Source organism: Notolepis coatsorum (genome assembly GCF_963971535.1).
Source record: "Notolepis coatsorum genome assembly, chromosome: 4".
NCBI classification, from domain to species: domain Eukaryota; kingdom Metazoa; phylum Chordata; class Actinopteri; order Aulopiformes; family Paralepididae; genus Notolepis; species Notolepis coatsorum.
The window spans coordinates 142,025,045-142,097,133 of NC_140168.1; the positions used below are offsets into that span (position 1 = coordinate 142,025,045).

The 72,089-nt window shown below is 45.1% G+C and overlaps 1 protein-coding gene across 1 annotated transcript; it reads right to left on the bottom strand.

Moving 5' to 3' along the window:
* Window positions 1-20,272: 20,272 nt before the first annotated feature.
* Window positions 20,273-39,396, bottom strand: bcl6b (BCL6B transcription repressor). The gene is made up of 12 exons (XM_084312128.1): window positions 39,257-39,396; window positions 38,525-38,603; window positions 37,790-38,013; window positions 36,293-36,541; window positions 34,684-34,878; window positions 33,918-34,140; window positions 33,076-33,284; window positions 32,249-32,352; window positions 31,729-31,872; window positions 30,957-31,087; window positions 23,355-23,492; window positions 20,273-21,869 (listed from the first exon to the last, which is right to left on the bottom strand). Exons 3-12 carry the CDS (start codon window positions 37,999-38,001, stop codon window positions 21,729-21,731), a joined length of 1,746 nt encoding a protein of 581 aa, XP_084168254.1. The 5' UTR covers window positions 38,002-38,013; window positions 38,525-38,603; window positions 39,257-39,396; the 3' UTR covers window positions 20,273-21,728.
* Between the last annotated feature and the right edge of the window lie 32,693 nt (window positions 39,397-72,089).

A 72,089-nucleotide genomic window follows, 5' to 3' on the forward strand; every position in this document is an offset into this window, starting at 1 on the left:
ACTCCTCTGCGTTGTGTACTTTTAATCATCCCGACGTCTCATATACTGGCTGATACAATCCTTATCTCTCCCCGTTAGTGCGATCCACAAACCATAATAATCCTCCACCTTCGTAAGAATTCGACACTTTGACACAGCGTAATACCTTACAAGGAGAAGCAGTGTTTATTTACATAAACAGAGATCTCATAATCAGATGGGAACCAATTCGTATTGTCCTTGTAAAATCTATTCTAATGATCTTTCGGTGTGTTCAGTCTATTGTCCTTCTGCTATTCAGTCCAATGGTGGTCAGGCCTGGTCGTAGCCAAGACCATCCTCGTGGTAGCCGAAGCTAATAATGATGTGGCATCCTTCCTCCCCCCCCCTCTCCGTGATGAGAGGAGAGAGTCTCTAGTCAGATTGTAGTCTGCCCTTAGCCGCTCTTGGTCTCAGTCTGCCTTACACCCGGAAACACTGTTAGACTTATAGGACCTTCGTCATAGCAACGACGGCCCGCCCCTCTTCTGGTTGTCATGCGACGCGCTGTCATGACAACGCTAATAACCTTTCACACATTTCAAAACGTTTCATTACTGTTTCATTAAGATGAACCTCTCTCCGCCCTGCTCTCTGGGCCCACACTCGCTGTTATCAATGTGTTCTAGATCGGAATTCAAAACATTCGGCTGGCTGCTAAACATTCTGCTGGCTATGCCTCTGAACCGCTTCTTCTATCACCGTCTGCATGCACTTCGACCTCTCTGACACCTGTCGTATATTATCAATCAATATCTAAGGTTATGTTGCAGTACAATAAGGTTGCTATCTGGAAAAGGAGAAGGTCATAATGATAGAATGGTCTTTCTCCACTGAGTGGAGAAATAAACTGTGCAGGCCAGGCAAAGAAGGAACTATGGTTCAAAACTCATTATTTATTTTGCCTCGGGGCTCAGAGTGAATTCAGAAGATTGATTTACATACAAGGATTATTTCAGAGTACATTAACACATGTTGTACAAAGGATTAATAAGGTTTGCACATCAAACCCAGTCTGTACCTAAACAGTAGTCACGTTAACATCAATGAAATAGAGAATCTTTACTGAGCATTTACACATGAGTAAACCTGGTTTCAGCACTAAACTTTAAACAACAATTGGTGTTTCCCATGATTTACTCACGTATAAATGCAATCAGCTCACAGTCGTCTCTGGATGGGTGAGAGACTCAGAAACCCCTGGGGGGTCTCTGACCTGTCTCTCAAACACAGCGCTCTCTCTTAAATACTCTAATTTCCACCAATAATAACAGTCTAATAATACGTTTGGTCCAATTAGATTTGTCTTCTGGGAGGCGGTCCCGCCCCCCTGATTTCCTCGTCGGTGTCTTCTTCCAGTATGTCAACAGCGGGGGTCTTCAGATGGCCCCCCTCCTTTTAGACTGTCGCGTTCTTCTACAGAGGCATCTCCTATTTAAACATTTTACCCAAATATCTCTAGTGTATTATGAATTACACTCTTCCAGTATTATCACAGTTTTACTCTTTTGCTTACATTTTGATACTAAACAGTTGATTAATAGATCTTGTTTGTGAATTAGTTTCCATGAACTTTTAGCAAAAGCAAGTTAGGTCTGTGTTTCTCTGCCTGTAATCTGTTAGGCGCTGGGTGTGACTTTTCAGTTATTTTGTTCTCGTTTTGAGTACATCTGTTTAGAGTGGGGGTTTGGAATGTCTGTCTCTGTAACACCAATAATATCACCTTTTGCTGAGCACTGAAAATCCATTCTGCTGTTAAAAAGGTACACCTCCTTTTGCATTATGGCTTTCTAATATTCACACATATTAATTATGAAATACACAGTCAATGTTACCACACACCGTTACATGCTACCATCTCCCCCCAATCTATACATCACATACATTGAAAAACCACCGATTTCCCTCAACATGTTTACACCTCTGTCGGCACACAGGGTTTCTAGCGAGTGCAATGGTTCCCTGGTTGTCTTCATAAACAACAGTTTTCTTATATACATAGGTATCCATTCCTTCGAGCAGTTGTTCTAAATACATTCCTGTATTGTAATAGCTAGAGCCATGTATTCGGCTTCACAAGTTGATAGTGCCACTGTGGGCTGTTTCTTTGTTTTCCATGAAACCAGTGAGCTGTCTGTACCCAAACTCACACAATACCCTGTGGTACTTCTTCTGTCTGTGGCGTCTGCCGCCCAATCTGCATCACTGTAGGCTTGAAGCCCTAAGCCCTCGCTGCTCTTTCTGAAACAAAGCTGTTTATCTGCTGTGCCTTTGAGATAGCGAAAAACATGTTTTGCTGTAATCCAGTGCTCTTCTGTGGGATCAGCAAAATGCTGTGATAATTTACTCACTACAAAACATAGGTCAGGGCGAGTACATGTTGTCAAATAAATGAGGCTACCTACAGCTTCTCTGTACATTTTTACATCTGTCAATTTCTGAGCATCCTCTTGGTAGTCTAGCTTTTGATGACATGGTGTTTCCCTTGTTCTACATTCTTGCATGTCAAAACATTTCAGGATCTTTTCCACATATCTCTTCTGGGATATTTTTACACAACTGGCAGACTGGTCGAAGTCCATGCCTAGAAAATGCTTTAACCTACCTAGGTCTTTCATTTTGAATCTGGTGGAGAGCATACTTTTCACCTGCTCTAGGTTTCTAGTGTTGTCTGCTGCGATGATTAAATCATCCACTTCTGTATTTAAACATGGAATCCACTTCTGTATTTAAACATGGAATCCACTTCTGTATTTAAACATGGATTCCACTTCTGTATTTAAACATAGGATCCACTTCTTGATTGAGTACCCCCATTTGCCTCCCACTGTCTGTCTACCCTCTGGTAACTTGGTAAGAGTGAGAGTATGATTGTCCTCTAGGGACCTCATCTCCTCATCCATTGCTCTCTCGAATTTTCTTGACTCAGGGGACACCATGGCCTCTTTAAAGGTCTGAGGTACACCACTCACTACTCTGTAGCAGTAATCTATGCTGGTAAGTGTACTGTCATCCTCGTCACTTTCTCTCTGGGCATAGTCTTTCAGATACTTTGGGGGTTTATGTTCCCAAGAGGGATATCTCCCACTGCATGAGGCACGTGACGTCACCCTTGGGTGCTTCCCATCATCATCCTCTGGGGGTTGTTGACTGTCTGTCTGCACGTCTGTGCTCAGTACACTAGGCTGTGGTGTCTCTCTTTCTTCACACCCTACTCTGGAGTCCAGCTCTGGCTCCTGTGTCTGTGTCTCATTCTCACATGTTGTCTTTGTGACAAATTTGCACTTTCCCTTTACCGGGATAGTAGACTAGAAAAGCGGGGCTTCCCTTGTCGTGCCCTACAAAGAGTCCTTTTTCACACCTGGACTCAAGCTTTCCTCTGTCCTGCTGGTAAGCATAACACACTGACCCAAACTTGTACATTCTGGCTAGATCACACTTTTTTCCTGTCAGTGCTGTATACGGGGTGGTGCCCGTGTGCTTATTAAAACACCGGTTTCTGGTGTAAGCGGCTTCTTGTACCGCATAATGTCATAGACTCTTGGATAAGTTACCATCTATTAGCTTACACCTAGCCATTTCAAAAAGAGTGCGTCCTTCCCTCTCTGCTATCCCGTTCTGGTGCGGGGAGTAAGGACAGGACGTCTCGTGTCTGATCTTATTCCTTCTCAACAGTGATTGGAACTCTCTATTTGTGAACTCGGTTCCGTTATCGGACCTCAAGCATCTTATGTTGCCATAAGGGGCTACATCTGCAAGGAATTTCTCTGTGGCCTGGAATGTGTCACTCTTTGCTTTGAGAAAGTAAACAAACACTGCCCCTGTACACACATCTGTAAAAGACTGTACATATTTAAAGCCACCTATGGACTCATTGCTTACTGGACCGGCTAGATCTGTGTTAACTAGCTCAAGTGGTATCTTTACTTTTTCCGTGGGACCTCTGTTCCTCGTTTGAGTGAACTTCCCCTTTATACACACATCACATTCCTTGTTAGGTCTATGCTTTTCACCGTTAATGTGCATGCCTACTGTCACCGCTTGCAGCTTCAGTATATCCTCGTAATTACAATGACCCATGATCTCATGCCATGTCTGAATATCATGACTGACATTACACATATCATTATCGTTACATTCTGTTTGTAGATAATACATTCTCTTGTACACCTCTATGTTAAATCTCGTACCGGTAGGTTCTACAAGGACATCTTTACCTTCATTGAAGATCACTTTGGCACCGTTTGCAGTAGCAGATTTTACAGAGAATAGTTCTTGTGGGAACGAGGGTATGTAGAGAGCGTTCTTTAACGTCACTTTACACCGGCGCCCCTCACTGTTTATGAGGCATACCTGTGCGTCTCCTCTCCCCTGCGCCAACCCGAATGTGCGCTTCCCGTCTGCCAGCTCCATGCTGTGTCTCTCCGGCTCGAAGGTGTTGTCAAAGTTCTTGAATCGGTTCCTGTCGTTGATGATGTGGGACAACGCACCTGTGTCCACGATCAGTCCCTTCCTTTGGACCTGCTGCTGCTGCGTTGACTGGGTGAGGTAGGTTGTCTGCGCCCCGAAGATGAAGTCCTCTCGTCCCGCTGCTCTCCGGGCGTCGTCTCGACTCGCCTCACGTCCACCGTTGCCGCCATCTTGTCCACAGCCGCCATCTTGCACGTGCGCGTACCGAGCGCTTTGGTCGCGTTTCTTTCTGCACGCTTTGTCTGTGTGCCCCGTGCTTTTACAGAAACTACACCAGTCTTTGTGCAGTTATCTTTCCGGTGACCCTTTTCTCCGCATTGCCAACACGCCAGCTCCGTCGGGGGTCTGGTCTTCTCTCTTGGTGCCGCCCGGGCCTTCAGTACCCTCTCTCCCGCCTCCTCGGCGACCGGGTGTGTGTCTTCTGAGGCCTCGAAGTTCCGCAGCTTGGCCTTGAACTCCCCCAGCGACATGTCCGCTGAACCGTGTGTCACCAACAGTGTGAATGGTTTATACATCTCCGGTAGTCCTCTCATAACCATCGCCATCATTAATCCGTCGCTCGGTGCTTCTCCTGCACTCTTAAGTGCCGTGATGATTTGTTCATCCCTGATGATGTATTCAGTCACAGTCTCTGTGTTCGCTTTCTTCAGCGCGGTCAGTGTTATATAGAGGGATACGATCCGGGGTCTACCCCTGCCGATGTAGTGTTCTCTCAACACTTTTAGGCTCTCTCGGCCTTTGTCCTTTGTGTCACGGAATATCAGCCCCAAGCTTGTGTCGTCTAGGAGTGGTGCTAACTCGCAGTATGCGTCGGCATTTTGCTTGATATCCTGGGCTTGCGCTTCCGCCGCTACTTCTCCCGTGGGGGCCATCAAGATGGTTGTTTTCAGTCCCACTCCGTGCATGCAGCACAACATTCGCTCTTCCCAGAGCTCGTAGTCTTCTGCCCTTCCGTTAAACGAGGGCCACTTGCTCCTTCCTCTTGTCGCCATCCTCTTTTTGATGGTAGGCGTAGCTTTAGCTCCCGTTAGCCTAGCCTTAGCCACGCGGTGCTCCCGCTGCTAACCTAGCCTATACTTTCAGCTAAACTTGCTTATTATTTCGCTCTTCCGTGATCTGGGCCCATAACCTGTTGACAGAGTCACCTGGGGAGCAACAATAATGGGTTCATGACGACAAGGTCCTTCTTTAGCCTTTAATCTGTGTGGTTTATTTCACATTGTATATGCACCATGTGAGAGGTAGATGAGGAAGAGAGCGAGGGGGAGGGAACAATCCCTTATATACCCTCTTACCTGACGTCAGCTACAATAGCTACGTCTCCTTGCGCCTATAGCACCCTCTTGTGGAAACAGTTAAGCAGTTACATATTAAGTACACATAAACTCAACAATTCCATTTGGGCTGTGGGGGGTGCTTAATGTCTGAAAGATGCGACGGAAGGCTTCTTGTCCTCTGCAAATCATGCAATTGGTCCACTGATGAATACATCTTGATATTTGTCTAGTCTAGTAGTGTGTTCATTAGATGGGTTAAATCCTCTTTCAGTGCCTCTGTGCCTGTTTTCTTAGGCAGTTAGCCTCTGGTATGCGTGCCATTAGCGTTAGCCACGCTTCTAGGCCTCTTTTGTTTTGGAAAGAATGATACAAAAATAAATATAAATAATATATATATATATCGTTTTTTTGTATTCGACTAAGAGGTTGGCAGTCGACTACGGCTCCTTTCGATCGATTAGTCGACTAATAGGGGTCAGCCCAATTTGCTATCTATTTAGCATGTTTTTCCATTGGGTTTATCTCTTTTTCTGGAGGGGAAACCCTTGCGAGCACGAGGAGAGAACATGCAAATTCCACACAGAAAGGCCCTGGGGAGGCTGGGGATACCCCACCTGGCAACCTGGTCCCCAAGCGGGAATCGAACTAGTGGTCTGCAAGGGCCTTGAAATGAAGCCTGTGCCCTGCCCGAGCCCGTGAACTTCAGGCCCTGCCCGAAAATAAGCCTGACTGTAAATAATTTTTTAAGCCCTAGTCCGTGTGAAAACCAGAGAAAAATTTATTATTATTATTTAAAATATATATATTTTTTGTATTTGTTTTAAATATTCGAAACACGGTTTTATATGAACTTAATAAATAAACAAAAACGAAAATGTCCAATAGGTCTAACTAAATAACACATATCATGCTGAAAAATAACAACCAGTCTATAGCCTGATTAGCTAATTCTATTATCCAAATATTAAATTATTTTTTTGTTTTAAATATTCTAAACACTTTATATATTAACTTAATAAATAAACAAAAACGAAAATGTCCAATAGATCTGCCTAAATAACGCATATCACGCTGAAAACTAAGAAGCATTTACATAGCCTGTTTCGCTCTTATTAGAATGCCGCCCCAGTGCTCGCTTATTAGACTGACTCACACGGCAGCCTCGTAAAACGTATTGAAGGCTATAGAATCTTCTTTGACACACACACACACACACACACACACACACACACACACACACACACACACACACACACACACACACACACACACACACACACACACACACACACACACACACACACACACGACACTCAGTCACTATACAAACAAACAGAAAACAGAAATCAGATTTCGAGCAGAGCAACATAATGAAAAGCACAACAAAACAGGGCAGCAGCGACCCAGCAAATAATAAACATCACTCACCACTTCGCTGTTGACGTCAGCAACGCGTTGAACAACGTTAACAAAACTTCGCCAACCGGCTACATACATCCAAGAACAAATTAAAACGTTCGCCAACTGGCTATATTCCAACACAACCAATCGAGTTGTCCCCTGAGTTCTCCCTGCGCACTGCGGTAATTACATCCAAATGTTTCTCTGATGACAGCTTGCGCGAAAGAGAAAACGAAACTTAAGGAAAACGAAGGTTATCCTTTTTTTTGTATTTTATTTTTTTATAATCTTTTTAAACAAACACATAAACAAACATGACAACACACGATAAGATATACAAGCATTAGTTGACAGTGCACATCCAATGAAATCACATTTTAGTTAATTGTCTTATATAGGATATACCCTTAATACCTGTTATCTAAAAACCTACACACATATGCTCCAGCTCGTACCCCCCCCTCCCGGACCCCCCATTGGATAATCCATCCATTTTCCCTCGCTCCTAACCAGACATTACCATTATATGCTAGCTTTTATTTTCTCCACCACTTCTAACCACAATGTCATTTTGGATTCATTGAGACCCAAAATTCTTGCTGTAGATATTTCTTGATAGATCACATCGAGATATGTAATAATCCAGACCTTTCGGCAAATGTTTTCCGGTTGGAACCATCGTGATGCTATCAGCTTTTTAGCCACTGTGATACCCGATAAAACCAATCTCTTTAGCTGTGGATGTACTGCACACTCAAAAACATCATTCAGCAGTAATACAGAGGGGTGTACAGGTATATTCCAAGTTAAGAGATTTGATAATTGCTGGGTCACCTCTTTCCAGAATATCTTAACTGGTGGGCAGTCCCAGTACATGTGCATAAATGTCCCCTCGTCCCCATTTGTACATAAGGAGCATTTGGAGTCTTGTATAAGACCCATTTTTTTCAGTCTTATAGGAGTCAAGTATGTCCTGTGAATATAGTTAAGATTGATTTGTTGATGGTCCGGGTTCCTTGATGTGAGTCGAACATTTGCCCAGGCTTCTTGCCAATCAAAATCACTTTCCAGGTCTGGTATATCCCTCCTCCAGACGGAGTCTAGGTGGAGGGTTTCATACAAGGACGTTAGTAATTGATGATAAAAATCTGAAACAAAACCTCTCGATGTCTCTCTTTCATAGAAGAATTTGTGGTATCTGTGGTGTTCAATTGGTTTCTTTTATTCAATTATGTTTCAAACATAACAATAACTGTATGTAAAAAAGATGTGTGGACTTGGTGAGATAAAAAAATGTGCGTATTTCTTCATAGCTACAAAAACCCTGTTTGTTAAAAACATCCCCTAATGAGTGTATGCCTTGCTTTTCCCATATAGGGAATCTTATAGGTCGTTTTCCAATCAAGAGTGTATTGTTATTGAATAAGGGAGTATGATTGTGCCATTTATGTGGGTTAGGATGTTTTTTTTGTGTTTCACGCCATATCCGGATCGCATGAGTAATTATGGGGCCAAATTTCCGTTCGCAATGCTTAATTGATAGTTTAGTGTATGCTATGTCCTTCAGTCTATGTGGGGCTACTATGTTTTCTTCTAATTTTCTCCAGGATACTAAATGCTTGGGGATCAAACCATGTTGTCAATGGTCTTAAAGTGTACGCCTTAAAATAGTGGAAAAAATCTGGAAATGCCATGCCACCGTCTGCTTTATTTCTCTGTGCGGTGGATCTTTTTATACATGGTGGTTTGTTATTCCAAATAAATTTGTATGTGGAGGAGTGTAATTTTTTCCAGTAACCCTCTGGAGGGGGTAACGGTAGCATTGAGCTGAAGAAGTTGATTCTAGGTAGTACGTCCATCTTAACTATTGATATCCGTGCCTGTACTGAGTTTTAAAGTTTTGCCCACCTATCAAGGTCGTCTTTGATTTTGTTTTGGATTTTTGTGTAATTGTGCTTCACCGTTTGTCTTATGGTGGGGAATATTTCCACTCCCAAACATCTAAAGTGTTTTACCATAGGTATCTCTCCTGGGAGGGTTATATCTTTTTTTGCAGGGGCGTTAAGTGGAAGGAAAGCCGACTTCGGCCAATTTATCTTAAATCCCGATAAATCTCCAAAGTTCTCAATCAACTTGAGCAGATGAGGCAGTGTGGTGTTGGGGTTTTGCATGAACAGTATTACGTCGTCCGCATATAAACTAATTTTATGTTGTGTGCCCTTGATTACGATTGGTTCTATGGATTGGGATTGTCTTATATATTGTGCTAAAGGCTCTAATGATAGATCGAATAGTCCGGGACTAAGAGGGCAACCCTGTCTAGCTGAGCGTGATACCGGAAAGAAGGTTATCCTATAACCCTAGTTATATGAAAAAACGCAATAAAAAAAATGTAAATAAAAAACGGCGGTGCCCGGGCCCGGCCGAGCCAGAATTATTTATTTAAAAAAAAGCCCTACCCAGCCCGAACCCGCCGGGCCGGGTCGGGCCCCGTCGGGCCTGGGCAAGGTTGCAGTGCACTAAATCGAACCCAGGACCATCTTGCTGTGAGGCAACAACAGTGTTAACTATGTTCTTCCTGTGCCCCAGGACAGTTCAGTCATTATTTGTAAACACGCAACACTCTCCCCTAAAGCTAGAAATCTGAGAGAGAACGGTCTCTGAACCCTCCAGTTGGTGATGTGACTGGGATGTGAAAAGCTGCATGGGCTGCTCCGTATAGATGATGAAGGGGGCTCTGAGCTTTTTGAGGTCATTAATTAAAATCAGGTTTTAATTATTCTGGCTTCAGACCATCTAGCAATGCTAGGGGATGCAGAATGGCCTGGCCCTAGAGGGAAAGAGGCTGGCCAGTGAGTATGTGTAACTAGGAGGGATATGAGGACTGTGTGTAACTAGGAGGGATATGAGGACTGTGTGTAACTAGGGGGGATATGAGGACTATGTGTATGTGTAACTAGGAGGGATATGAGGACTGTGTGTAACTAGGAGGAATATGAGGACTGTGTGTAACTAGGAGGGATATGAGGACTGTGTGTAACTAGGAGGAATATGAGGACTGTGAGTAACTAGGAAGGATATGAGGACTGTGTGTATGTGTAATTTAGTAGTTTTCCATAAAGCAAACTGTTTAAATAAACTGTACACGGAATCAGAATGGCAATTTGGCAGAGGTGGTAAACGCACGCATCATACATTTTGACTCAAAGCAACCGTCACCTGACTCCTGGAGAGGGGGAAGGTGGAGGTAGAGGCTGAGTTAATCACCCTCATCCCTACATTCTTACAATAGACTTCTGGCTCAAACCCCCCAAATTGCACCTTTGAGATAGTGAGATCACTAGTTTACTTCCTCAGGCCACACTCAGATACCATAGTGGTGTGTTGACCATACAACAAAGAACACACTATACTTCTGGCTCAAACCCCCCAAGATCAATAGACTTCTTGAAGCCGAGATTTAGAGATAATAGTGGCGTGTTGATCATAAACAAAGACACGCCAGACATTTTGTCTCAAACTCCCCTAGTTACAATAGATCAAAAGAATCCTTGTGGTTGTAGGACTGGTCGAGACAATGAAGTGTTGACACCGAGCCCTAAAACACAGGAGACAGTACTCAGCAACAGGAACCGGTCAAGATGTTTCTGATTATATTGCTCCCCTTTAAGAAACAGTTATGCAGCTGTTACCACCCCCAAATAGAAACTGCTAGGAACACCCTTAAAAGGCATTTCCGGCCCAGGGCTATTCAAATAGACAGGAACTATTTTCAGCGAATTAGACGTGGAGGTATACTATAAACGGGCACGACCACTGGCCATCCAATAGGAAGCTCTCTAAACGCTCAGAACGACCCGCCCCATGACGTAAAGTTGGGAGGAGGAGACATAGTCTTTAAGATACGTGGTTCTGGGAGAGAGCTGAAGAACCCACACGGACAACGAAGAGCAAGCAACACCCACTCTACATATCTCCCCCCACCTACTGGACCGGAAGTCAGCGGCGACGCCCCGGAGCAGACGAGAGATAACAACGGAGAAGCGAGACAGGCGTCGAGCTCATTGAATATTGAATATTTAGTCTGAATTCTACGAACCTCCAGCATAGCGGCTGCATCTCGTAGTTTCATTGCATTTATTCTTCAAATCGTTGATTTGTAACATTGTTGAAATCCTTTTCATTAAACTCGGATTCTTCAGAAATCAATCTGCCCGGAACTGTTTTTTTCAAAACCGTCGTCTCTCTGAGCATCCGCCGCATACAAACCCCTCCTGGTTTGCTGTTTTGAAGTACTTCAGGGCTTTTAAGGTTTTGAACACAACACAGAGCAGATTAGATATTAGGTTCTGATTATATCAGAACAATTAGCCCAGAAAAGTACTACAGTAACTAGGAGGGATATGAGGACTGTGTGTAACTAGGAGGAATATGAGGACTGTGTGTAACTAAGAGGGATATGAGGACTGTGTGTATGTGTAACTAGGAGGGATATGAGGACTGTGTGTGTAACTAGGAGGGATATGAGGACTGTGTGTGTGTGTAACTAGGAGGGATATGAGGACTGTGTGTATGTGTAACTAGGAGGTGAAATGAGGACTGTGTGTGTAACTAGGAGGGATATGAGGACTGTGTGTATGTGTAACTAGGAGGGATATGTGGACTGTGTGTATGTGTAACTAGGAGGTGAAATGAGGACTGTGTGTGTAACTAGGAGGGGTATGAGGACTGTGAGTATGTGTAACTAGGAGGGATATGAGGACTGTGTGTATGTGTAACTAGGAGGGATATGAGGACTGTGTGTGTGTAACTAGGAGGGATATGAGGACTGTGTGTATGTGTAACTAGGAGGGATATGAGGACTGTGTGTGTAACTAGGAGGGATATGAGGACTGTGTGTATGTGTAACTAGGAGGGATATGAGGACTGTGTGTATGTGTAACTAGGAGGGATATGAGGACTGTGTGTAACTAGGAGGGATATGAGGACTGTGTGTATGTGTAACTAGGAGGGATATGAGGACTGTGTGTGTGTGTATCTAGGAGGGATATGAGGACTGTGTGTATGTGTAACTAGGAGGGATAGGATGACTGTGTATGTGTAACTAGGAGGGATATGAGGACTGTGAGTATGTGTAACTATATAGGAGGGATATGAGGACTATGTGTAATGTTGTAGAAATATGATAATAAACACTATTATATTAATATTAATTGATTGTACCATATCCCTCCACTAGGACACGATCAGGTCATATTAAAAGTAACTTGAGGCCATGCCTGTCAATTGTCAAGTGTCAATAACAAGTATCATGTGATTGTGAATAGTGTCATGTCATGTTGTTGACAATTATGTGTCGAACTGATAAGAGATTTGACCATAGATAGGCCTCTGGATAAGGGGCAGAGCATAAGATGGGTTATATCATACTGGTCATCGCGTCTCGCTCCTGCCATTATGAGATAACTCTTATCTCCTAGCACCTACTGTGCTCATGAACAAACAATTTGCACCCATGCACCTGACCAGGCCACACCCCAGCATCCTCCTATAAGATGCCGGACATGGTCACACTCTACCTTCCTCTTTTTTTGTTTCCAACATGGACGCTGCAGTGCACTCCATGAACTAGTTGTTATGAAATGCAGAGAGAAATTGCACAATGTTGGGTTTTTCGCCGGAGATTCACCAGCCGATGGAATCTTCTCGGCACATCCTAACAGCGCATCGGGCCTGTCCTGGGGTTTCCTCGTCTCGTGACAGCAGATCGAGGGACGTCGCGCTGCGGCTAGCTGTTGGGCTAGGTCGCGCACAGGTAGGGCCTGCGCTTCCAGGCATTAATGCTAGCATTTGTGATACTGCTCGTTGTCCCGTGAGACAGCCGAGTTGTGTATTGGCGCGAGGGGCAGGATATTTGGGAAAACATGGTCGTTATGACTCTGTTTTGGGTGTTTTCCCAACTATCCTAGTGTGCACGGCTAATGCTAATGCTACAATGCTGGGTCTCCGTTCTTGTTCCCCGCCGAGGGCTGTCTTTACTAAAAGGTCTTCCCTCCTCTTAACCATTCATGCTGACAGTCAATCGGTGTCTAATGTTGGGAGTTTTGACGGGTTTTGTTTACCATTTTCATGGGTGGATGGGCTGAGGCCTAGGGCTGGTGTGCTTTTTGTGAATCTATGAATTGTGTTAGGGACTGGTGTTTTTCTCTGGTCTGCATCCCCTTAACATTGTGTGTATGGACTAGCCCATTCTGCAGTGTGTTAGTGGAGTTTTCGTTCATTTATTCATTTACCCCTTCATGGGTGCACACCACAGTGGAGGTTGCTGCATTCCTACTAGTGAGGCAGTGCTTCACTAGTAGTAGTCTTTTGTCTGCAGCCACCACTGGTGCTCCGTGCTTGTGAAGCAGGTGGCATCAGTCCTTTGCCTCTGACATGGTGGAACGGTGTTCGGACCGGCCGACATCATGAGGCGAGTCGGCCCGGCAGGTGGCTGGTGGGCTGTTACAGCCTATACCGCCGCGGTATAGAATTAGCAGCGACTAGCAACATTGTTCGAATTGCTCTTTTTTCTGTCAAAAATGATGTCGGGTGGTGGGGCCTTAGGGCCAGCCGATGTCAAAACATCGTGCAAGGTTTTGAGGTTATTAGCTTTTGACCTAGCCGCAAGCTATAACCGCAGGGAGGGCTAGGATGCTGTCAACACTTGTTTATAGACATCTTGGTTGGATCAGTCTCCCCTTGAGGAGGAGAGAACTTTTTTCCCTCCTCAGGCCGCCCCTCTCCGCAGAGGGACTTTGGTCTTTCCGCAGGAGCACGGGTGGTATTTGACCTAGGCCCCACACCGCCTCACACCGCGCAGCCAGAGGTGATAGCACGGCCTCGCCAGCGGCTGTGGCGAGGCCCTCAACCAGCGGCCATGTTTCCCCCGCCTGAGGTACCCTGGACACAAAGAAAACAGGTGATCGCAAGGCCGACAGCCTTGGCGGCCGAGGGATCGGCTACATTAGATGAGCACGCCCTAAAAAAACGTCGCCGTCTAGCTGTGTCTAGCTCGCTCTCCGGTCACTCCCCCCCCCAACACCAGCGGGATAAGGGCTCTGATTTGTTTCCTTTGGCTGCGGGCCGCGTGCCTTCAATGAAGCGCAAGCGGCCCCACGTTTCGCTTCTCATGGGGACAGGGGCTGACACCCAGTTGCTGGCTAGGCCTGGGTCTGTCCATGAGAATGTTGTGCTGTCAAGCGGTTCCCACGCCACACGTTCTGCGTCTGTGTTTGGTGAGCCTGGTGTTGTGTCTGTCAACAACAAAGGTTGTCAGCCGGGGAGCTTGAGGCCCTTGGGGTCGCAGCGCGAGTTCCCCCAGCCCTGCCCTCGCCAGGCCGGGTATCACATTAGTGCCTCCCACGGCCGGAAGACCGGCGCTGGTCAGGCAGGCGTGCATGATTTGGGTGGTAGTAATATCACTGCAGGGCTACGGTGTGTAGGAACTAGTGGTCTGCAAGGGCCTTGAAATAAAGCCCGAGCCCTGCCCGAGCCCGTGAACTTCAGGCCCTGCCCGAAAATAAGCCCGACTGTAAATAATATTTTAAGCCCTAGCCCGCGTGAAAACCCGAAAAAAATTATTATTATTATTATTAAAATATTTTTTTTTTAATTTTTTTTAAATATTCGAAACACGGTTTTATATGAACGTAATAAATAAACTAAACTAAGAAGCATTTACATAGCCTGTTTCGCTCTTATTAGAATGCCATCTCTCCCAGTGCTCGCTTATATAGACTGACTCACACATCAGCCTCGTAAAACGTATTGAAGGCTATAGAATCTTCTTTGACACACACACACACACACACACACGACACACAATAGCCTACTCAGTACAGAAATCATATTTCGAGCAGAGCAACGTAATGAAAAGCACAACAAAACAGGTAGCGACTAGCGACCCAGCAAATAATAAACATCACTCACCACAACGTCAGCAACGCCTTGAACACCGTTAACAAAACTACGCCAACCGGCTACATACATCCCAAGAACAAATTAAAACGTTCGCCAACTGGCTATATTCCAACACAACCAATCGAGTTGAACTTGTCCCCTGAGTTCTCCCTGCTCGCTGCAGTAATTACATCCAAATGTTTCTCTGGCGCAAAAGAGAAAACGAATGTTAAGGAAAACGAAGGTTATCCTATAACCCTAGTTATATGAAGAAAAAAAAGAATTATTTATTAAAAAAAAAGCCCTACCCAGCCCGAGCCTGGGCAAGGTTGCAGTGCACTAGTAGGAACCCACCCTATCCGGCAGTGTGGGGACCTCACGCCTTGCATGTCCAGCTGTAAAACAGTTCCTCAGCAATCCATGCCGGGGAGGTGTTCAGTGGGGGAGCTTTTGTCACCCAGTGTGATGTCAGCTTCCCCCGTATCAAACCGGCCCTTTCTGTCGGGGTCCCCCCTTGGGTTCTCGGCGCGCTCGGGAGGTTCCGTCCTAGGACGGTTACGGCGCTGTCCGTGATGCGCCTGCTGCTGGGGTCCCTCTTGGCCTCCTCTTCATGAGGAGGATGCAGAGATGGGTTTTTCCAGTATGGAAATGGACCCGGTGTGAGACATGTGGAAGCGGCTGAAGGTTCCCATGTCAGTACTGGGGGACCTCGTCTTCTGGGGAGGGTCTGGTGCCCTCACCTGCGGGGTCCCCGTGGGCAGCAGGCTGTCACACGTCACGGTCTTCACCGATGCCTCCCTCATGGGATGGGGGGGGGACGTGTCGGGCCAACGCAGTAGGGGGCAGCTGCCATGCTGCCCGGTCTGCGCTACATTCAATGTGTTGGAATTGAAGGCAGTCCTTCTGGTCCTCAAACGGCTCGACCACCTTGTGGTGGGCAAGCATGTTTTGGTCAGGATGGACAACACGACGTCAGCGTCGTATATTGTCAGACAGGGTGGAGTGCGCTCCCCCCATCTGCACCGGGCGGCGGTCGGTGAGGCCTGAGTGCCTGTCTATTCGGCCGATAGCAGTGCGACTCTGAGGCCTAATCCAGTCTTCGTGCCAAAGAATATCCGGAGCTCTTTCGCTCCAGGGATATTGTGGTTCAGGCGTTCGTCCGCCTCCTCACGCCAGTGAGTTGGAGGCGGGCCTTTACCTGTCGTGTCCTGTCCGTGCACTGGGGGTTTACCTCAGGACCCGGGCTCTCAGGGCTTCCGTTCAACTGTTTGTTTGTTACGGTGGCCCTTGCGCGGGTGAGGCGCTGCCCAAGCAGCACCTGTCACATTGGTTGTGCGCGGGCGTTGCCTTTTGCTGCACGTTGGCTGGACAGGTCCCCCCTCGGGATGCTGCCCTGTTAGGGGGGGCCTCGGTAGAGGACATCTGTGCTGCGGCCTCCTGGTCCTCCCCGGGTCCCTTTGTTAAGTTTTCCCTCGTGGACATGACTGGGGGTTCTGTCTCCCAGGCGGTTCTGAGGTCTGGGACCTCTCCTGCGTCCCGCCTTTGGTGGGCTAGCAGGGGTGTGTAGGTGTGTGCCATGGGGTGATGTGTCTCTCTGATGTGATGTATCTCATAATGGCAGGAGCGAGACGCGATGACCAGTATGATATATAACGAAAGGTTATCCTATAACCTAGTTATATGAATACTGGCAGAGCGTCTCGCTCTCAGCGCCCTGAGGTCCCTTGGTTGGGTTTTCAATGTTGGAAAAAAAAAATCCGAGGAAGGTAGAGTGTGACCATGTCCGGCGTCTTATAGGAGGACGCTGGGGCGTGGCCTGGTCAGGTGCATGGGTGCAAATTGTTTGTTCATGAGCACAGTAGGTGCTAGGAGATAAGAGTTATCTCATAATGGCTGGAGCGAGACGCTCTGCCAGTATTCATATAACTAGGTTATAGGATAACCTTTCGATTTTGGTATTCATCAAAGTCTGATTGGATAAAGGTAATTTACATCATAAATCAGATGTCCAATGACCCATAAGATAAATGACACAAGGCTCATTAATTGGTCAAAATCACCTTGCATGATAAAGACCCTCCTTCTTTATTTCTTATATAAACTGATGATGTTGGTAAACTATTTAGTCTCTCCTCCAGAAGTTGATGGAACACTGGGGGTAGTTGAGCTAGAAACAGATAAACTCAGCTGCGACTGAATTATCTCTGTTGGACGTAGCTGCATTTGGCAGAGGTAATGATGCTTTGTCCCTGATTAGCAGGGGCCCAGAGAGACTTCAATAAACGTCTTCAAATTGACTTTAAGGTAAGACTCTGTTTTTATATTTATTGCTGTGACTCGTAATTATTCTCACTGTATGGGTTAACTGTGATTTACATAATTGTGTAAAGTGGATTTGCATAATTGTCACGACAGTAACTAGGGATACGAGGACTGTGAGTATGTGTAACTAGGAGGGATATGAGGACTGTGAGTATGTGTAACTAGGAGGGATATGAGGACTGTGAGTATGTGTAACTAGGAGGGATATGAGGACTGTGAGTATGTGTAACTAGCAGGGATATGAGGAATGTGTGTATGTGTAACTAGGAGGTGAAATGATGACTGTGAGTATGTGTATATAGGAGGGATATGAGGACTGTGAGTATGTGTAACTAGGAGGGATATGAGGACCATGTGTAACTAGGAGGGATATGAGGACTGTGAGTATGTGTAACTAGGGGGATATGAGGACTGTGTGTATGTGTGTAACTAGGAGGGATATGAGGACTATGTGTGTGTAACTAGGAGGGATATGAGGACTGTGTATATGTGTAACTAGGAGGTGAAATGATGACTGTGAGTATGTGTATATAGGAGGGATATGAGGACTGTGAGTATGTGTAACTAGGAGGGATATGAGGACCATGTGTAACTAGGAGGGATATGAGGACTGTGAGTATGTGTAACTAGGGGGATATGAGGACTGTGTGTATGTGTGTAACTAGGAGGGATATGAGGACTATGTGTGTGTAACTAGGAGGGATATGAGGACTGTGTATGTGTAACTAGGGGGGATATGAGGACTGTGTGTATGTGTAACTAGGAGGTGAAATGATGACTGTGAGTATGTGTAACTAGGAGGGATATGAGGACTGTGAGTATGTGTAACTAGCAGGGATATGAGGACTGTGTGTATGTGTAACTAGGAGGTGAAATGATGACTGTGAGTATGTGTATATAGGAGGGATATGAGGACTGTGAGTATGTGTAACTAGGAGGGATATGAGGACCATGTGTAACTAGGAGAGATATGATGACTGTGAGTATGTGTAACTAGGAGGGATATGAGGACTGTGAGTATGTGTAACTAGGAGGGATATGAGGACTGTGAGTATGTGTAACTAGGAGGGATATGAGGACCATGTGTAACTAGGAGAGATATGAGGACTGTGAGTATGTGTAACTAGGGGGATATGAGGACTGTGTGTATGTGTGTAACTAGGAGGGATATGAGGACTATGTGTGTGTAACTAGGAGGGATATGAGGACTGTGTGTATGTGTAACTAGGAGGGATATGAGGACTGTGTGTATGTGTGTATGTGTAACTAGGAGGGATATGCAAAAAGACGCATTTCAATTGCCTTGTGTACATTGACAATAACATAATCTTCTATAATATAGAATTAATTTGGGTTTATAAACTCCCATTGGTGGCAGCCACTCGAGGGAGGCGGGGCACAGCGTTTGAGTGGCATGTAGGACCAGTTGGCTCCTCTGAAGTGAAACCATGTACTAAATTGTCATAATTGGCTTTTTTTTGTTGCTCAAGGGTGGTGGAATGGTGGAGCGGGGGTGGGTGGGTGGGGGGGGGGGGGGGGGGTTGGAAAGTCCCTCTCACTTCCAACGTTTGTCTGCTGAGCACAGACAATGAGCTCAGCACGCCGCTACTCATCAGCGAACAGGAAGACAGGATGACAGAGGGTGGGAGAGTTCAGCGGGGGTCTGTGCCCCCCCCCCCCCCCCCCTCCTCCCATCATCACCTTCAGGAAGCACCACCACGCTGACACACATGTTACTGGGTGACAGTGTGTGCACCCCACATTAGGATCCTGCCGGAAACAGGTGCCCGAGGCCTCATTGTTTCCACGCCAACCAAGCCAGAAAAATAAAACAAAACAAGAAATATACATGGTGGGGGGCACGTTTGACTCAAGACATGAATCATGGGTCTAAAGAGCAAGTTAATGAAAGGAAGGAAGTCTGGGATGGAGTCCAACGAGGGAGGGCCGCTAGAGAGAGAGTTGTACTTGCACTGCTGAATTTTTTTAATAAAATATACGTATATATGTATACGTGATGAGTTAAAGGCATCCTATATTACTGCCTGATGCTCGTCAGAAGCACCAGCTCAGATTCAGATAATGTATTCAAGTTGAAGAATGCACACCGTGTAATTGTGGTGTCATTGTCTTTCTATTTTATTTTGGGAGACGGCGGTTCGTAATTGAGTTATTTAGTCAATTTGAAGCCCAGAGTTTGTAAACAGTGCTGTAAGTCAGCGCACACAGACAAACATAGAGTACATTGGACAGAAAATATGCGCTGTTATGCTGATGATGTGATTGTAATCAGACGGATCACACTTTTACCACACTGGTTCTGTCTTTTAAGCCTAGTCTAGTTTATGTATGCTGGCGCTGCATTCTTCCTTTTGCACATTTCACACATCCTCAGGGTTCCCACAGACGTTGCAAAATTTAATTCAAGGATTTTCAAGTACTTTCCTCAGCACTATTTTTCATTTTAAAAGGGCATTTAAAAGGATACAATTCACTTTTTAATGCTGTTTTTTATAGAAAAATAATCGGATCCAATATTTATGGCTTAAAACCAATTTCTGACAATTAGTTACACTTTAAATACAAAATAAAAAAATCTTGATTCAGAACAATTTGATCATGGATGAACAAAACTTTGATTTGAATTTCAAGGACTTTTTAAGCACCTTGTTAAAAATGGGCTGTTTTCAAGGAATTCCAGGCCTTGACTTTTTTTTGTAAAAAATCAAGCACTTTAAGCACTTCAAGGACCTTGTGCGAACCTTGCATCCTGCGATGTCAGCAGACACGACTGGATTGCAGAGTACGTTGAGCAGAAAAGACACACCATACACAGATTTTCCAATTGATAAAAAAAAATGATTTAATTTAATTTGTATAAAACCATTCTTGTCTTTGTCCAGCAAAAGAACTCCATACAATCGTAACATTATTCCATTTCCAATTGTTTACATTTGCCTCATCAAGCCTTTTGACTCTGAAAACAATATTTCATACTTGTAGTTTCCAACTTCTGTACAAGATAACACAGTCCTTTGCCTGCTTGGACTAAGAAATTCAGGTATTACGCACCAACGTCAGTAACATACAGTAGTAGCCTTCCTTTTTAAATAAAGTATTAGAAAAATACTCCAAAACACTCATACTCCATTTGACATACTTGTCAAAGGAGTTTCTCAATCAAAACGCAGGCCCCAGGCCTTAAGATTTAGTAAAACATTAGTTAAATAACTATTTAAGATGACATACTTTTAACATGTTCAGTGTCTCAACAGTGCTTTAATTCCGATACTGAAATCTGAAACTGTATCTCGATTGTACTGCTGTGAAGATTCGCCACAATAGTCTTGGTTTTATTCTTTCTTCTTCTTCTTCATATCTTTGATTCAACCTGCTCTTCCCATCTCTTTCGCAAACTTTACTTAATCCATCTTTCAAACCATCCGCATGTCCTAATTTCATTTCTGTATTCTGTGCGCATAACGTTTAAGACATTCCTCTCATCTCTCTCTTATTCTCTTCCTTCCTTCTCTCTCTCTTTCTTATTCCCTTCTTTCCTTCTCTCTCACTCTTATTCCCTTCCTTTCTTCCTTCCTTCCTTCTCTCTCTCTCTCTCTCTCTCTCTCTCTCTCTCTCTCTCTCTCTCTCTCTCTCTCTCTCTCTCTCTCTCTCTCATTCCCATCTTTTTTTCTCTTCACTCACCCTCAATCCAACATTCCTTAAAAAACACCTGCATAAAATAAAGAAAATGTAAGAAATAATAACTCATGTTACAAATGACCGTTGCAGATGTGCAGTGAACGCTGTCTACTACAAATCAGCCATAATGCTCCAAACGCTGCAAACGGATAGTGCTGCTGAGCCGCAAGGCCCCTCCCCTCTGCCAGCGTCTCCCGGGGTAACAGACCAGTCTTATCTGGTTTAATGCGTTTTATATCATCCTCCTAAGGACCCGTCTGCCTACATCACTGAGGCAATAGCTCTTTGACAAATTACAACATGAGAGGAGTCTAGCCAGTGGGGGGCGAAAGCTTTTAAAGAATACTAGCTCATGTTCATCGAACAGAGAGCGACGAGATAAGTGGTTTTAGACTGCTGTGCCTCACTATATCAGGGGTGCTTTGCAACTCTTTTCTTCTTAAATGCAGCAAGTTACACAAGTATTATTCCCCCCCATTGCTACACAGACTTTCATACATGGCAGTGGAATTAGTTAACTGAATTCCCGACCACCTGGCAACCATGACAAATCTCCAATGGATCACGGTGCAGGTTCAAAGGTCACAGGGCTCCTTTGTTTCAGCAGGCCTGAAGGATGGCCTGGTAGGGCTCCGCCAGGACCTTGTAGCGGATCTTGGTGTTGGTGATGGCGCCGTGCTTCTGCCGCAGGTGGAGCCGCAGTTGACTCTTGTGACGGAAGTGCAGGTCGCACTTCTCACACTGTGGGAGGGCAGAGGTCAGAGGTCAGCTGGTTGCAGACGCTGCGGCACAACCGCCAAATGTTGTAAGATTCTGTGTGTGTGTGTACTGTGTGTGTGTGTGTGTGTGTGTGTGTGTACTGTATGTGTGTGTGTGTGTGTGTGTGTGTGTGTGTGTGTGTGTGTGTGTGTGTGTGTGTGTGTGTGATCAAACACACACATGCATGATTGTGTGTCATGCAATGTTTGTTTGTTTTTGTTGTTTCTTGGGGAGGGGGGGGTGCAAACATGTGTACTGTATAAGAACGTGCCTCATATATATATATACTAGGGCTGTCAGTTTATCGCGTTAATTAGATTAATTAATTACACAGCAAATTATCGCGTTATGAAAATTAACTCAACATGTATTACAAAAGAAAAGTTTATTTTTTTTTATAATTTCTTTTTATATAAATTTTTTTGTATCTCATTCATTCCATAAAAATGTAGAATAAACATTTACAGACTTTTCTTTAATATGGTCCATTTGCATGTTCTTGGTATCTGATTCTAGGGACATCTATGAATCTCAGGGAATGTATTCCCAGTGTCAGAAATACTGTGGGCTAGATCCACAAAGAATGGATTGCACAGAGCAAGGTGCACCCTTACTTACAATTCATTATGAATTGAAAATGGGGGACCCTGATGTAAACAAGACGAAAGTCTTTCTCTGGTCTGCATCCCCTTAACAATTGTGTGTATTGAGCCGTACTGTATTGTACCCATTCTGCAATCTGTTAATAACATTTTCATTCAATCAATCAATCTGCGCTGTGATTGATTGAATGAGAAATTTATTTTGAGTCAATTGTAATGAACCAAATGAGAATATCAATAATTTTTTTTAATCTTTGACTGTGAATAACACTATGCTCAAATTGACCAGACCTGAAAAATCTAAGCAAATTAAATAGATGGAGGATGATTAAACAGAAGGTTTTGTAGATATAGTACTGAATTCTGCCATCCGGACACATGCAATTTGAAATATGATTATAGAATATAGAATATCAGGCATAAAATGGTTATGCGATTAAAATGCGATTAATTAGATTAATTAATTACAAATCCTGTAATTAATTAGATGAATTTTTTTAATCGCCTGACAGCACTAATATATACACACATTACTACGGTCATATGGTGCAGACATTACAGCACAACCGCCAAATGTTGTATGGTTCTGTGCTTGTATGTGTGCGCGTGCGTGTGCGTGTGTGTGCGTGTGCGTGTGTGTGTGTGTGTGTGTGTGTGTGTGTGTGTGTGTGTGTGTATGTGTGTGTGTGTGTGTGTGCGTGTGTGTGTGTGTGTGTGTGTGTGTGTGTGTGTGTGTGTGTGTGTGTGTGTGTGCGACCATGCATGTGTAATCAAACACACATGGGGGGGGGGGCAAACACATGTATATAAAAGCGTGCTATAAGCGCTGGAGCTACATGGTCACATCTGCTGGCCGCGGGCTCACCGTGTAGGGCTTCTCTCCGGTGTGAATGCGCAGGTGACTCTTCAAGGTCTGCAGATGGCGGAAGCGCGTGCCGCAGGTGTGACAGGGGTACGGTTTCTCCCCCGTGTGGATCAGGACGTGGGCCCTCAGGTGGGCAACCTGGCGCGCGGACGGAGCACAAACGGCAAGAGGTTAGAAACACCGTTTCTACAGCTAGATTAAATGGTGCAAACTATCAAACAATAGATAGCTGGAACCATATTCTCTATCAAGTTAGGACCTCTACTATATAACTAGCATGACATAACTAATTATATCTGTATAATCCCCTTTTTTCTTTTTGGTCTTTGTTGAAATCTTTGCTCATTTCTTTTTCTTTTCAGGCCTATGACGGGGTGGGTTGGGGGGGAAAATCATTTTTTATTATTTAAAATTTAGTTTTGTTTTAAAAAAAGAGATTTTTATAATGTATTTAATTGTTAATTGTTTTTTTTTGTCAACGGTGGTTGGTGCAGGGGTTTGGGGGTACGATTTTTTTTAAATGCGGCAAGGGGCAAGTCAATGCTTGTAGTTGGCAAATAATTAAAATTATGTTTTATGTGAATTTCTTTGTACCTGTGCCTTTCATCCAAAAATGAAAAGATTAAATAAAAATAAAACACTGTTTCAGTTCAGTGTTATTATCCCAGATGGGAAACTTGGCTTGCAGTCAGGAGCTCAAATAGAAACAGCACAATATGATGAATGAATGAATTAAGTTTATTTCGAGCCATTTAGCGTGTACAAAAAAAACACAAATCAAATTACAAGTTGGCCGAAAAGGTTAGGGCTGAAGCTGCAAGCTTGTAAATGCCCTAACCCAGTGCATCACCTTAAATGTATCGTTGATCTTCGTTAATATCAACCAAAAAAAACTAAAAGATAATAACCATTAACGTAAGGTTATGTATATATGGTTTTGAAATTCTGGTGACGCTCAGCGTCAGTCTGCACGCACTTCACTTCGTGCACGAGCACTGAATAAAAAATTCCACAATGTACCTTTACATCCCAACATTCGTCTGGCCACACCCCTATCCGCTTACCTTCATAAGCAGGTGTGTGGTCACCTACTCGCCTCCTTCCCAAACTTTCACCACAAGGTGAAATCAAGGGCCGCAGTGGCGTCCTGACGCTGAGCGTCACCAGAATTCATAGAACTTATATACATAACCTTACGTTCTATTTCATTCTGGCTCCGCTCAGCGTCAGTCTGCACAAGAGGAGCTGAGCGGAAGCCAGAAGCTCGACAAATGTACCCCGCTGAGGCCCCCCACAACCATCAGACCGGGGAGGACCGAGCCCCCCGACCCTCCCTAATGGAGGATACCCTCCCTATTGGAGGACGGAAGGGAGACGGATCCGACCGTGCGAAGAGGAACTCAAGCAACTCAACGCACAGGGTGAGCAGATCGTGGCTTGACCCCACGACTACGCACATGCACAACCCGCATGCCACCAGGGAACGAACGGAAGGAACAACCCTCGTTACTGCCCCCAAAATCACGGGGTCAAGAGCAAACTCAACCCCGAGGCAAGGCCGTAGCAGCGGAGCACGAAGGAAGACCCAGACACACTGAAGGGACTGGATCCCCTGGAAAAAGGGGGGCCCGGAGAGGTCAATGACGCCAGGCATCAAGACCCCACCAGGCGGTCACTTAGTGACACCGCCCCCCACATCGCCAGCTTATTCGGACAGGGCCCCTCCAAGAGCGGGCCCTTTCCCCCCATTAGTACACCGCCTGGCACACTGACCCTGCAAGACAGGCAGTCAGCATGGCCGAAAAACGTTCAAAAAGTTAACCAACGGAAGCAGGCAGCGCACCGGGGAAACCAGGCAACAGGCTGTAGATCCGAGCCTGGAGCACTGCGGACGAGACAGGCGCCAAAGGGGTCAACTGAAAACAGCCCCCCCGGCGGAAGGGGCGTATGCTGGCGTTGTTGCGCACCATGACAAAGCCTCCATCAAAAACCCCCACCCAGAGGGGTCGAGGCAGAGAAGGCTGACACGATTGGCAGACGCCATGAACGTGCAGGGGCACACTCAACCGGGTAACCCGGGAGTTGACTCTGCTCCAACACACCAGGGAATCAACCACCCTCTTGGTACCACATACGGTGGTTGTTCCTATAACCCCTCAAGAAAAAGGGTTATCCCAGGCCTACGGTTTCAACGAAACATTACTTCGGACCGGGCCCGGCGGTTCGGGAAGCACACAGGGTTACCAGAGGAGGTCCAGAAGACTACCCCAACAGCCCCCTCTTCGCCATGCGTGAGAGAGGAGCGAAAGAAAGGAGAACCAGCCCCTTATAATAGTGCCAGGTACAACGTGTACCCAACAAAGGGTCTCCATAACGCCTAACCCTGTGACACCCGGGCCGACCCGGCATTTTTCCCCCCGAAAAAAGCACAAGTCCCTCAGGGTACCAGAACAGCAGATCCGCATCCCCGGCGGACAACGGGTTAACTGACCTGGACCAGCGTGACCAGAACCAGCCCCGTGCCCTAACCACGCCGACATGCCCACTCCAGGAGAGGGGACAGGTATGCGTGTTGATCTAAAACATGAAAAGAGGGCGCCACCCAGACGGTCCTATATATACCACGCTCAGTGGCCCACCCCAAGGGCGTGAGACCCCTCTACCTATGTTCTGATCTATTCCGTTAACATCCCCCAGATATGAACGAGAATCCGTCGAGACCCAGTAACAGGCTCTCGGAAGAGGAAAAAATCCCCCATCCCAGTTGCCCTATAAAAACGCTGTTTTAATAACAAGCAACCAAGGCGTACTAGCCTCCCGCATGATTCTTAACAGAAACACCCCGAGCCAGCACTATGTATGCGTCGGGACCCAAAACATATCAATGGAAAGTCTAACCAGACCCCACATTGATCCTTCAAGGCGCCATATTCTCCACTCTTTTTTATTAAAAAAGAAAGAAACACCGACTGACATGAATCCCACGTGACGCAGCCGAGGGTAAACATTTTTACATTTTTACATCCCGCCACCCTCACCACAGAGGAGAGACGGAACTCCTCAGAGAGACTTCCCACGTGAGCCATAGATTGAAAAGTCACGGTAACATTGAGTCATGTGACCAACCGACTCAAGTTACACGTATATCAAGCGTAGTAGAACAGTAAGTTCCTACGCTCTGCCCCGACAACTTGACAACAGACCCTACATACGGGTCTAAACTCACGGAAGCCGTCGTCCAATAGAAACGTGCCTAGTGACGTTTGCTATGACGGGGGGAAACCCAAGACTCAATCGCCTGTGATAGGTGCGGAGTCTGGGAAACCCTCCCCCCCCGTGCCAAGCTGCCTAACAGCTCGACCCTGACCGAATGAAAAGAGAGTCCCAGAAAACCCCCTGACCAATCAGAAGAGGGAAGGAGGGGTTTATCCGGTACCCCCTCGCAAGCCCAACCCTCGCATATGACAACAACAACAGCCATATGATACGTTCAGTAGCAATGCCAATGAATAGCGCAAGCTAATCCAATGCACGCTAGCCACAGACACATCTGTGAACAGGGTTTATAGCAAGGCCAAGTTGTGTGTGTGTGAACCCGACACCCGTATCTATGTTGTAAGACACAGAAAAATCTGATAGAGAGAGAGAGCGGCTGAGCCGCGGTACGTTTTCATACGAGCATTACTGCAAACCAACACAATAGTGTTGCAGCTCAATATCACTGTTTAAGCAACAGAGCACACAACTAACCTCTACCTTTATGTGGAGATTCAGGTCGAGGCAGAAAAAACCCTTTTTCAACCGAGTGTAGGCTGCAGGCCTTGCTTAAGCTCTAACATGAAAATAATGTCTAGCCCTCCTATCAAACCCATACTAGCGAAAGATTCACACGTTGCATCCCCATCATATGTTTGGTGAATAAACACACAGTTTGTTAACAAAATACAGTCCCCCTTTAGGAGGGTCTCTTTATTTTCCAACAAAAATCATAGAGGGGCCGGGAAGGGAACAGGGGGGGACCACAGAGGGAAAAAGTCAATGAAGTTAGCGACGCCTGCCACGAGCCGCTCGGGGCTTTCCACCCCGTGGAGCCCCGGAGGGACGGTAAACGATCGGCGGCTGGTCTCGCCGATCCCTACCGTCACCTCCGGGCGTAGATGGGCCGGCTGTAGTGGCGGAGGCGCCCTCTCTCCTCCTGGCCTTCTTTGCCGAAGGTCCAGCAGTGGTAGCAGCGGCGGCCACGGCGGAGGAACCTCGACGACGCGGCGGCCGTCTGACTCCACCGGCAACATCGGGCGGGGGGAAATGAGGCTGGAGCACGGAGCGCTCCTCCTGCATCTCCCTGCAGGTTGAGGTCATCAGCTGCAGTGCCGACCCGAATAGTCCAGCCTTCGAGAGGGGTGCCGTCAGAAGGGGAGTCCTCTTCTTCTCCGGCACACGCGCCTGCTCCAGCCAAAGGTGGCGCTGGATCAGAGTGGCCAGGGCGCGCACTTTCCCAGCGGCTATAGCCTGCGGCTGAATCAGATGCAGGATGGCTCCTGCCGACTGGGCGAGCTGATCATGCTGTAAATCAGTCAGCTCCGTGCCGCCCGTCAATATCCCGGACATGAATCTCGCCAGCTGCGCGATGTTAGAAGTGGCAGCTAGAGATTGTGTTCCGGTGATAAATGACTGGTCGCTCCAAAATGCCAACCGCCTCGCCGATTTCCCTTGGGGAACCGGCTTCCGTAACGGCTCCCACACCACCTCAGGACAAAGGAGCGCCGCCATCGGCCTATCAAGCCGTGGCACGCCCTCCTTCATGCCGTCTACCAAACCCGCCACCCGCGTGACTTGCACGTAGGCGGGAGTAAGGCCCATGATGTGGGAGACCACCTGGCCCTGACGGACGTAGGCCGCCATTGAGGGGAAAAATGGGTAGACAACGTCCACCCCTCTCACCGGGCGACGTTGCCATAGATGACCTATGAGATCGTCAGGAATAGGAACAGGCAGTGGCTGCGGCAGCGGCACGCCGTTTGCGACTGCCGCCGCCGCCATGAGCTCGTGGAACAAAGCATGCAGTTCCCCCTGCATACTTTCCCCCACCGAGCTCGCGTCCCTCACATGCAGCAGACTACTGGTTACAGAGCCACATTCTGATGTGGCTGATAGCAGGGCATCCCGCCGCCGAGTCGGAGGTTCTAACCCAACATCTGCGTACGAGGAATCCCAAGGAGACATCTCACCCCCCTCCAGTGTTACCTGGACGGGCGGTGGACATGTCTCCACCGGGGCATCGAACAAGAACCCGTCCGCTTCTACCATGTAGTCCTCTGTTTCCATTGGCCATGGAGAATCAGACGCATCCTCATCCGGCTCCAGCAACTCACCAAAACCAGGCCGTTTGCGTCTACAAGCCACCATCTTGCGACGGGAGCGAGCCGACGCAAAAAGTTTGCGTCTCAAATCCTCCGCAACCAGAGGAGCCGGCCGCCCAACAGCGGACGACTCCCCGGAGGCAAAGGAACCAGAGCCGGAACCAGGCCATCGCACAGGAGACGGCGCTGGTGCACCAGCTCCTTGGAGAGGCAAACTATCTATCGGACGCCTACCGGGCACGGCTGCCGACCACGAAAGAGGCCTCAACCCCGCTCCAAGACGCACGACAGAGGAGGCAATGGAGAACCGCTGGTGAAGGGTGACGTTGCTAGCGCGACCCTCCGAGGTAAACATTATGACTTAGCTTTTTTCTTTTAAAATTTATGAGAGAAAGAAAAAAGCAAGAAAAAATGTAAACACGTAACTCAACTTTCTTTAGCTAACAACCTCGTCAAGTGGGGTATATACCAGGCACTCCTTGTGGTGAAAGTGAAGAAGGAGGCGAGTAGGTGACCACACACCTGCTTATGAAAGTAAGCGGATAGGGGTGTGGCCAGACGGATGTCGGTATGTAAAGGTACATTGTGGATTTTTTATTCAGTGCTGTGCACGAAGTGAGGTTAGTGCAGAATGACGCTGAGCGGAAGCCAGTATGATATAGAACCTTCTGTAGTGTGGTAGTGAAAGGTTAACCTTCTGTAGTGTGGTAGTGAAAGGTTAACCTTCTGTAGTGTGGTAGTGAAAGGTTAACCTTCTGTAGTGTGGTAGTGAAAGGTTAACCTTCTGTAGTGTGGTAGTGAAAGGTTAACCGTCTGTAGTGTGGTAGTGAAAGGGTTAACCTTCTGTAGTGTGGTAGTGAAAGGGTTAACCGTCTGTAGTGTGGTAGAGTGAAAGGTTAACCGTCTGTAGTGTGGTAGAGTGAAAGGTTAACCGTCTGTAGTGTGGTAGAGTGAAAGGTCAACCTTCTGTAGTGTGGCAGTAAAAGGGTTTAATCCCCTTGGGGAAATTTGGCCTCTGCATGTGGCCCATCCTAACTGTCTTTAGGAGCAGGTGGGCAGCCAGATATAGTGCGACGCCCGGGGACCCACTCCAGCTGTAAGGACCGGTACCTCGGTCAAGGGCAGCGGCAGGATGTACTGTACCTAGCGTGCATGTCTTTTATAGTGTGGAAGGAAAGCGGAGTACCCGGAGGAAACCACGCAAACACGGAGACAACATGCAAATGCCACACAGAAAGTCCCTGCTGGGCTTTGAACCCAGGGCCTTCCTGCTGTGAGTTACACTATTGGCAAGTATTTCATACAACTTCACTCTTCTTCTTCTTCTTCTTCTTCTTCTTCTTCTTCTTCTTCTTCTTCTTCTTCTTCTTCTTCTTCTTCTTCTTCTTCTTCTTCTTCTTCTTCTTCTTCTTCTTCTTCTTCTTCTTCTTCTTCTTCTTCTTCTTCTTCTTCTTCTTCTTCTTCTTCTTCATATCTTTGATTCAACTTGCTCTTTCTTTCACTTTCACTTTATCCATCTTTCAAACCATCCGCATGTCCTCATTTAATTTCTGTATTCTGTGCGCATAATGTTTACTTTTAACCCTTTCACTGCCACACGACAGCCGGTTAACACTTTCACTGTGACAATACAGAAGGTTAGCCCTTTACTATCACACAACCGACGGCGATGCTCCATCATTAGCATCATTAGCTCCGCGGATAACCTTGTCGTGTGGCAGTGAAAGGGTTATTCCTCTCATCTCTCTCTTATTCTCTTCCTTCCTTCTCTCTCTCTTATTCCCTTCCTTCTGTCTTTCTCGCTCTATCTCCCTCTCTCTCTCTCTCTCTCTCTCTCTCTCTCTCTCTCTCATTCCCGTCTTTCATTCTCTTCACTCATCCTCAATCCAACATTCCTTATTAAAAAAACACCTGCATAAAATGTTTAAAAATAACTACAAATTCGTTTTTTTTTCATACAAGAAATCTGAACTATCGCTTTAACCCTTTCACTGCCACACTACCAAAGGGTTAACTCTTTCACAACCACACTACAGACGGTTACATACTGTAGTGTGGTAGTGAAAGGTTAACCTTCTGTAGTGTGGTAGTGAAAGGTTAACCTTCTGTAGTGTGGTAGTGAAAGGTTAACCTTCTGTAGTGTGGTAGTGAAAGGGTTAAGGAGTGCAATTTCTAACATCTTCAGACACACACACACACACACAGCTCCTGTGTCTCCATCCCAAACAGGCTGAGGCCTCACCTGGACGAAGCGGGCTCCGCAGGTGTCACAGCGGTAGGGTTTCTCTCCAGAGTGGATGCGAGAGTGAGTCTTCAAGTTAGCGGGCCTGTTGAACTGGGCGCCGCAGACGTTACAGCGGTACGGTTTTTCACCTGCAGAAGGTAAAAGCCAGGTCAGATGTTAATTGACCTATCACACACAAACCCCACCCTCTTTTCCTTGATCCTCCAGTCACTACTTCCACTTTCCCTCGGACAAAACTTATTAATCTGCAATTGACAACTAATACGATTTGTGCAAGTATTGTGCGGCATGTAATCCAGCAGTTATCTTCTGCACAACTAGTGGACAATTAGTGAATTACAAGTCAAAGGCAGTGTTTAATTTGTTGGCAAAATAATATTAAAGGTGCTATAGAAAACATTCAGCCACTAGATGTCGCATTAGAGAACCAGCATGTAATTTATCCAATCGGGTGCATTCCACTTGGGGAAATAGGAAGTAGGGAGAGGATACATGCACTCAACATGTAAACAACAACATTGATTTTGGACCTGCCAAAATCTTTTAAATGATAAATTCATTAATCAATATTTGTTTCATTTTTGGCGGGAAAAGCAATACTTTTATTCCACACCTTTATAAAGGCTCTGTGGATGTATTATTATTCTCTTTTCAAGTGATTACTCTACATAAAAAAAAGTATCTATAGCACCTTTAACACAATTTGATAGTAGCCGACTGATAATGTTGCACATTTGCACTTGTTACTTTAACAGTTTCTCTGAATCACCTGCGCAGACGGTCTTGGTCCCGCCCAGGTTGCCAGAGTAAGAGAACGGCGTACAGTAATTCTCGCGCTTGATTGGTTGTTGGCAGTGATGGGCATGTTCTGATTCAATGGAGCAGGGTTTCGGGAAGAGGTTGCAAGGTGAGACTGAGGTGGAAGACAAAACAGAAACACGATTAACACGTCATGATGCTATTTGAAGATTTTAACCCTTTCACTACCACACTACAGAAAGTTAACCCTTTCACTACCACATGACAAAGGGTTAACCCTTCCACAACCACACTACAGAAGGTTAACCCTTTCACTACCACACTACCAAACGGTTAACCCTTTCACTGTGACAATACAGAAGGTTAACCCTTTCACTACCACACGACAAAGGGTTAACCCTTTCACAACCACATAACAGAAGGTTAACCCTTTCACTACCACACTACAGACGGTTAACCGTCTGTAGTGTGGTAGTGAAAGGGTTAAAGTTCACGTTCTTGCCGTTTCTGGACAGAGGGGGTCGACCTACCTGTTCCCTCCCTGTCTGAGGGAGGTTCCATCGGATGGTCAGAGGTGGGTGGCCCCGGGGGAGGGGCTCGGCCAGAACCCTCGTAGCAGGAGGCCTGCCCCTGTCTGAGAGAGGAACAAGCCTTCGTTACGTTCCAAGGAAACCTGCGTTTATACCTGAAATACTGTTTACTTTCACTCTTACTCAATAGTATATTGTATATTCAGAATCAAATAATTGTACGTATAATATAACCAATAGCCAGGGCATACAGACCCTCATCTGCACCTTTGTTTACACTGTTTATTTTTCTCATATTTCTATATATTCAGAGTTAATTATATTGTTTACATATTGCATATTGCATATTGCATATTGCATATTACATATTACATATTGTTTCTTCTCATATTCTTATGTGTAGATCAAATTTGATTGCCTATATTTATGTATGTTCTACTATTACAGATGACTCAACACTGTAGCACTCAAGTCTGAACACTTTGATGAACATTGTTACTCCGCTGAAAGAGTTGTACCCTTCCTACTGACTTGTCGTACAAAACTTGTATAAAAGCATCAGCTAAATTACTAAATGTAAATGTATTACCCGGCCAATACCTGTACCTCCCCTCCCCCCTCCCCCATGCTGCTATGATGCCTGAATTTCCCCAAGGGGATCAATAAATGAATTATCTTAAATCATCCCTGTGTTACAGGTAGATACACTAGATACTATATGTGTTTTTCCTTTGATTTCTCATATGTCGTCCCATTGAAAATACACGGTCTGTTTTACCCCTGTTTACCACTAGTAAATAAATGATAACAAATAGTTTCAAGCGTACCTTTTCATCTGACCAGGCACTTCCCCAGACCACGCCCCTGTTAGTTTTTTGGGCGTCATGCCCATCCTATCAGAGGTGGGGGTGTGTCTTTGCTGTTCCTCTGGCTCCTCCTCCTTCACTGTGGCGACGGCACAGAGGGGGTTGAGGACGATGTACTTGTATTTCTTCCAATTGCAGGCTTTGGGGTCCGGGGTGGGAATGGTGTCACTCTGGATGGTCAAAGAAAACAACTTCCTTATTTTATTACCTTTATAACCAAAGGCTAGTTGGTAATAAACTACTTTGGCACAAGTAACAACAATGCTCTGAACGCTTATCATATTTACAGTCTAACTGATTGTTTTCCAATGGCGTTTCTGAGAGGGGACTTCATTGTTTTAACTTGACTGCTAAGTCACGTTTGCTGGCTCTGTAAGTATATGTTTGCTACACACTAGCAATAAGGGTGTTGATTACGTTTGCTAACCTTGCTAGCTACCGTTAGTTAACCTTGCTAGCTATTGTTAGCTAACCTTGCTAGCTATCGTTAGCTAACCTTGCTAGCTACCATTAGCTAACCGCCTAGATTTAGATTATAGCCGCCATTGTCTGAGCTAATGCAATAGCCGACCACAAGTCGAACGTAAACAATTCCAGATTTCAAAACAATCCAGAAAAGGACGAGCGTTTTATGGTGCAAGTTTATTAAACCTCAAGTACACAAACAGTGTATTTTTGGTGAATGATTTTTACGTAGACATAAATGAGTTGTTTACGAGAAAAACTCCATTGGGCATCTTTTAAATCCAACCACATCTATGCTACTTTCAAGAGTGAGCTTCCTCTAGGCTTTGGAGTCATACCATCATGACGTGGTTGGCGAGGCTGCAAGTGTTGGATTCTGCCGGGGAGTTGGGCTGGCAGCTGGATTGGGAGGGGCTGTCCGGGGATGGGGTGGCGTCAGGTTCCCGTTTCAGGTTCTGCGACCTAGGCTTGTAAGTCGGGAAAGCCCCTGGCTTCAGAGAGGCCCCGCAGTCTCCGGGGACCCTGGCGGAGAAACGGAGGAAATGGTGTAATAAGGTTAAACTTGTCAACAAATAAAGAGGGACACACACAGTCACACTGGCAGACACACTCCTGGCTTCCTGCAAGCCTGCACACACACAAACAAGCTCTCTCTCTCTCTCTCTCTCTCTCTCTCTCTCTCTCTCTCTCTCTCTCTCTCTCTCTCTCTCTCTCTCTCTCTCTCTCTCTCTCTCTCTCTCATTGTCTCTTTGTCTCTCACTCACTCAGTCACTCACTCACTCACTCTCATCGCCCTGTCCAAAATCAAAGCCTTTACACCCCCTCTCTCTAACCTCTATGTCTCTAACCTCTCTTTCTCTCTCTCTTCTCTCTGTCTATCTCTCCTATCTCCCATTGTCTTTATGTCTCTAACTAACTCACTCACTCACATCCCTGGCTTCCTGCAAGCATGCACACAGACGCAAACAAGCTCTCTCTTCTCTCTCTCTCTCTCTCTCTCTCTCTCTCTCTCTCTCTCTCTTCTCTCTCTCTCTCTCTCTCTCTCTCTCTCTCTCTCTCTCTCTCTCTCTCTCTCTGACCCATCCTCTGCATTCTATAAAGAACCTTGACAGTCTCAGTCTGCTCCTCTGAGACGTCTCACCTGGCTGAATGACTCCAGTCTCAGCTGCCGGCTGGGAGGGGGCGGGGCGTTCATACCGGGGTGTCGGACCGGGCAGGGCTCCACCCTGCGGGGCCACAGATGCTACAGACACCCTGGAGTCCAGCTCCAACGGAGGGTGTGCTGCATTCATCCTCTCACTGTGGAACACAAGACAAGTCCTCATGTCAATAACACACAGTGGCGCAGCGGATATTGCGCTCGTCACCAGGGACTCCGGGTTCAACTCCGGCTGTCGGCGTTGCCTCCGGCTTGGGCCGGCCGTCATACTAACTCAATTGGCAGAGTTAGCGGGTGGAAGTCGATGGGTGGTAATCTGGACGTTGTGGACAGTGCCTCCTACAGGTCGGTTGGGGACGCCTGCACAGCAGAGACAGGAAATGCCGGGGGTAGTGTGAGCCTCCCACACGTTACACCTCGCCAATGAGAGTCCGCGCTGGCAGGTGAAAAGATGTGACAGGCTGCCTCCACATGTATCGGAGGGGACATGTGATGCAAGGCTTCTATCCTCCCTACAACCGGCCAGTGGGGGGCATATGTGAGCAACGTTCAAGACAGGGGAGGGAAGAATTGGCACAATGGAATTGGGATGGGAGAAAAATAGAAAAAGAGGAGAAAAAGTGAGAAAAAAAAATGCACTTAAAGGGATAGTTCTCGTTTATGGAACCCTGGCTCTATTAGCTTTCTCAGCACAGTCCATGCTGTTTTCCTCATACTAGCTCCGGTTCGTTAGCCACAGACCAAAGTCAATGGGGCCGAGCTCCTGTCTGTACAAGCAGATTGAAGCTCACTGGCATTTACACCACAGTACACACAGGAGTTTGACCCCATTGACTTTGCATTAGTTTGTGGCTAACTAGCTGGAGATAGCACGGGTTACAGTATGGGTTGTGCTGAAAATGGACTCTACCGTGTGGCGTTTAATAATTTTTGTTGTATCCAATATACTGTATAATATTGGATATTATTCATTTATATAATATTTAACCCTTTCACATGTAAGACCTCACAATGGGATAGAATATTTTGAGAACTGAACCGCTGGCCATTGAAAGCTATGGAGGTCTAGAATAAGAGTAGGAGGGGTGGGGGTGAAGGGGGGGTTAGAGGATGGGGGTTTGGGGGGTGGGGGGTATGTTAATGTTTAAATTACTATGTAAATTAAGGTTAAATAAAACCAATAAACATATTGTTTAGGAAAATAAAGAAAAGAAAAGAGAGAAAAAAGCTACCGACATAATAATAATAATAATAATAATAATAATAATAATAATTATTATTATAATAATAATAATAATAATAATAATAATAATATAATGTTGATTCCTACTTAACCCTTTCACTACCACACTACCAAAGGGTTAACCCTTTCACTGCGACGATACAGAAAGTTAACCCTTTCACTGCCACACAACAAAGTGTTAACCCTTTCACTACCACACTACAGACGGTTAACCTTTCACTACCACACTACAGACGGTTAACCGGTTAATAAGGGTTAATCCTTGTCAACTTGCCGGACGGACGGCACCCCCTGCAGTCGCTCTCGCTCACCTGTGCAGCACGAACGCCCGGCAGGCGTCGGCCACGTGGTCCATCTGCAGGTAGGTGGCGACGGCGAGCACTCCGGAGACGCTGCGCGGCGTCAGAGGTAGTCGGGAGGTGTACATGAAGTCCAGCAGCAGGCTCACGCTAGCCGCGTCCAGAGCGCCGGGGAGGGCGACGGTCATGAGCTGCTGCTCTCCTCCGCCGCCACGCCCCTGGAGGAGCCCGCGGCGCGAGTAGAGAGAGTAGAAGAATCCGCTGGGAAGGAAGAGGAGGACGCATTAAGAGGGAAAGTGTAATGGTAAATGGTGCATTTATATAGCAGCTTTTATCCAAAGCGTTTCACAATTTGTTCCTCACATTTTACCCCGTTCACTCACACATTCACACAACTTGCTCATCGGGAGCAGTTAGGGGGTTAAGTGTCTTGCTCAAGGACACTTCAACATGCTGCCCAGGAGGAATGGGAATCAAACCGGGAACCTTCCGATTACCATACGATCGCTCTACCTACCGAGCCACTGTCGCCACCCTTTTCACCCAAAGCAGCCAAGTTTAGCACGGCTTTCAGTTAATGTCCGATGTAGAGGAGTGTACGCAGCCGTGAGGTACAACGTGAAGTACTGCGTGCCCCCCTCCGAGGCAGTCGGAGCGGCATAGGAAAGGCAAACTGTGCATCATGGGACCCCCCTTGGCGTCCCGTAGAGGAAAAGCCACGAGGCAGAGAGGGGGGGGGAAGGAAGCGGAGGGTGAGACTGGGTTTCTCGCCACATGTCGGCCAGGCTGCAAAAGTGAAAACAATCACCGTACTGGTGTCTTCGAAAACCAACCGCTGACCGCACACGCCTCCCATAGGAGGTTGAGGTTAGGGTTGTAGTATTTGGGTTTCGGTTTATGATTCAGGACGAGTTCCGGCCTCTGCAGCGGATGAGTGACAGGACGGATGAGTGACACGACGGTGAGCCTTGGGGAGAAGAAGCACGTCCCGTGTAGAAAACAGGAAAAGGAGGAGGAAGACGCTCGAGCCAAGAACGGAGAGATGGAGAGAATCAAAGACGAGGAGGAGAGGAACAGAGGCAGAGCGGCGCGGTGCTGCGGCTGAACAAAAGGCAGAGTGCCGTGCTCAGGTTGGGATTCCTTCGGGAACAGGTCGGAAAGGAATCCCAACCTGAGCATGACATAAGAGCAAAATATGGCCAATGGAAAAGAATAGTTGAGACATTGATGACAAAAACAGGATGAGATGAGATGACACTGTAAAAAAAAGAAAACGCAGGTTGTCTCAACTTCTTTCAGAGGCTGTCTTTGCTGTTGAATCAACTAATTGGGAGAGACTGAATCTAAAATATTTAGTTGATTCAACAACAACAAGGTCACTTTTAGTAGACTTTATATGCCGAGACTCTACGTTGTTGTTTTACAGTGTCGAGAGTCGAGAGAGGAGAGAGGAGAGAAGAGAGAGGAGAGGAGGAGAGGAGGAGAGAACAGCGTGTCTTGCCCACCAACCTGCAGGCGATGAGCACGACGCTGTGGGCGCGCAGGCGGGCGCTGCCCACGACCAGGGTGGCGTCAGTGAGGACGCTCCGGTGCCGCAGCTCGTTCAGGTTCAGCAGGACGTCGTCGGAGTGCCGCGTGAACTCCTTGACGTATCCCTCCGCCGCGGCCTCGTCCCTCGCCTCGTGCCGACCTACGACCCTGTATCCTTCCACCGCCTCCATCGTTGCTCCTCTCTGAGAGAAGGGGGGATGAGATGAGGAGCAAAGGTCATTAACCCTTTCACTACCACACTACCAAACGGTTAAAGGTGTAACTTTTTCCCTTCTTTTTAACCTGTAATTATTATTACGCTCTTTTACAGCGACACTGCATCATTTACACACAACCGCGCCTGGAGCAGCTCAGTACAACTAGTCTTCTTCTTGACTACAGAGCAGCTCCGCCAGAGTAGCTGAAAGCGGCATAAGAGCACCTGGACGGTTGTTATTGAGGGAGGAAAGAGCGACACTCGTTTCCCAGCTGAACCAGTACAGGGACTCAAACCTGCGAGCTTTGGGTCACAAGCGGACTTCTCTAATCTCTTGGCTACCATCAGTTCATAACATACCATAAAATCATACCAAGTAATGATTTAACGGCAACATTTCACATGATCTCAATATTACACCTGTTGCGTGAATTCTGTTGAATTCTAATTATCATAATTACTAGATTTTCACACGGTTGGGCGCGGGAGGGACTTACCTTTGTGACACAGACAGAATAAATAGACTGGAGTGTCCCAGACACATGTGTTTAGGTGAGACCAGCTCCCTACTCGTACCTGTAGGAGAGGAGAGAAAAAACATTTATATAATTTCATCTGATCATTCATGAACCATGGATTAATCCATATAAACTTGGGCCGACATGAGTTTGTGCAGGACATAATGAGCAATGTACTGTATGTGGAAAGATAGTAATCGTGGAAATCTATTAATTGAAAGAGACATGTGGTCTCACAACAAAAGATTCCTATCTTGACCCAATTCAAACTCTACTTAGAAACCTTACTACTTAAAGGTTTTACGGCATAATTCGATGGCCAAAGAGCAAAACATCCTATCTGCGTAAAAAAGAAAGTGGGGGCACTTTGCGAGGCACTAATAACTGGTCGGTATTGTTAACACATAATATAGTAATATAGTCCAGTGTATTGTATTGTATACTTAAAAATTTGCATTCTGCAAGAAAACAACTATTGTGATTTGTAGTTTTCAAAAAAAAATGTAATTTTCAGGTTTTCTGCTCTTCAGCCACCAATATGTATCGCCTATTAAATGAAAATAAATAAAAACAAATACAATTATAAAATGAAATTGAACTCCTTTGATGTTTTCCATATTGACCTTAAATCACCTCTCAAAGATCCATGCCTCATTCACGTTCATCGCATAATCGTACAAACAAAGGTCCGAAAGCGACCGAGCGACTCACCCCGACCAGCAGGGACGAGAACCGTGCAGCACGTAGGCGGCAACCCCCCCTTCCTCGGTTCGGCGATCCGTATACAAGGTAAGGTGTCTCCGGTATATACGGTTGGCTCTGCCTTCTGCTTCCTACCGGCTCCGAGCGAGAACGTCAGTGTGGTAGCCCCCGGCAGGGGAGGGGGACTCTTTATAACGTCGCGCAGGAAGTGCTCCCTGCAAAAAGGACCTGTCGTTTCCTCTTTCCTCAACGGCCCACGCGTACCTCTGGAAGCGATGCAGGAAAAGGACCCCGGCCCAGACCCTGGGCTCCAAGTATTTTTAGTGGGCTATTCGTTTTTATAACCCCATAGCCCTGTGCGCAGGGTAATGGCAGGAAGGCGTTTGGGGTGTTTGTGTGTCACATTGAGAAAATATATAGGAGGACCCTCTGGAAGCAGAGGTATACGTGCCTGGCTGTCCAGGAGTGAAGCCTGCAGCAGATCAGATCTTTACCTCCTCCAACGCCTTCCTCTACCTCCAGCTCTCTCCGGGACATAGGTCAGACCTCTACACCTCCAATGCCTTCCTCCACCTCCAGCTCTCTCCGGGACATAGGTCAGACCTCTACACCTCCAATGCCTTCCTCCACCTTCAGCTCTCTCCGGGACATAGGTCAGACCTCTACACCTCCAATGCCTTCCTCCACCTTCAGCTCTCTCCGGGACATAGGAAGCTGTCTGAGCGGAAGCTGGAAGACTACTCTTTAGATAAACAAACTATGCCCCAAAATTGGAGAGTTGCCCCTAGAGAGGGCGTGATGCTTTCTATGAAGCCAAGGCTCTCACCCTCAGAGGACAGAGGAACACACACTTCAATCACTAGTCAATCATTGACTAGTAATAATATATAATATAATATTGACTAATAAGTTATAACATATTGAATCATATTCAATCATATTCATCAATCAGCCCAGGTTCTCTCTCTCTCTCTCTCTCTCTCTCTCTCTCTCTCTCTCTCTCTCTCTCTCTCTCATTCTTCAGTCATTCCTACCCAAGTTTAATACTAATTGCAGTGCTTTTCAGTTTCCACGTGTGGAGCAGCGCGGGTCATTTGACGGGCCTGATTCTGAACCGTGTTGCCTTGTCGTTGATTACCCTCTCAGAGTATTACTCTGCAAGACATAGAATTAGAGAAGTGTGCTTCGGTTTAACCGGGGAAGCGCAACGTGTATTTAATACAACTTTATACACGTGAGATATAAAATTACGTTCGTGAGAATTTGTGATATTGCTGAGATGACAGATTCGGGTGAGCGTGGATTTATGAGCGCTCCATAACTGCCTCCGGAACCCTCTGGCTCGCCGCCCGAGAGGAGGGAGACATCTAATGGGGACCGAGAGGAAGGAAACAAGGGGGTAAAAAAAACAAAAATCAATATGGCTGGATAGGAGAAACCCTCGCCTGGCTGTGAAAAACAACCTCCCCCTCCCTGGCTGATAGAAATGCAGCAGACAGATGTGCAGGAACTGCCACACACACACATACACACAACACACATACACACACACACACACACACATACACAACACACACACACACACACACACACACACACACACACACATACACATGCACACACACGCACAGGCAGACACACACACACGTACAGTCATGCTCGCACACACAACACACACACACCTCTGAATGCATCCTGCAAGACAGGCATGAAAAAGCCCGCACAGGACATCCGTCAATAATAAACCTAGCAGGGACAAGGGGGGGGGGGGGGGGGGGGGGGGGGGGGGGGTTGGGGGTAGGGGGGATTGGGGAGGGGTGATGGAGAGAGATGGACAAGAGGTCAGGGGTCGCCAATAACTCAAATAAAAACAAGTGGAAAGTTTCCTCATCCTCGGTGCAGGATGGGGGCAGAAGACATAACTGACGGACTGCCAGGGGGTCACCTCAGTGCATCTCCTGCCCATCAAAGTGTCTGACAGAGACCTTGAACGAGCCGAAGGCTGCAAAGGTTAAGATGAAGGGTGTTCGCAGAGACAGTGGTCGTCTCAAGGTGGGAAACGGAGACAAAGCTAGGATATGGTTCCGCCTATTTTCCTTGATGGTTGTGCATATTGAATTGGCATAGAATATCCTTTTTTTGTTGTATTTATTCAATTCATTTTTACACAATTATGAGATTAATTCCTCAGACAGTGAAATGCATAGGCTACCAGCGTACGCCTGCAACCGCACTGTGCAGGAGGGCGAGGACCTGGATGAGTTGACCATGTTTGGTTGTAAAGGTCCTTTGAAAATGCGGATGCCGAGTGTTTTTTTTCGCGAGGGGTGCTGCTGAGTGCGTGTGTGTCCTTGCGCTTTTATTTGTTTGGATGGAGACCGGATCAATTGTGTCTCTTAAAAAAAAAAGGAAATATTCAAAAAAAGGAAAAAGAAAAAGAAAAACAAGCCTTTAAGAAAACAAAGCGGGAGATGTGGGTCTGGGCTACTTCCAGGCATTGTGAGAGGAACGGATGAAGGGGGTGGTTGAGGAAAAGTGAGAACATTACCAAACAGGTTCACCAATGGGCGGAAGCCATTGGGTCTGTCCCCCCCTTGGCAAGGCTCGGCTAAGCTAATAGTGACTTCCTGCATCAACACGGGCTGTCAGTGTTCGCCAGGAAGCCAGTGATGTTAATACTCAATGGCAAAGCCTCTCTCTACTGCTCATGGATATATAGGTTATATTGTATCTTTTGCTGTTTTAACATGGTAAATGGTGTATTTTATATAGCAGCTTTTATCCAAAGCGCTTTACAATTTGTTCCTCACATTTTACCCATTCACTCACTCATTCACACACCGACGGCAGAGGCGACGTGCCAACAATTAGGGGTTACGTGTTTTGCTCAAGGACACTTCAACACACTGCCCGGGAGGAGTGGGAATCGAACCAGGAACCTCCGGATTACCAGACAACTGCTCTACCTCCCGAGCCACTGTCACCCTTTTCACATGGTATCTGTTCCGTTCTTTTTTTTGTGTGTCATTCTTCATCACACATCAAAAACAACAAACAAACCTTCTGCAGTTTTAACGTTGGCTGCGTTCCCTCTGCATGCGAAAGTGGCCCAGATCAGATTTTTTTTGGTCATCATATGTGACTCAGATCTGATTCTTTGATGACAGTATAAACAGCACAAATCACAATGGTCCGAAATCAGATACAGGTCTGATCTTTTGCAATGCGACCTCAGTCTGAACAGTCATGCGACTTTCATGGCATTTTTTTTGTCACCCTAGATTGAAATTCATCAAAAGAAAATTACATCCATCTTCTTTATTGTTCATTTGCATATGCGGGTCAGCTCAGGAACAGGGACACTGGAATTATGTGAACACAGCAAACAGAAAAATCTGATCCGAGCAATAAATCTGAATTTAGCACTATGGCTTGCAGTGAGAACGTAGTCTTTGTGCTGTTGTGGAGGGGGGGGGGCAACCGCGGGGGGGGCGGGGACGCTCTCTCGTTGTCGGAACACAGTGTGAGAAGAGCATTTATGCAGGTGAACACCAGGAAAGCGGCTGGCCCAGATGGTATAACAGGACGCATACTTAAGTCCTGTGCCAACCAGCTAGCCCCTGTGTTCACCGCCATATTTAATCAATCCCTGGCGGAGTCAGTGGTCCCTGCCTGCTTGAAGATGTCTACCATCATCCCTGTACCGAAGAAACCCTCCCCAACATGTCTCAATGACTACAGACCGGTGGCACTCACCTCTGTGGTCATGAAATGTTTCGAGAGGCTGGTCAAGGATCACATTTGTGCCTCCCTCCCCAGTGATATGGACCCTATGCAATTTGCATACAGGACAAACAGGTTCACTGACGACGCGGTCTCCCAGGTACTGCACAGCACCCTCTCTCACCTTGACCGCCAGAAGGGGGGCTATGTGAGACTGTTGTTCATTGACTACAGCTCAGCGTTCAACACCATAGTCCCCACCAGACTGGTGGACAAGCTGATCGAGCTGGGTCTGAGCTCCGCTCTGAGCGCCTGGGTACTGGACTTTGAGTGAAAGACCCCAGGCGGTCAGGGTGGGGGGTCAGACCTCCAACACCATCACCCTGAGCATCGGGTCCCCCCAGGGCTGTGTTCTGAGCCCCCTGCTGTACTCACTCTACACACACGATTGTGTGGCCAAGTTCAGCTCCAACTCCATAGTGAAGTTTGCAGACGACACGGTGGTGGTGGGGCTGATCTCGGACAACGACGAGAAGGCCTACCGGGAGGAGGTTGAGGTACTGGAACGCTGGTGCCAGGACAACAGCCTGCTCCTGAACATTGGTAAAACCAAGGAGCTGATCGTGGATCATAGGAGAGGACAGCAGGAGACACACACACCACTGAGGATAAACGGGGCTACCGTGGACAGGGTGAGCAGCTTTAAGTACCTGGGGGTCCACATCTCAGAGGATCTGACATGGTCAACACACATACACAGTCGTAAAAAAGGTGAAGCAGCGCCTCTACCACCTGAGACAGTTAAGGAAGTTCAGAGTATCCTTCTACTCCGGAGCTGTAAAGAGCATCTTGACTGGAAACATCACTGCCTGGTATGGAAACAGCACGGCACAGGACAAGAAGGCCCTACAGAGAGTGGTGCGCTCAGCCGAGCGTACCACGGGTATTGCACTACCTCCCCTGCAGGTTCTATACAACAAGAGGTGCAAATCCAGAGCCTGCAGAATAATGAACCCTCACCACCCCAATAACAGCCTGTTCCAGCTGCTGAGGTCAGGCAGACGCCTGCGAACCCCAGCTACTAGGACAGAGAGGCTTCGGCTCAGCTTCTTCCCCCAGGCCATCAGAGCCTTGAACACTGAACACTGAGTGCCACAGAACACTGAACTCTCCACACACAAGCACACATGAGCACACACACGACACGCACGCTGTACACGCTCGCACTCTAGCAGCCACTTTAACATGAGCAAGCACACACTCATGATGCACACGCCCACACTTATGGCCACAAAGGAAAGGTCACTTTAAAAATAGTATAGCAACAGTGTATTGCACTACCAAAGGACCTAGCATGTCCTCCATGCTCTGTAAATAACGATGTACAAATACCGAGATGCCCCACTATGTTACCTGTTTATTGCACAATGTTGTTTTATTGGATTCTATTATATGTTGTACTACTGTATTGCACATCGTTGCGGGCAAGACCACCCGCATTTCATTGTATACTTGTATGCCGTGACAAATAAAACTCTTGACTCTTGACTTGACAAATAAAAAGGTTGTCGAAACCCGATATATATATACGGGGGTCCTACTAATGACCACAAAGTACCACAAAGTACCAGAAAATACCCCAAAGTACCACAAAATACCCCAATGTACCCAAAATACCCCTGGTACTTTGTACCTTTCTGGTACTTTGTGGTGATTAGTAGGACCCATATACGGTATTATCACATGGTATTATGACGTGGTGTTATCATGTGGTATTACGACGTGGTATTATCACATAGTATTATGACATGGTATTATCACATAGTATTATAAGATAAGATATAAAGGAATATATTATCTTATCTTATGACATGGTTGTGAGGTTTCGCCTGTTCCCTGGACCTTTAATTCCCTGTCTACTCACCTCACCAGCTCCCACCCTCGCGATGTTTTACTCTCCTCTGCTCTTCACCAGCCCCCACCCCTGGACTACCTTTCACAGCTGTGATAAGTTATGATTAGCGCCCCAGAGGGCTTTAAATACCTGGACCTCCCCTCCAGTCCTCGTCGGGTCGTTCTGTATGCTGGTTCTTTGTTCTGGACTCTGTTCCTTTTCTTTGTTCAGTGTTCATGGAGTCCTGGACGTTACCATCACCTGCCGCGTCTCCGGCGTGAGACGAGGTGCCAGCCATCACCACCTGTCGCCGTTTGCCTGGAGTGGGACACCGTCTGCGCTCTCTAATTCCCTACGGGAGGTTTTCCAGTGTCCCACTCCAGACCTCAAGCCGGCGCGCATCGCTTCCTATACCACGGGAGGATGCGTCTCTCCAAGCCGGCACGCTCCTACTCCAGACGCCCAAGCCGGCGCGCATTGCTTCCTATACCACGGGAGGATGCGTCTCTTCAAGCCGGCGCGCTCCAACTCCAGACGCCCAAGCCGGCGCGCTCCCACTCCAGACCTCAAGCCGGCGCGCATCGCTTCCAAGGAGGATCTCCTTGCCAGGCCTCCGCCGTCGGAACCCTGCCATCCCTGTAAGCAGCTCTGGCCCTCGCCCTGTCCAAGGCCTTAACCCTGTTTCTCTGTCCCTGTCCCCAGCCCGCCTCCCCGGGCCTCTGTCCCTGTTCCCCCTCTCCATTGCCCCTGTTCCTGCCCTGACCTTTTGCCCTGGCCCTGTCCCTTAGCCTTTCCCCTTAGCCTGCTCGCCTCTTAAAGGCACAGTGCCACATTTTTCCCTATTTCTTTGTTCCAGTGTTTTTGTGTTCTCCCTTAAAGGGACAGTGCCGCTTTTTGTTTGTATTGAATAAATGCCCTGTTTTGGCGTACTCTCATACCTGTCTTGTGTTGTGCGATTGGGGTCGGTTACAAACCATAACAGTACGACCCGACCCGTCGACGACCCCAGCCAGCACAGACAGTGTATGTGAGTTTGCCCTTTTTGGTTTCCTCTAACCCACTCTAGCTCCCTCTAGCTCCCTTTAGTTTCCCCTGTTAGTTCTCTTGTTAGCTCCCTTGTTAGCTTCCCTGTTAGCTACCCTTCTCCCCACTGCTAGGACTGCCCCTTCAGCTAGCAAGGTCAGTCTCCCCACTGCTAGGACTGCCCCTACAGCTAGCAAGGTCAGTTTCCCCACAGCTAGGACTGTCCTTCCAGCTAGCTTGTTCTCTCATGCTGTTCCAGCCCTGTCTGCTAGCCTAGCTCCGGCAGCTAGCGCAGCCTCTATGTTAATGTAGCAGTACAGCTAGCATAGGCCCTGTAGCTAGCAGTGCCCTGGCAGCTACCCTGTCCCTCTGCTAGCCCCACTTTTGGTGTAGCTTCCCCTGCTAGCATGGCCCAATTTTTTTTGTTTGTTGCTTTGTCATGTCCCCTGCCCCACTGTCTGATTTTTTGGGTCGCCCGGTGGCTCCCGTGGAGGGGGGGGTACTGTGAGGTTTCGCCTGTTCCCTGGACCTTTAATTCCCTGTCTACTCACCTCACCAGCCCCCACCCTCGCGATGTTTTACTCTCCTCTGCTCTTCACCAGCCCCCACCCTTGGACTACCTTTCACAGCTGTGATAAGTTATGATTAGCGCCCCAGAGGGCTTTAAATACATGGACCTCCCCTCCAGTCCTCGTCGGGTCGTTCTGTATGCTGGTTCTTTGTTCTGGACTCTGTTCCTTTTCTTTGTTCAGTGTTCATGGAGTCCTGGACGTTACCATCACCTGCCGCGTCTCCGGCGTGAGACGAGGTGCCAGCCATCACCACCTGTCGCCGTTTGCCTGGAGTGGGACACCGTCTGCGCTCTCTAATTCCCTACGGGAGGTTTTCCAGTGTCCCACTCCAGACCTCAAGCCGGCGCGCATCGCTTCCTATACCACGGGAGGATGCGTCTCTCCAAGCCGGCGCGCTCCTACTCCAGACGCCCAAGCCGGCGCGCATCGCTTCCTATACCACGGGAGGATGCGTCTCTTCAAGCCGGCGCGCTCCTACTCCAGACGCCCAAGCCGGCGCGCTCCCACTCCAGACCTCAAGCCGGCGCGCATCGCTTCCTATACCACGGGAGGATGCGTCTCTCCAAGCCGGCGCGCTCCTACTCCAGACTCCCAAGCCGGCGCGCATCGCTTCCTATACCACGGGAGGATGCGTCTCTTCAAGCCGGCGCGCTCCAACTCCAGACGCCCAAGCCGGCGCGCTCCCACTCCAGACCTCAAGCCGGCGCGCATCGCTTCCAAGGAGGATCTCCTTGCCAGGCCTCCGCCGTAGGAACCCTGCCATCCCTGTAAGCAGCTCTGGCCCTCGCCCTGTCCAAGGCCTTAACCCTGTTTCTCTGTCCCTGTCCCCAGCCCGCCTCCCCGGGCCTCTGTCCCTGTTCCCCCTCTCCATTGCCCCTGTTCCTGCCCTGACCTTTTGCCCTGGCCCTGTCCCTTAGCCTTTCCCCTTAGCCTGCTCGCCTCTTAAAGGCACAGTGCCACATTTTTCCCTATTTCTTTGTTCCAGTGTTTTTGTGTTCTCCCTTAAAGGGACAGTGCCGCTTTTTGTTTGTATTGAATAAATGCCCTGTTTTGGCTTACTCTCATACCTGTCTTGTGTTGTGCGATTGGGGTCGGTTACAAACCATAACAGTACGACCCGACCCGTCGACGACCCCAGCCAGCACAGACAGTGTATGTGAGTTTGCCCTTTTTGGTTTCCTCTAACCCACTCTAGCTCCCTCTAGCTCCCTTTAGTTTCCCCTGTTAGTTCTCTTGTTAGCTCCCTTGTTAGCTTCCCTGTTAGCTACCCTTCTCCCCACTGCTAGGACTGCCCCTTCAGCTAGCAAGGTCAGTCTCCCCACTGCTAGGACTGCCCCTACAGCTAGCAAGGTCAGTTTCCCCACAGCTAGGACTGTCCTTCCAGCTAGCTTGTTCTCTCATGCTGTTCCAGCCCTGTCTGCTAGCCTAGCTCCGGCAGCTAGCGCAGCCTCTATGTTAATGTAGCACATGGGATTATGACTGGGTATTATCACATGGTATTATCACATAGTATTATCACATTATTGAAGATATAATGTTTGTTTGCAATGTTTGCTGGAGCCACTTCATCCAGAACGGCACACCCCGGTCAGAGAGCGGACACAGACACAGAGAACAGTCCTTTGTAGTTTAATTAGGATCACATGATGGAAGGAGAGTGATATCTCAGAGTGCTTTCCATCCAGGTTGTAAGGCTGGATGGAACAATGAAAGATTGAGTGAGTGATTGAGTGAGTGAGTGAGTGAGTGAGTGAGTGAGTGAGTGAGTGAGTGAGTGGTATTCTGCAACAGATAAGCAGAACATACAATAATTAACAGAGGTACATACTTACTAATCATAACCTGAACACACACAACTAAAGATGCTATTAGCATTGGCTCAATTAGCCGCATGGACCAAACATAACAAGTAATTGGCAGAATGCAATGGCATCCAGAATACACACAACTGAAGAGATGCTATAGCATATAAGCATTAGCATAGCTCAATTAGCAGCATGGATTGATTGATTGATTGATTGATTGATTGATTGAAAACTTTATTAACAGATTGCAGAATGGGTACAATACAGTACAGCTCAATACACACAATTGTTAAGGGGATGCAGACCAGGGAAAGACTTTCGTCTTGTTTACATCAGGGTCCCCCATTTTCAATTCATCAGGACATATATGACATACATGACATACAGATAGTCAGTACTGCTACATCTATACATTTATGACATACCAGATTTGCAAATACAGTACTGTTTGTGATACAGAAGGAGTCAGGAAAAGGGAGTATATACATTTGACGTAGAAACTGTACATTGGAGGAGGTTGGGTGGGGGGGGTTGGGTACACTGGGATATTGACAACCATACTGGGTAATCTACATTGGAGGTGGTTGGGGGGGGGGGGGCACACTGTATAAACAAGCAAAACTGTACATTGAGGGGGGGGGGGGAGACACTGTACAAACAAACAAAATTGTACATTGGACATTGGATCAACACAACATAGCAAACCAAATCATAGTCACACATGCATGTCACAGCATCTCAACACACAAGGCAGGCTACATATGACATGTATCTATCGTTACCATAGGCACTATATTTGTAGGCTATTGGTGACTTACTTATTTCATGAACGCACTCTCTCACTGGGAAAGCAGACAGCAATGGAACACATGGGCGGCAAGATGGCCGCTGTATTTAAACCCATTGGCATTAGGACCCCTGGGCTGTCCAGAGAGATGCCAGACTATAAATAATAGGAACACTGGGCCATCAAAGAAGTGACTGAATGGAAATAACAATACACAGCATAACAAATAGTGGGGAATTTACAACACACATGGTATTATCACATGGTATTATCACATGGTATTATCACATGGTATTATCACATGGGAACCGGAGTCAACAATCTAGTTCTCTCACATCCAGCCTAAAGATTCACATCAAGATTGACGTTTCCCTTTTTAAGCGACAAGAAAACACTGGGTCCTCCTGAGTCCTGGGAGGGGAATCCCTTGGCAGTGGTTTCCTGGTTGCTTGGACAGACAACCTAAACATTCTTTACCCCAATGAGGCGCGTGTGCCGATGCTATGCTTTGACTACGTCTTCAGCTGCTCGTGCCCAAGTGTTGACATCTACAGTACAGCCATGGGGCCTGCAGCGGTTACACACAGATCCACATGAATGTCTCTTCCTGTACTTGTTGACTATGGACATATAAGGGCAAGCAACAGGAGGAGGAGGAGGAGGAGGAGGAGGAGGAGGAGGAGGAGGAGGAGGAGGAGGAGGAGGAGGAGGAAGAGGGGATAACCCAGGGAGTCGTCTTAGTGGTGACATGAGTCAGTAATTGAATAGAGAATAATAAGAGCGGAAACTAGCTTGATATATAGAGGGTTTATCTGGAATTCTGTTACTAGGGAACAGTTTGGACCCAAATGTATTTCCTGTCAACCATTGCAGTAGCAAACATTCCGACAGGAAATTAACTTGGGTTTTAGAATGTTGTTGTTATCACTTTGAAACCGTCTCTAAGTACTTCCTTTGAAGAAACGTCTTGTGGAAAAATTATAATAGGAGGCCCTAACGTGCTTCACTTTGTATACTGAGCAACAAAACCCTGTAGGATGATTACAGCCGGACAACATTTGGAACCAGTAATGTCACCTATCAGCCACAAAGTTGAGTAACCCTTCAGCAGATATTATGTCATTTTGAAATAGAATATTAAAGTATCTAAAAAAAGTGTCAGTGTGATTTGATATTCAGTGTGATTTCTGAGGTGAAAGATAAAACGTAAAGTATCATGTGGAAAGCAGTACTTCTGTCCACAAACAATCTATTCCTGACTGTAAATATGATGATGGTCAAAGGCTCAGCTTCAGTTCCAATAGGAGGTATAGGGGGTTACACGCACACATGCACAAACACACCCACACACACACACACACACACACACACATGCACGAACACACACACATGCACGTGTGTACACACTACTATAAATCTAGGCAACTGTATCTGGTGGATTTACAGTACACATGGCCTATAGATATACATTTACATTTCCACTTACATTTACATTTAGTAATTTAGCGGACTCTTTTATCCAAAGTGACTTACATTACAAGTTCTGTATGTAGCACCTGTGTCACTAACAGTAACAGCTGTTCGCCACGGACCAGTTCTAGGTTCGAATGAGGAGAGGAGTAATATACACAGTTAAAGGAGTAGTAGACTAGAGACAAGGTTATAACAGTGACCGGTAGTTTATTCACAACAAGCGCGCTAGACAATTGCAATACATACAGTGACAGTGAGGTAAAGTCCCTTTTAGGTTCTTTCATTAACCACTCCTTCTTTCAGGAGGGTTAGTTCGATATCAGGTTCTAGGTTAATTGGATCAATGCATTTTGTTCGGTTCAGACGTCTCTGAGGTTATCACTAGCTAAAAGCTAGGTTTAAAGTTGGACATTAGATGTATCCCTTTTTCGTGAGTAACTCATTATCTTTCTTCTGCAATTGCAGATCAGTAAACTCTATAACAGTTTATCATTCAGTAAACTCTATATCAGTTTATCATTTCAATAGGTAAGTGTTTAAACATATTAATTTAAACCTTTAAGTGTGCAGGGAATGCAAGTACCATATTAGGTGAAATTACCCTTTAAACTCTTCCTTTGCTGGTGTAATACGAACAAAGTACCAGTAGAAATATTCAAGGTTATAGGAATGCAAATACCTTATCAGGTGAAATGACCCTTTAAACCATCTTTCTTTACAGGAGAACCATCAGTGATTCAACTATAATCAATATGTTATCAGTGAGATTCAAGTATCTTACTGGGTGCATTGACCCTTTAACTCGTCCTCTTTACAGGAGAACATCAGTGGTTCAGGTATCTTATTGGGTGAATTTACCCTTTAACTCTCCCTCTTACAGGAGAAATATCAGTAGTTCAAGTATCTTACTGGGTGCATTTACCCTTTAACTCTCCCTTCTTACAGGAGAAATATCAGTGGTTCAAGTATCTTACTGGGTGCATTTACCCTTTAACTCTCCCTTCTTACAGGAGAAATATTAGTGCCCATATATACAAAATACAATATCAAAATACAAAAGGTGAAACGGGGTCAAAAGCCCTTGGAAGTCCTTGTGCTCTCGTTCAATCAGTTCGTGTCATAGAAAAGGATATGATGGTCCTTGGAAGTTCTTGTGACTCAAGTTCAATTAGTTCGTTAATTCCTGATCCACTTCCTCACTGGGAATGAGGAAGGTAATTTCACAATCCTACCAGGCTGTTGAGGCAACAGGGTGTTGAGGCAACAGGGGTAATCAGATCTAGATCTGAGGTTCAGTGGTTTGGCCCGCCATCTTGTGTCGGTCCGGCATGCTGCCACGTCCCGCGTGGGCACACGTGATGAGTGGTGGTCGTCGGGACTCCTGGGAACTCTTCCCGGGTGTGAGGGCTGTGGGTGTGTGTGTGTGTGTCATGAGCAGATAATAGGGAATCTTAAAGTTATACGTCAAACGAATAACCACAAAACTGCTTACGCAGACGTTTTAGGAGAAGGGGGAAAATAAACAACACAAAACAACCTTTACAGGTGAAAGCCTCAAAGTGCGTATTTAAGAAAATAAGTAAAGTCCAAAAAAACAGGACGACACTCATTAAAGGGGTATTGTAGAAAGAATAAATAAGCCACAAAGGCAACTCCTAAAACCAGAGTTTATATTGAAAACATAAAACAATAAACCTCCACCAAGGGAGTTTATGTGCAATGGACAGTTCCAAAAGAACAAAAGAAAACACTACCATAAAGGACCCAGCCTGGGTCCTACTAATCACCCCAAAGTACCAGAAAATACCCCAAAATACCCCAAAGTATACCCCAAAGTACCAGAAAATACCAGAAAATACCCCAAAATACCCCAAAGTATACCCCAAAATACCAGAAAATACCAGAAAATACCCCAAAATACCCTAAAATACCCCAAAATATACCCCAAAGTACCAGAAAATACCCCAAAATACCCCAAAATACCAGAAAATACCAGAAAATACCCCAAAATACCCCAAAATACCCTAAAATACCCCAAAGTATACCCCAAAATACCAGAAAATACCAGAGAATACCCCAAAATACCCCAAAGTATACCCAAAGTACCAGAAAATACCCCAAAATACCAGAAAATACCAGAAAATACCCCAAAATACCCCAAAATACCCTGAAATACCCCAAAGTATACCCCAAAGTACCAGAAAATACCAGAAAATACCCAAAATACCCTAAAATACCCCAAAGTATACCCCAAAATACCAGAAAAAAACCCAAAATACCCCAAAGTATACCCCAAAATACCAGAAAATACCCCAAAGTACCCCTAAATACCCCAAAGTATACCCCAGTATACCCCAAAGTACCAGAAAATACCCCAAAATACCAGAAAATACCCCAAAGTACCCCAAAATACCCCAAAATACCCTAAAATACCCCAAAGTACCCTAAAATACCCCAAAGTATACGCCAAAATACCAGAAAATACCAGAAAATACCCCAAAATACCCCAAAATACCCCAAAGTATACCCCAAAGTACCAGAAAATACCAGAAAATACCCCAAAATACCCCAAAATACCCTAAATACCCCAAAGTATACCCCAAAGTACCAGAAAATACCAGAAAATACCCCAAAATACCCCAAAATACCCTAAAATACCCCAAAGTATACCCCAAAGTACCAGAAAATACCCAAAATACCCCAAAATACCCCAAAGTATACCCCAAAATACCAGATAATACCCCAAAGTACCCCAAAATACCCCAAAGTATACCCCAGTATACCCCAAAGTACCCCAAAATACCCCAAAATACCCCCAAATACCAGAAAATACCAGAAAATACCCCAAAATACCCCAAAGTATACCCCAAAGTACCAGAAAATACCAGAAAATACCCCAAAATACCCCAAAATACCCTAAAATACCCCAAAGTATACCCCAAAATACCAGAAAATACCAGAGAATACCCCAAAATACCCCAAAGTATACCCAAAGTACCAGAAAATACCCCAAAATACCCCAGAATACCCTAAAATACCCCAAAGTATACCACAAAATACCAGAAAATACCAGAAAATACCCCAAAATACCCTAAAATACCCCAAAGTATACCCCAAAGTACCAGAAAATACCAGAAAATACCCCAAATACCCTAAAATACCCCAAAGTATACCCCAAAATACCAGAAAAAACAGAAAATACCCCAAAATACCCCAAAATACCCCAAAGTATACCCCAAAGTACCAGAAAATACCAGAAAATACCAGAAAATACCCTAAAATACCCCAAAGTATACGCCAAAATACCAGAAAATACCAGAAAATACCCCAAAATACCCCAAAATACCCTAAATACCCCAAAGTATACCCCAAAGTACCAGAAAATACCAGAAAATACCCCAAAATACCCTAAAATACCCCAAAGTATACCCCAAAGTACCAGAAAATACCCCAAAATACCCCAAAATACCCCAAAGTATACCCCAAAATACCAGAAAATACCCCAAAGTACCCCAAAATACCCCAAAGTATACCCCAAAATACCCCAAAGTACCCCAAAATACCCCAAAGTACCCCAAAGTATACCCCAAAATACCCCACAGTACCCCAAAATACCCCCAAAGTACCCCAACATATCCCAAAATGAAAAACAAAAATTTGAACATTTTGTGTAATAGTGTAATAGTGTGTAATAGTGTAATAGTGTACTAGTGTAATACTGTAATACTGTAATAGTGTGTAATAGTGTAATAGTGTGCTAGTGTAATAGTGTAATAGTGTGCTAGTGTGTAATAGTGTAATAGTGTAATAGTGTGTAATAGTGTAATAGTGTGCTAGTGTAATCGTGTAATAGTGTGTAATAGTGTAATAGTGTAATAGTGTGTAATAGTGTAATAGTGTGTAATAGTGTGTAATAGTGTAATAGTGTTATTTTGTGTAATAGTGTGTAATAGTGTAATAGTGTGTAATAGTGTAATAGTGTAATAGTGTGATAGTGTGTAATAGTGTAATAGTGTGTAATAGTGTAATAGTGTGCTAGTGTAATAGTGTAATAGTGTGTAATAGTGTGTAATAGTGTAATAGTGTGCTAGTGTAATAGTGTAATAGTGTAATAGTTTAATAGTGTGCTAGTGTGTAATAGTGTAATAGTGTAATAGTGTGTAATAGTGTAATTGTAACTGAGGGGTTACAAAACCCTGACTGTATTAAAGATTGTGATAGATTAAACCACTGCTAGTTATGTACTTTAATTACTGGCCAGACAGTACATCAAATATAGATGGTGAACACCCACAAGAACACGGCATTGACACAGAAATACTATTGGAGGGTAATTTATTATTATTAGGCAACGTTAGGTTACAGAATGAGAATTAGGGTCGCGCTTGTATGGCGAAGAATATACGTAAAGTCAGTCAAGAGCATAAGTCACTAAGAATAGCAGGAATCCTACGATGGGTCTAAGCTGACGCCACCTGTTGTATAGTAGCAATTATATAGGGCAACACTGGTACCAACTGGAGACAATGGGTTCCCTCCGGGGTGTAAGGCCTGGAGGGTAGAGGAATGTTCGGGTACTCCGTCTGATTCAATGGGGAATAAAGAGACTCCAGGTACAGGAGTCGGTGCTTGTAAACTCCCTTGATCAGCAGCAAAAGCAATAATTGTAATCCTTGATGACAGCTAGCCAGCCCCGTCCACGAGGCAGGCCCGAGTTGTAATCCTCACGAGGTTGAATCCCAAACGATAGTGGAAATCAACGATGCTCTTCTCCGGTAGTCACGTCCCAAATCAATATAATCCAACCAGGAATGGTTCTGCAATCACCGGCGCCGATTCTCCTGTGTACATGTCCAACGGTTCTCCGCCTAGGACTCCTCGGGTGTGGGCGACGTATTTAGGCCACACAGCCTGGTTAAGTGCACTAGCTAAAGACACGACGAACCGATGGGTAATGCTACACACGGAAGAACTGTGGCCGCACGATATACAATAAATTATCGACTATTTACTTCACATTAGATTAAGTCGAACTCAACGTTACTTCATTAAACTCTGACACTTTAACATTCTATTCGCACGCGGTTCTCAATGCTCTATTTAGACGCAAGGTTGCTCACTTCACTGCACGTTGACTCGTGGTGAAGGTGGGTAAGGGTACTGCTGTTTACACCTGCGCCAATATATATACTTAAGTGAATATCTAGTCCCAACCTCAGTCCTTGTCTCGTATTACTACGCTGACTCTGGGCATGTTCTGACATGCCTGCAGTTGTCTTTGAACTTGCCGTTGGGGGCTTGCGCGCTGGCGCCTGGGGGCGCTGTCCAATAGGAGAGCGAATATTACTCTGGTCTGAACGCAGGTAAAGGGATATTCCGTGTATATATATAAATAATATACAAAGTATATCAAACAATAAATATATATATTCAGTTTAATCTGGCCCTTCACAACAGCCGCCTCCTAATTAGTCCGCACCTAATTAGTTAAAGGAAGACAGATTAATAGTCTAGTCAACTGCTCAATGTCTGTTGTGGGGAGTAGGGCAATCTACAAAGTCAGTGGGTCATGATCATCATCAGGGGAGTCAGGGAGCCTCGGCAACTCTATCAGCCTCGCCACGGGTCGGGTGTGACGGTGAGGCAGGTCGGCCATCCTGGGTATACTGGGCTGTGCTCGCCACTGGCGACAGTCTGGTCGAGTCCGCTGGAAGCGACGTACTGCTTCTCTTCCGTTCAGTATCCAATAGCGACGTCGGATCTCAGCGAAGACTCTCTCTGCCCCAGCGTGGTGCACATCCTCGTCGTATTTCTTTATGATGAGCTCAGTGACCTTGTGTCGGCTGTTGAGGACTATAGGAAACTTGACGTCATCCGTTAAGTCCGGGGCCCGTCTCAGACGACCACCCACCCTGATGAGGCCATGGGTGTCGCGCTCGGGGGCCAAGTGGAGCAGTCTGCTGTCTGACGGGACTGGCTTTGTTCCCTGCAGGCAGTCTAGCTCGTCGGGGAACGAGTCTCTTTGGGCTCGCTGTAGCAGAAGGAGTTCTGCCTCTTCGTAGTTAGCTGCGTTAATGTCGGTAGTGGGGGGAACCTCAGGGTGGTGCCACAGGAATGTCTTTAGCTGCGCACTCTCAAAGGTGAGGCAGTCGTCTATGTTAGGGTCAGTGGGGACGAGTGTGTGTGTCAACCCACAGAACATAGATTTCTTAATCTCTGCCTCCTCTTGACTAGCCTCCCGAGGGGTGGGGGTAGGCCACTCTTCCTCCGGGAGCTTGAGGAACTCAGGACCGTCACTGTAGATATTGTGACGTGTGAGGTCATCTAGGGACATCCCCCGTGTGATGACATCGGCTGGGTTCTGTTTCGTGTCCACGTACCTCCAGCACGCTGATCCTACTAGGTCTTGGATCTCTGTGATTCTGACTCCCACGAAGACCTTGTATCTACAAGAATCGGACTGGATCCATGTGAGTACGGTCATGGAGTCTGACCACAAGATTGTTCTTTGCACCGGGATGGTGAGTTCACGTTGGATTAACGTGGCGAGTTGCGCGCCTACCAGAGCTGCGCAGAGCTCTAGACGCGGGATCGATTGTCGCTTGCGGGGGGCTATCCTTGAGCGAGCCAGGATGAAGGCTGTGTGTATTTCTCCTCCCTCCTCTCGGGCCCGCAAGTAAGCCACCGAACCGTAGGCCACTTCTGACTTCTCTAACTTTTTTAAGTTCATCCTAGTAATAATACAAATATTATCCTGTTGTCTAACTATATTCAGGTATGTGAATGTGATCCCTTTAAAATGTAATGCATGAAAACATTTGTTGGGATCAAATCATATTTGTAAGGTCCTACTATACATTAATGACCCCTCGGGTTAAACACATCATATTTAAACAATTCAATAAGAAGTATCACAATCATAAATAAAACATAAAATACCATAAAGTTCACCAAATTTTAAATAAATGAATGCAGCACAGTCATACATATCCTTGCAAAGGTATGGAAAAACCTATCAATAGGACTTAAATGCACCTCAGACCTAGTGTTGAGGAGATAACCCTAGACCCTTCTTAGATGTTGGTGACAGTAGTGTTGCACTAAAAACAGTCAAACAGTCAAACAGTTACAATAAAGCATACCAACACATTTGCTATGTATAGAAAAAGGTGTTATTCCCATAGCAGGAGTCGAACCCGCGCCTCCCTGTTGAAACCAGGGCATCCTTACCGCTAGACCATATGGGATTTGCATATGGTATACTGTACAGAACCTGTATACACTCCGACAGGGCTCCGGGGGTCAGATATTTATCTTTCTGTACAAGTTTTTTAAGTGAAATATATTAGTAGGACTCTTTTTACATCATTCTATATAAGACTTGTATATATATAAGAACATCTTATAGAACATAAGACATGTTTTGATATTATAAAATATTATAAAAACAAAATATAATCGATCCACTACACCTCTGGATTCACTATACAGTGAATCAGTCCGGATATTATACATAATTTTTTCACAAACAACATATTTATTGTGTGAATGAAGTAAATCTTTCATGTAGAAATAAGACATGTCGACAATAGACCTATCAACAAGACCATCACTGAAACAATATGAATTGTTTTTGCTAGTAATCTATTTAAAACCCTGCATAGTGCAGGGAACTTTCGCAGAGTACATTTCACAGAGTAAATTTGACTCAAACAGAGTACATTTGGATAATTGAATGTGAATAATACATTCCTATCTGTGAACACTATAATCACGGTAAAACCTAGCATTGCATTATTTTCATGGTTATAATGAATAAAATACATCTTTGTATTAAGATGTTTCATGCTAAATAGTTCTTAAAATGAATTTCCTTCAATCATCGGGACAAAAATCAAACAACCTCGCCGGTAATACAGTGCATTTAGCTTTTTTTCTGCAAAATTATTATGAATTATAATATTGTATCAACAACTCTAATAACGGCTTTATGTTACTTTCATACATGTTACCCATACTATACACTAACTATTTGCCTTAGAATTATCATCTTTGAGCTGTTTGAATATTTCCTATCGTGTGTAGGATTTAATGCATATCGAGATATTGAGAGCATAAAACTCAGGGGGCTTTCTTATTGCACAAATATTTAGTGTGGCTAAAAAACTAGACACTGCAAAGTAATTCAGAAATGTGCTATTTGTTTACCTTAGAACGGGTTAAAGAAAATACATTTGGGGCTTGAGCGTACTAAAAAATAAATGTGTATTGTTTTTACCTCATCAGTGTGTAAACTAAAAGCTAAAAACTAGGTTGATATGTCTATTTTAAGTGTATCGGTCAGTTTCATGGTTTTAGATGTCGATTTCAAGTGTATCATTGACCCTCCGCCTATAAACAAAGAATTCAGAATTCAATAGGATTATGTTCTCATGTTTTTTTACATTTAGCTAAAATATAAATACACACTGTATTTGTAATACACTGTTTAGAACAAGGCTGTTTGCAAATAGTCTGTTTTACTCGTGTGTACCATAATATAGTTGCATTCTTGCATGACAATTGGTATACTTTTTTACCAGGTATTCAATTGCGATCATTGACCCCTCTTTTAGCTAGACCTGGTTCCAATTGACAGCAACAACAAACACCTAAAAATACATATTTTTTTAGCATTACATTTGAGGTGGAACAAACTATATTGAATGGGTTTTTGAAAGTCTTTTACAGACATAGCTAGCATAGAAGGTCTAGCTATCACATAAAGGCCTTTTCCCCATACTCTGTGCTATTTTCAGTGGTACTGTGACATAAATTGGGGGTGGTGATGTCTGAACCATGCTAAAAATGGTATTTGACCTAAAAATGCAGGCTTAGCATTGCTACAGTGTATGGACATTCAGGCCTTGAGGTGATCTATATCCAAAAATAAGTCTTAATTAAAGATGGTTGAAATACCCTATTGAAACAGTTAGAACAGCTTGGACAGACAGACCCTTACAAGTTATCACAAACAGTGTTGTATTTGTAAATCTGGTATGTCCTAAATGTCTGGATGTAACATTAATGTCTATCAGTATGTCATGTATGCCCTGATGTATTGAAAATGGGTGACTCTGATGTAAACAAGACTAGAGTCTTTCTCTGATCTGTAGCCTTTTAATTTTAGTTTTAGTCTTAGTTTTACGAAATAAGAAAATAAGAATCACCACCGTGTCCCAAACTGTCAAATAGTTGGTATTACACCATTTACATTTAGTCAATTAGCTGACGTTTTTATCCAAATTATAATTATAATACATCTCTGTCAGCGGTGTAACAATATTCATCAAAGTGTTGTATGTTATAGTGTAGGTTAGTTTATTAGGACAAATGCATGTTTATGGGGAAATCTTTTAAAATATGTGTGAAAACATGTGAACCCATCCATTGTGTGAGCTAAAAATATGCTGAGTATAATGTTGTACACTAACTTTCATGTTACAAAGATATAAAACCATTTGAATGTTGCCTGTAAATGTGACTATAATGTTCTACATTTTTACTCTAAGTATGCATGTCCCCTAAACTTCACGCCCCTATGGGCTGTTTTAGCACCTACCGGGCCCCTTGTTCACACCTTTCACACACACACACAGATCCTCAAAGACACAGACCCACATAGATGGATCTTTTCAACACTTTATATTTTCAGGACACTATCACGTATAACTTTTTATATAATTATTTGTTCAAAGCATGCTCAGAGAGAGAGAATCACAGATTAAATATTTCTTTGCAGGGTGCAGATATTGAGTAAGTTAAGGAGGCCAGATTGCTTGGAGTTGATATAGATGAATAGATGAAACACTCTCTTGGTCAACTCACATTAACAATATTGTAACAAAAATGAGCAGAAGTATTTCAATTATTAGACGGAATGCCTATTTTTTAACAGACACATCTACCAAGCAAGTCTTACAATCACTAGTTTTGTCACATCTGGACTACTGTCCAGCATTCTGGTCAAATGCATCCAAACAAGACTTAAAAAAAAATACAGCTTACTCAAAATAGAGCTGCAAGACTTGTATTGCATAGCTCAATTAGAAACAGTGTTGAGAAAACTTAAGACAATGTTGGTGAATGAGAGTCAATGAGAGACTAGTGTGTAGTCTTATTTTGTTTATGAGAAATATTTATACTTTACATCAGGGCTATTCAACTAAATTGTTCAGGGGGCCACATTGTCAGAAACCCAAGGGGCCAGGGGCCGGACTGCCACGGCGCCTCCCCGTGCTATGAATATATGTACACTTGACACAACACGCAACCACATTTTCACAACTTTTATTTAACTACATTGCAAAAGTAGTATACTTTAAAAAAAAAAAAGTGCTTCATTTATGTGCCACATCTGCAACATCTCCTGCAGAAAGTGCTTCATTTATGACTGTGCAACAACTGCAACATCTCCTCTTCAACATTTCAATATAAAAATAAAATAAAAAACAAACAAGTGCATGATGTGCATCTGAACATTCTAACATCAACACTTGAACAAAAAAACACATTTATAGTGCAGCTGAGCTTATGAAAAAGTGCTTCATGTCTGTGCAACAACAGCAAATCACAGCATCTTATTAGCACTTATTGTCCACTCTTAACTCTCAAACATCAGGGGTGGGGGGCAGACAGGCCTAGCCTACATACACACATCTAATGAGAGCGATTGCACTTCTTTGACTGGGCAATGGCAGAGAAAGAGGGTTCATAGGAAGTGAGGGCTACCCGCAAACAGTGATGCAAATGCTCATTTGTCAAGGAGGCACGTTGCTTGTTTTAATGGCATTCATGTGAGAGAAACTGGATTCACAGGTGTATGTTGAGCCAAACATTGTTAGCACAGATATTGCCAGTGTTTTTATTTTGGGGAATGTCTTGACATGAATACACTTTATCCAAAATGTTGTGGTGGATTCATTCTCAAGTGCCTGCTTCAGAGCAGATGATGCTTGCATGTCAATTATTTCAAGTTGCAGGAGACCTTCATCAATGTGAAGTTATGCAAGGAACTCTTGTCCTTTTGTGGAAATAGCAGCTACATTGGCAAATGGGTTGCTCACAAAATGCATCAATTCTCTGGACATGTCAAATTCATCAAATCGTCTTGCAAAGTTTTCCCTCAATTTATCAATGAAATCTGTCATTAATTGAGTGACTTTTGGCTCAATTGTGGGTGTTAACGTTGACATGAAAAAAAAAAGTAAAAAAAAAAAAAAAAAAAAATAATAAAGGATATTTTTTTATTTTTTTTTATTTTTTTTATTATCATGTAATCTTTGGCGGGCCGGTCAGAATCATCCCGCGGGCCGGATCTGGCCCGCGGGCCGCCAGTTGAATAGCCCTGCTTTACATAAACCTGTGTGCCTCTTTTTTCAGCTGGTGCTTATTAGTGATGGTCTTGGCTATGGCACTAGACAAGCCTTGAGGGGTCGCTTCGCCCTACCGAGACCCAGAACTGAAACCTTAAAGAAAACTGTAATGTACAGGGCAGTGTCCTACTGGAATAGACTTCCACAATATTTGGTTTCAATTACCAGTAAGGTGAGATTCAAGAGGAGACTACGAGTGGCTGTAATGCAGAAAGAGATTGATTTTGGGTGGGTCTAATCTATGTCTAATGAATGGGTTCTTGTGTTGGGTTATGTGTTGTTTTGGAATGTGTTTGTCTAGTGGTTATGAGGAGTATTAGAGTATGAGTGTATGGAATGTTGTGCTGTTTTTGAGCACGTTTTAGTTTTCTCAGAGATGTCTTTGTTGTTTTATTGCTACACTTTAACAATTCTAATGATTTTATGCTACATTCATAAACATTAACCCCTAGCCCCTTAACTCAGATATATATGTTGTGTGAATTAAATGGATGGAATTGAATGTCCATTGTACAAGTGTCCTTATAGGTTAGAATAATAGAACGTTTTATTAACCATAGCCTTTGTGAGTAGACTTAAGGTTACAGTGGATTTGGGATCTGATCCGTTAATTCTAGTAGCTGTTTTAAATTCTGTTCATGTAACGCCTTCCATTGTGTGAACAAAAAATATGCTATGAGTAAAATGTTGTACTCTAACTTTCATGTTACAAAGATATAAACCATTTGTATTTGAATGATGACTGTAAATGTAACTATAGTTGAGTTTGCATGTCCCCTAATCTTCACGCCCCCATGCAGTGTTTTAGCACCTAAGAGGGGCCCTGTGCGCACCCCCGAACAGAGACACACACCCTCACTGACACACAGACCCACATAGACAGATCTTTTCTGTACTTTATATTTTCAGCCCAACTCTTTAAGCTATCATATATAGTGTAATATATGTGTAATAATTAATGTGAATAATACAAAACACTGTAATACATCCTTTTTAAAGAATCTATTTTAAATAAAAACACTTCACAGGACCGTATTAACGATATATTCAAACCCTAGACCCTTGCAGGCTAATGAAATGGTGCACTTTGGCACCCAAAGAGCATTAAGGGGATACATTTGTAATTTTCTTTTGCTTAAACACAAGTGTATAAAGATTATGTCTTTATCCAAGAAACTAAAATATAGACATACATACATACATACATACATACATACATACATACATACATACATACATACATACATACATACATACATACATACATACATACATACATACATACATACATACATACATACATACATACATACATACATACATACATACATACATACATACATACATACATACATACATACATACATACATACATAGCCGCCTACGTAATGGAGCAGCGGAAGCACGTGCTCCAGGAGTATTGAACTTGGGGGAGCAAACTTGTCCCTTTGCTCCCTCACTTTTTGATCATATGATATACCCCCCCCCCAATATATAAATATTATCTAACCATAACTATGTAATTTCAATCAAATTAATAATACGCAATGACACTTAATAGCACGTTTTTAAGTTTCCAAAGATTGCGACACCCCCCTGCCCGATATGGTTTGATCCAGTGCTTCCCACAGAGAGCAGACAGAGTGGAGCCCGGCCGGCGCACTCCAGTCTCACAGCGCTGCAGGCAGCCTCCAGGTGTAAACTCGTACGCAGGCAGGCAGCGTGAAGTTAACACTTTAGGCAAAAGTTACAACAGCAGGATTTTCCACTAAGTAAGTTCAGTTGTTCAAACAAACTATTATGTTAGACATGTCTTTACTGTCGAGTGGTAGAACATCTACCACGCAATACAATAAAAGTGTTTCACGGTCCGAAATGCCATCTGGTCATACCGTAACTAATAAATAATAATAATATAACGTTGGCGTTAGCCGCTAGCTAACGTTGTCATATTATCTAGAATAATGGTGTCAGCTGGATGCTGTTGACTTTGTTTGACTCCTTCCTCTCCTCTCCTCTCTCCTCTCCCCTTTCTCTCCTCTCTTATCTCTCTCTCTCCTCTCCCCTCTCTCTCCTCTGCTCTCTCTCTCCTCTCCCCTCTCTCTCCTCTCTTATCTCTTATCTCTGCTCTCTCCTCTCTCTCTCCTCTCTCTCTCCTATCTCTATCTCTCCTCTGCTCTCTCTCCTCTCCTCTCTCTCTCTCATATCTCCTCTCTCTCTCCTCTGCTCTCTCTCCTCTCTCTCCCTCCCTCTCTCTCCTCTCTCTCCTCTCCCCTCTCTCTCCTCTCGTATCTCTCTATCTCTCCTCTGCTCTCTCTCATCTCTCCTCTCTCTCTCCTCTGCTCTCTCTCCTCTGCTCTCTCTTCTCTCCTCTCTCTCCTCTCTCTCCTCTCATATGCCCTCATCCTCCTTCACCTCTTGTGTTTTCCCTCCTTCATCTCTGTTCTCCATCTCTGTTCTCCTACATCTCTGTTCTCCATCTCTGTTCTCCTCCATCTCTGTTCTCTGTTCTCCTCCATCTCTGTCCTCCTCTGTTCTCCTACATCCCTGTTCTCTGTTCTCCTCCATCTCTGTTCTCTGTTCTCCTCCATATCTGTTCTCTGTTCTCCTCCATCTCTGTTCTCTGTTCTCCTACATCTCTGTTCTCTGTTCTCCTCTATCTCTGTTCTCTGTTGTGTTAGTATGACGGCCGGCCAAGCCGGTAGCAACGCCGAGAGCTGGGCTCGATACCAGCATCTCTTGCATTAGTCTGTAATCAACTGGACAACCTTTTAGAAAAATTTAGACTGTTCCAACTTCAGTGTGTGAATTATGTTAATCCCACAATTACTCAACTGCACTCAATATTTAAATACCAATGCTAGTCTAAATAAATGTAGACAGACAATGTACGCATTAAAAATAATAATAATAATAATAATAATAATAATAATAATAATAATAATAATAATAATAATAATAATAATAATAATAATAATAATAATAATAATAATAATAATAATAATAATAATAATAATAATAATAATAATAATAATAATGCAATAAAAGTCTGAAAATGAAGGGATTATGTCCATGAGTGTCAGTTTTAGAAATTAAGGCCTGCCTCTTATATAACAAGTCTCTCTAATAAAGGCCTGGTGCTCTTTGCAGCTGAGGTAAATAGAATACCTATATTTGAGGATTTACGGTAAATCAAGATTTTCAATTATCTTAAGGTACAATACCTGAAATGAAAATGTGAGTGTGTGTGTGTCCAGCCAACCAGGTACCATGGCAGAAAAAAGAAAGAATACAGACATCAGAGCATTTTTCAGTACACCAAAACGCAAAGTAAGAACCCTAGTAGCTCAAAGACTTAAAGGGCGGGCTCCACAAATAATGGATTGCACGGTGTTAATTGCACCCTTACTTACAATTCATTATGAATTGTAAGTGGGGGACCCTGATGTAAACAAGACAAAAGTCTTTCTCTGGTCTGCATCCCCTTAACAATTGTGTGTATTGAGCCGTACTATATTGTACCCATTCTGCAATATGTTAATAACATTTTTAATCAATCAATAACAGATTGCAGAATGGGTACAGTACAGTACGGCTCAATGCACACAATTGTTAAGGGGATGCAGACCAGAGAAAGACTTTCGTCTTGTTTACATCAGGGTCCCCCATTTTCAATTCATAATGAATTGTAAGTAAGGGTGCAATAGAAATGTTTCATAATGATGTTCAGTGTATTCATAAGTGTATTGCTCTCCTTAATGTAGAATGATATGGTGACTGTGCAGACTCAGGAAGGAGAGAAAGAGACCCAAGAGTTACAGGTAATGGAAATATCAGACAGTTTAAAGTGTAGGATAACATAACAAATTAAGACACAAATACTTGGATTATATATCCCCCCCCCTCTCTCCCTTTCTTTACAGATTAGCATAAAGATTGTGTATTCAAACCGGTTCAGTGTATTCATAAGTGTATTGCTCTCCTTAATGTAGAATGATATGGTGACTGTGCAGACCCGGGATGGAGGCAGAGAAGGAGAGAAAGAGACACAAGAGTTACAGGTAATGGAAATATCAGACAGCTTAAAGTGTAGGATAACCAAAAGGTGATCTCATTGGATGTGCCCTGACAATTAATGCTTGTATATCTTATCGTGTGTTGTCATGTTTGTTTATATGTTTGTTTAAAAAATAATAAAAAAATAAAATACAAAAAAAAAAAAAGTGTAGGATAACATAACAAATTAAGACACAAAATAGGCTATATTTACAGCAGACCCTGTTATTGTTCCTTGTTGGTATTTTTTCTCTCTTTCTTATTAAAAACTTGGCCTATTTGAAAGGAGATTGATTTAATAAAAATAAAAGAGCGAAAAATCAATATACAGTATATATACAGTATATATATATATTAATATATTATTATTATTATAGTAATTGGCTATCATACTGCAATATAAACTGAGTTTTATAGTGAAAAGAGCAGCTTTATTGGTCAAGATTGAAGGCTCTATATTGCAGGAAATTGCACGTACAGGTTCATTAAATGAAAAAGAAATCTGCCGTGGAGCTTCCCTTAATCTCAAACCACCCCTTGCCTGTAAAAAAAAAAATTAAAAAATTAAAAAAAAAAAAAATTAAAGAAAGAATAATAATAATAATAAAAAAAAAAAATTCACCCCCACTTTCAACTATAACTAGGCGGCCATGCATACATACATACATACATACATACATACATACATACATACATACATACATACATACATACATACATACATACATACATACATACATACATACATACATACATACATACATACATACATACATACATACATACATACATACATACATACATACATACATACATACATACATACTTATTGTGGTTACAAGTTATCACTCTTTTTTTCAAACAACATTAACCTATTATTCACATGCATTTGTATTTTCTTTTATTTAGACTTTTGCTTAAACACACTCTTCCATATGAAACTATAAAATATAGACACATTACATTTGTAATTTTCTGAACACAATTATCTAAAGATTGTGACATTGTATTTTACATTCGGCATTTGGAATACACAAAATGTATTTTATTCTTAATTCTGTAACTTAGACCATATACACACACAGACACATACACACACCTTGGGGGGACTGTGAGGTCTACAGAAACGGGAAGTCGCAGGGTCATAAATCTGCTTTTGGCAGAAGCTGCATCTAGTAGTTTTAGGCTTCCCATTGGCCCTAGTCATTCTCCCGCCTACTATGACAGCTACGGGGGCTGTCACTTCAGAGAAGCTGCAGTTAGACAGAGGGAGAAATATTCAATCTGCTGAGAGACACTTGAGAGAACACACAGCAGGGGAGAATTCTTTCTACACACCCCACAGCAAAGAGACATAAGATAGACTTATTCTTAAGATACACTTATTCTGAACACAGATATATTGAACATTTCTGAAGAATAATTGATTCTAAAGAAATACACAAAATGTATTTTACATTTGGCATTTGGAATACACAAAATGTATTTTATTCTTAATTCTGTAACTTAATTCTCCATGCAACCAATTTCTGACCACATTCACACACATACGCACACACATTTATTCTGTAACTTAAACCACACACATTTATTCTTAAGATTGTTGTGAAACTATATTCTGAAGATACACACATTTATTGTGAAGATACACATAAAACATATTGTGAAGATATATTCTTAAGACTTTGTTATACACACAATCTGAAAATAAAACTTTTGAATCTTTTATTTTGAAGGACTTTTTTTTTTGTTGAAAAAAAAATAAAACTTTTATTTTGAAAAAATCTTAAAACGGAAGTCCACCCCCTTACAAATCCTCCCCTTCCGTAACCAGATGGCCCTCCCCTTCCGAAACCGGATGTCCCTCCCCTCAAAACCGGATGTCCCGCCTCCTTAAACCTCTCGACCAATCAGAGAAGCCCTAGGGGGTCATAAATCATCTCAAAAGGGGGCGTGGTTACAATCAATCAAACTTTGATATATGCCCTTATAAGGTATGACATACCCCTAAGTCCCGCCCCCCTTAAACCTCTCGACCAATCAGAGGGCTCCAAATTTACCGCCTCTGTAATCTCTCTCTTAAGACATCTGCAGGGGCCAGTTGGCTTCATGATAGTAAGCCAGGGCTCGGTTTTAGGACCCCTTCTCTTCTCCCTCTACACACTAAATCACTGGGTAACATTATCACGTCTCATGGCTTCTCCTACCATTGTTATGCAGACGATACTCAACTCTTCCTCTCCTTCCCTCCCTCAGATATCCACGTCTCTGAGCGGATCTCGGCCTGTCTGTCCGACATCTCCGCCTGGATGACAACCAACCACCTCAAACTGAACCTAAGCAAAACAGAATTGCTCCACCTGCCGGCCAAATCCTCCCCCCTGACCGACATTTCCATCACAGTCGAGAATGCAGCTGTGACCGCGTCCCCGACCGCCAAGAACCTTGGTGTTGTCCTCGGCGACCAGTTGAACTTTTCTGCTCACATCGCAGCGACAACCAGAACCTGCCGATCCCTCCTGAGCAACGTCAGAAGGATCCGCCCCTTCCTGACAAAAGAAGCCACCCAACTCCTCGTCCAATCAACAGTCATCTCCCACCTCGACTACTGCAACGCACTGCTCGCTGGCCTCCCGGCCACTGCCACTAAGCCTCTTCAACTCATTCAGAACGCAGCGGCCCGCCTGATCTCAAACCTACCGAAGTCGGCCCATGTCACCCCACTTCTTAGGGACCTGCACTGGCTCCCCATTGCTGCACGAATCCGCTTCAAGGCCCTCGACCTAGCATACCGTGTGGCAAAGGGAACCGCTCCCGCCTACCTCCGGTCAATGGTCTCTAACTACACACCCTCAAGACCCCTACGCTCTGCATCTTCTGGCCGCCTCAGACCTACTCCTATCCAAGCTCCGGGAGGGTCATCAAAGAGAAGTCGCCTATTCTCAGTCCTTACCTCACAATGGTGGAATGAACTACCCACCCCAGTTAGGACAGCCGAAACACGTCCAATCTTTCGGCGTCGACTAAAGACGCACTTCTTCACCCATTATCTGAATTAAAAAAGATATATATATATCTAACCCTAACTAACCGTACTGTCATGCACTTGTCCTAATAAACTAACCTACACTGTAGCACTCAACACTTTGATGAACATTGTTGCTCAGCTGATAGAGTTGTGCCCTTCCTGATGGCTTGTCGTACAGAACTTGTAAGCCGCTTTGGATAAAAGCGTCAGCTAAATGACTAAATGTAAATGTAAATGTAGTAATAATAATAATAATAATAATAATAATAATAATAATAATAATAATAATAATAATAATAATAATAATAATAATAATTACCATAATTAGCTGTCAGGAAACAAATAAAACGTGTAAATAAAACGTTATTATTATTATTATGCAATATAGTATAGTTCTTCAGACGGATTCCTACGCCACTATAAAACTACATTATCAATGGTTTGGCTGAACAAACAGACAGACAGGCAAACAGATATATAGACAGATAGACAAACAAACAGACAGACAGGCAACCAGATATATAGACAGATAGCCAAACAAACAGACAGACAGGCAACCAGATATATAGACAGATAGACAAACAGACAGACAGGCAACAAGATATATAGACAGATAGCCAAACAAACAAACAAACAGACAGACAGGCAACCAGATATATAGACAGATAGACAAACAAACAAACAAACAGACAGACAGGCAACCAGATATGACAGATAGGCGCGCGCCTGCTTGCGGCCAGTGTGCACAGTAGCGTCCGTTAACCCATTCTCCGCCAATCACGTGTTAAGGCGGGTTTCTCCGCCATGCGTTGTCTGCCAATAACTCCGTAAGGCGTTTTTGAGATCAATATTTCATATTTTCATCATGGTATTCATATTTCACCCACAAAGTCTTGGGTGATGATGTCTGAGCCATCACAACTCTGCAACGCTTCAATACCGCCACCTGGTGGCCGATCGGCGAGTTGCCAAACCGGAAGTGCCCATTGTAGCTTGGTCCGTCCCCTATTTTCGTCCGGCCACTCGCTAATCGTCCCGGGGCTCAATACAGACACCGTCGATATGGATCTTTGCCATAACTCAATAATCAACATGATTTGGACGTGTATTAGTAATATACAAACCGGAAATGGATCGCATCGATCAACATCCCATAATTGGGATCTGTTTGCTCACTCTCATTGCCCAACACTACGAGGAGACTGGGGTGAGTTTCAGCGTTTTTCTTTACCATTTTCGATACAAACTGCTTTGATCAATATATCACCCATACTACATAAATCATTTAACGTCGGTCATTGAATTATAAACGACCCCCCCCCCCCCTTCGTTCACTCGCAGATGACCAGTCATGACGTTTATAACGTTGATCGGTATCAAACTGCATTTGATCATCTAATATATGCATTTATGCCTATATCTCACTGAAGAAACACACTCCTCAATGTCAGTTTCAGTATTTAATAAAAGACAAAGATGAAGACACCCTGAAACAGACACAGACAGCACAGTCAGCTGACAACGTATATCATGAATACACAATAACACTATAGTAACACATCAATATATATATCTATATAATGCATATATAATATAATATATAATATGTATGAACAGACTAGTAATGGTGCATAAGCATCTCACATGAATGACTGAACGAACGTCTCTGCAGGAGGCGAAGTGAAGAATGAAAACTAAGATGGCCGCTCAGCAATAACAGCGTGCAAGGCATATCCGGTTGGATGCTGGTAAGACGCTGCCCTCTAGTGGCCGGCGATAAACTCTTCATCCCCCCCAGACCGGAAAGCTAAGGGTCGGAATAGATTAACGGTCTAAATCCTGTATCCAGCTGCCGGACTCGGGCTCGTAACGTGCAGGCGGCCTCTTCACGCGGCCTGGCCAAGTAGGCAGGGGCAGCGTGGGTGGCGACCGTGGCACCGGGAGCGGCGCGCCCAGGAAGGCACCGGCAGGAGCGGTGAGGTCAGAGGCCGCCCCATCAGCAGGCGCCGTAGGGAAGGCGCCCATAGCCGCGTCGCGGGGCCCATCAGCCGGCTGCTGAGCAAACCCCTGGGGCATCGCGGGCGGGGGCTGACGGGTGGGGGCCGGGGTGGGCACAACGGGTCGGGGCAGATGTCCCAGGGCAGTAGGTGGCGGCGACGGCGCAGCCGACTGCTGATGGGCGCAGGGTGTGGCCGGTGTGTAGGCGCGGAGGAAACGCCGGTTGCGCAATGTCAGACGTCCCGAACCGTCGACCCTGACACGATACTGGTCGTGGCCCAGTGACTCTACCACCACACCTGACCTGTCCCATTTGTGAGGGCTCGGGCCCTGCTGGTTCTGGAGGAATACTCTCTCGCCGAGTGCCAACGGGCGGAGCGATCTTGAGTGAGTCCCCAGAGACTCGGTGGTACGGGACATACGGGTCCGAAGGGCGTCCTCCTTTGCCGCCCATGCCTCGCGCCACAGCAGGCGGATATGTGGGTTCGAGAACTTCTCGAGGCGGTTCACGAAGGAGAGCGAGCCCCGAAGGGGGCGGCCGAAGATGATCTGCGCTGGCGAGAGGTTGCAGTCGGGGTCAGGTGTGTTTCTCAACTGCAGCATCGCGCGCAGGAAGCGGTCCTGATCAAGGCTGCCCGACGGGCCCGTGTTGGACATCAGGAGGCGCTTAGCAGCCTTCACCGCCACTTCTGCCCTCCCGTTTGACTGAGGAAAGCTGACGGAGGACACACGGTGCTTGACGTGCCATAGGCGGAGGAAGTCCTAAGTGTGGCTCGCCTTGAATTCCGGACCGCCGTCGCTTGAGAGCTCCTCCGGTACGCCGAAAGTGGCGAAGAACGAACGGAGGTGTTGGACCAGGCCCGCTGACCCTGCCAGGGCAGTACCAGCCGTAGAGCTCAGGACCTCTACCCAGCCCGAGAGCCGATCCCCAACAACTAGGTAGTGGCGGCCCCCATAGTCGAAGAAGTCCGCAAACACTGCCTCGAACGGAGTGGATGGGGGTGATGATGGCAGGGGGGGTGTAGCCGCCTGTGACGGAGCATTGCGGTTGCAGTCTGCACACCCGTCC

Excerpts from the sequence above, each read along its gene's own strand:
- bcl6b (XM_084312128.1), bottom strand. The coding sequence starts at position 38,001 with ATGGAGGCGGTGGAAGGATACAGGGTCGTAGGTCGGCACGAGGCGAGG. Across the intron at positions 33,285-33,917 it reads TCGCCAACCACGTCATGATG|AGTGACACCATTCCCACCCC; the intron begins GTATGACTCCAA and ends TTGACCATCCAG. Across the intron at positions 32,353-33,075 it reads GTGCCTGGTCAGATGAAAAG|ACAGGGGCAGGCCTCCTGCT; the intron begins GTACGCTTGAAA and ends TTCCTCTCTCAG.